This window comes from Chenopodium quinoa, unplaced genomic scaffold (assembly GCF_001683475.1).
Source record: "Chenopodium quinoa cultivar QQ74 unplaced genomic scaffold, ASM168347v1, whole genome shotgun sequence".
NCBI classification, from domain to species: Eukaryota; Viridiplantae; Streptophyta; class Magnoliopsida; order Caryophyllales; family Amaranthaceae; genus Chenopodium; species Chenopodium quinoa.
The window spans coordinates 2,740,318-2,812,406 of NW_018745540.1; the positions used below are offsets into that span (position 1 = coordinate 2,740,318).

The window sequence follows — 72,089 nt, forward strand, 5'->3', positions numbered from 1 at the left end:
ACTTATGTCTATATGCCAATTTTTAAAACATGCATATCATTAATTGGTTTAGTTGATTAATTGAAATTTTGTGCGTCGTGGGTCGTTTTTTTTATGTGTTGCCCAATGTGACACTTGGCGAAAAACCGAAATGCCAAATTTCGATATCTTGTTTTAGTTTATTAAAATACTAGTTTGTGTCCGGGCGATGCCCAGATGGTTGATAAAACTTTAAGATAATATTTTTACTTGAATTTTAAATACGGTCAAATAATTTGTTCTGATAATGTAGGATATTTAGATTTACGATGTCATATGGAGTGTACTTTGTGTAGTTTTGTTTGTAAATAGATATCTACGTTATTATTGACTTGAAATTATTTTTATTGAACTTAAAATATTTTAAGTGAACTTAAAGTATTTTACCAAATTAATATTATTTTTGATTAAAACTTATTTTACTGACTATCTAAATTTTTTAAATAAATTAAATAATAATGCATTTTGTATGCGGCTAACCACACTATCAGGCCGAACAAAGTAACCCCTATAAAACCGATCGAGTAACCCCTGTAACATTAACTGAGTAACCTCTAACACTGATTGAGTAACCCCTATCTATAATACTAATTGAGTAACCACTATAACACTAACCAAGTAACCCCTATAGCACTAATTAACGAAGTAACTCTGATCTTGTAATAGTTGGTGATACGGTTTGGCCAGCTATGTATAAAAGTTTGTGATTAAATATAATGGATCTTATTTTAAAGAACTTTTTAAAACAAATTTGATGATGGACATAGAATTGAGTTATAGGATATTTATTAAAAGTTATGATTAATTTTTTATACATAAAATATTAGAATTTTATCGATAATAAAAATCTATACAACAATTTTATCTTAAAAAATCTATTCAAAAATTGCTTACTTAGCATCATATGTGTCACAATAATACTTGTTTATCTCCTACATGGCGCGACACTTGGCAAAAAACTGGATTGCCAAGTGTCGCTGTGTCAGGGCCTGATTGCGAGACCGGCTTTATTTATTAGTGATATGATATCATAAATGAATTTTTTTGTACAACTTTTTAAAATAAATTTTATGATATAAAAATAACATATTTATAATACTTCCTCCATTTTTTTTATTACACCATGAGTGATTTCACGCTTGCTAATGCATTACTTTGGCTATTATTATATTTAATTATACTTTTGTAAAGATCATGAAAAATTGATATTTTGAAAAGTAGATTTCGAGACGAATTTAACTACATCCCACATGACTATGTTTTTTCTTACGAATTAATCACAAAAAAATGGTCAAAGAAGATTGTGTGAATAATGTAAAAAGTCCTTATCAGTAAATATATACTAAAGGCGAAACCAAATGTCATCCTCTATTCCTTTGGTTGAAAAGTTACGCCATTTTTGCTTTTTTTTTTTTTTTTTTTTTGTTTTCTCTCAAAATCTTCATATCTTTTTTATTTTAAAATTATTTTTATTTTGGCAATTATATACTTGGTATGAAGTATATTAATATGCATTTAACAAAAAAACAAAAACATTTTAAAAAACATACGTATAAGGTAATGTATTAGAATATAATATAATTCAACTTTGTATTTTTTCTTTGAAAGTTTTTTTTTTACTCCAACCAGGTTTAAGTTATTTTGTTTCGATTGAAAACATAGTTGATTTTCTTTTCTTTTTATATATATATATATTTTTACAAATTATTGTTAAATTAACATTGTAATTCATAATTAGGTTTCTTTATATATATATTTTTACAAATTATTGTTAAATTAACATTGTAATTCATAATTAGGTTAAGTAAAACCGTGCATTGCATGAGACTTAATAAGCTAGTGATGCAATAAAGAAAAACGGAGGAAGTAAAGTTACAATTTATTTTATTCATATGGAAAATTAGAATTCCTATTAAAAATAAAAATATAAATAACTTTTTTTAATCCTAAAAAATATATCTAATTCACTTATCTAGCGACAGAGGTGTCGTATTAAATCTTATATTTCGCCTACATGGCACGACACTTGGCAAAAATTTAAAACGCCAAGTGTCGTTGTCTCGTGGCCTGGCTAAAAGTTTAGCTTTATATATTAGTTACTAGTTTTGTACCCCGTGCGATGCCCGAGTTGTTTATTGAATTTTAAGATAAAATATTTTATCTAAAATATATATGTTATTTGAATTTTTTACTCATGAATCAATAATCACTTGACAATTAGACTTGTAAAATAAAAAAAAATAAAAATATATAGTACTACCGCTCATAAAGATATGGGTGGTTTTAGGAAAGAGTTTGGGTTATATGATAGTTCTTGAAAGTGACGCAATTAGCATGGTTGGAGCAATTAGAAGAAATCGGTTTGGAGTTGCACCTATTTTCAGACTGTTGGATGAAATTTCTAGGATAAGTTGGGATTTTAATATCTTTAATTTTAGCTAAGATGGGAAAAGTGTTTTGAATATGAGTGTTTAAAAAGAAATTTGAAAAAAAAATAAGAAAAGAAAGCAAATACTTAGAATGCTTGGTTTGGCAGAAGTGTAATGTAGGGTAGTAGGAGTAATAATGTACAACTAAAAAGAATGGTTGTCTAAAGTTATGATCTCTTTTCATTTTGTTTGAACATCTAGAGAAAGGCTGGTTGGATGTTAAGACTTAACAGACTGATTATATCGATTTTTACTCTTTGACTCTCTCTACTCTAAAAGCCTAGGAGTCCGCAATTTTAAAAACTACCACCTGAAGAAGTTTCTCATATCACATGGGTCCTCTTTATTTTTTCTCTCTATCTCTCTCTACTCTAAGAATTGTCTAGAAGTCCGTAATTTTAAAAATGATACATCTAATTAAAAATGGAGGAAGTATGTAATAACATGTCTATTTGAATTTTTTTTCCCTTTTTTGGGGAGGAGAATGGGGTACAATTGTACCTCTACATATCCCTTTGGATTCGGCACTTGTAATATAAAATATTGGTATTTGATTGAAAATAGAATTCTAAATTCTAAATCAAAAGTTTTATCTTAAAAATCTATCCAAATTTTATTGAAATAAAAATGATAAAATGATTTTTTTATCCTACAAAATCTATTAAAATGTATCCAACTTTTTTATCTTACAAACTCTATCTAAATTTATCCAACTTTTCATCATATTCCAAAAAAAAATTTATATTTAAATAAATCCTACACGTCATCCAGTCATACTAATAATTAATTGTCACCTACGTGGCGCGACAGTTGGCGAACAGTTGAAACGCTTAATGTCGTTGTCTTGTGACCTGACTAAAAGTATAGCTTTACATATTAGTTATTAGTACGTGCCCCGGACGTTGCCCTGGATACCCATTCTAGATGGTGTACTTATTTGCAGGCGTTTTTTGTATTATTATTATTTTTATTATAGTAGTAGTAGTAGTAGTAGTGGTAGTGGTAGTGGTAGTGGTAGTGGTAGTGGTAGTGGTAGTAGTAGTAGTAGTAGTAGTAGTAGTATTATTTTGGAAAAATTGTCAAGAATAAGCCAACCTTTGCGCGGTTAGCTCAAAATAAGTCAACCTTTAGATTAACTCAAAATAAGTTGATTGATGATTGTTCCTCTTTAGGTTTAATACCCCACATTCTAGTGATCCTTAATTTCAAAATCCTGTCTTGTTTGTCGTTATTGATTTCTAAATCCTTGATCAAATTATAGTTTACTTGTTCATGTGATGTTCTATGCCTGTAAATGGTTAGAACATAATTTTAATTTGTAAATATAAATTGAGAAATTTGAGTTAACATAAAAAAAGCAAACGGAAACTAATTGTAATATTAAATTTAGTAGCACCTTTAACCGTTTATTGCTTCCATTCTTCTTAAAATAAGCTGAAAAAAATAATTATATGACTAGCATACCAAAATAAATAAATAAATAAATAAATAAAATTGAAACGCTTTTAAGTGAAAAACCCGTAAAGTTCTAAGACCTTGCTAACATTGATTTAAATTCATTTCAAAATTCTCTTGTATTGTACAATTCCTGTTGTTTTCTAATTTTAATAGTTTTTGACTTCTTTAATTTCAATAACAAAATAAAAAACATACTCAAAAATATTATAACCGAATATGAAAAATACCTTATTCAAAAGCTTTTAATGGTAAATCAATGGTAGACTAAAAAAAAATTATACATTGCCATATTTACAATTATAATTACGTGGTTATTCCTATAGGACTAAAATTCTATTGTTAATTAAATATTCATATTAATTATAATATGTGGTGTGTTGCTATAAATAAAATTTTATTGTCAATAAAAAGATAATTTTTTTTTCAAAAGAATTATAAATTATTTTATGCATACTTTTTTTATCCTAAACAAATCTATCCAATTTAATATAAAGTGGCATCTAATCTAATCACAATAATATCTATTTGTCGCTTACGTGGCTCGACACTTGACGAAAAACTGGAATGGCAAGAGCCGTTGTCTCGTGGCCTGGCTGCGAGACTGGCTTTATTAGTAATGTGATGTGATGTGATGTGATATGATATGATATGATATGGGCATATAATCCTTTTTAATAATACAAGATATTTAGACATACAATATCATATAATAGTGTACTTTTTGTAGTTTGTTTGTAAATAGATACCTATGTTATTAATTTATTATTGACTTGAAATTACTGTTATTGATTTTAAATTATTTTTACTAAACCGAAAGTATTTTTACCAAATCGAAATTGTTTTTATTGATTAAAACTTATTTTTACTGATTCTCTATTTTTTTTTTTACTAAATTAAATATATTACAAATGGATCTTGTTTTAAGGAACCTTTTAAAAGGAATTTTATGGTGGAAATAAAACTGAGTTATACGATATTTATTAAAAGTTATAATTAATTTTGTATATGTGAAATATTAGAGTATAGTGATAATAAAACTCTATACAATTTTTTTTATCTTAAAAAAATATATCCAAGAATCGCCTACTTAGCAACATATGTGTCACAATAATACATATTTGTCGCCTATATGGCGCGACACTTGGCTAAAAAATGGAATGTTAGTGTCGCTGTCTCATGGCCTGGCTGCGAGACCAACTTCATTTATTAGTGATATGATATGATATATATGATATGATATTAGATTAAAAATGATAGGATGGTGAGTTGAGTAAGGTAAAATATTTTGTAAGTGAATTTTGTTGAGGGAATAAAATCTATGGGCTATGAATACTTGAATAGGGATTGCGGTGGTTTGGATCTAGATATACATTGGTTTTTATGCTTGTTTATCTTATTTTCACTTATTTTAGAAATATTAAGTTTTAAATTTTAAGGAAAATTTGATAAGGGTATCCAGTTCAAATTACAACTAAAATAATGTTTAATAATTTATGATAGAATCGTAACAAGTTCAAATTAATAAAAATCAGGTGAATAAATATATAAAACAAATTTTAAGGAGATAGATTAGAGATTGAACACATACAAAAACAAGCTCATACATCATTCATGGATATTAATTTAAGTTAGCGTAAAAATAAATGAAAGATTTGAAGAGTTATTGTATTGATAGTTTGATACTTGATTTTGAGATCTTAGAATTCAAAATATGCAAAGCTCGCTCATTCTCATCTTTGAGCTCAACTCATCTAATAGACAAGTTGTTCACGAACTTTATAATCTTCTAAACAAAACAGTTTTTTTTATTTTTTTATTTTTTTTTGAATGGACAAAACAATCTCAGCTGAAATCTCATACTTGTATATCACTCGCTTGAGTTAAATGAACATAAACATAAATTGGGTAGGGTTTAGCTTGACTCAGCTTTATTTGCATTTGTACCTCAAAAGATTTTATGGGGAACATTATTACTACTTCGTATTACGAAGAGCTGGTCAAGCTAAGGTTAACCTGCCTCGTTGGCCGGAAAAATGGCAAGGTTTGGGAGGATTTTTAACCGAGAAGTCTGGCCTGGGTTTTCGGTCCAATTTCATAATTTTTTGGGGTTTTAAATAGCCTATAATTTTGACTAGATTAAAAAATGGTTCAAAACACCCGCTATTATTAGCCCAAAATAAAGGATTTAGTAACAAGGTTTCATTTGGGCTTGACTCTGGCTCAAAATAAGACAAGTTTTCTTGCCATTGCCCGACCTGACTTGTGGTCAGCTATTACTAGATCTGGCAATCCTGACCCGACCCGTGACTCGATAACAATGACCCGAAACTCAAAATCTTTCCGACCCTAAAGTGGAGTTGACTTGACCTTGACCCGATATCGAAAATGACCCAACTCAATTGTACCCCACTCGAAGTTGTCTCGATACCCGAAATGACCCAACCTGAAGTTGACCCGATCTGATTTTAAACCGAATTGTTTGACACGAACAAACGCGATACTCGCTTGTCTCGAACCAAAATTATATAATACCTGAACTAAAAATGCCTCGTGCCATAAATGACTCAAACTGTTTCATCCCCAATTGTAATCGAACTCACAAACCAAATAAAATTGATTTGAGCTTGATCCACAATATTGACACAAAATAATGACCCGAACATGAGCCGACCTAATTTTAATCCAACATGAACATACTCGATCTGAAATTAACCCGACCTGAAAATGGCGGAACTCGATGCCTGAATTGATCAGTCCCGAACCGTACTTGACCAAATGTTAGCTAATCCAAAATGACACAATTTGTACTTGACTCGAATGAACTGTTTTCGGGTCTAGCTATTGCTATTATTGTATTGACAAAATATGAAACAATATGGTTAACACATGCCACTTTTTTTTTTAATTAGTTTTATATATATATATATATATATATATATATATATATATATATATATATATATATATATATATATATATTTATTTTTTGAGAAAATTTACATACTTGTCCCCTTGGCCATAAGCCCTAAGCGGTGGTATAGCCGTGCGCTAGGAGCTGGTAGTTTAGTGGGCTAAGTCCAACAAAAAAAATACATGAAACGCATCTTTTGACGCAATAAATGGGAACATACCTGGTCTCACATGCTCACCCTTCAAGGCTCCGGACCCACTGGAACCCGTTTCTTCCGGGTCGGAACTACAGTACTATACTCAAATTGTTGATTAACTCTTTCCAAATATTTGGGCGCTTTAATTACCCTAACCCATATTTAACGGAAATTAGTTGTAAAGTATCTTTTAATGAAGCTACTAAAACTTAGTTGTAAAGCATCTTTAAATGAAACTTTACTAACTCCCAAAAAAATAAAAATGAAGTTGGCAGCTCCTATTAGAAAATAGAAAACGAAAAAACTATTGTAAACAATTCATGTGAAAATATTGTTCCAAAAATACTACTCCGTATTTGTACATTGTTGTTAATCTACCTAATACGACTTGATATGTCTAAATTTGTCTGATTCAATCTAAATTTAATACTGCGTACTAGAGTTGTAATAACGAAAGAGTCCATAAATCATTATTTTTTTTGAACGGGAAGTAATAATATCATTAAATAATAGGCATTTACAATAATAAAGATCTGTGAACAAGTGGATTTAGAGAAAGTACTATAACTTTTACAATCAAATTCATAACTAATTTGCATATTTGGCATAGCTCATATCCTACCGCTTCAAGCTTGACGCGAGCAATGATTTTCGATGCCTTTGCATCTTTCCAAGTAAAGTCCTTCGCAATCCGCGCTGATGTTTTGATTGAAAAGTTGATGACAAACCCTACACCCATAGGAATCCAAATTATCTTCTCAATTATTATAAGAACCCTAAAAATAAAATTCCCATCCATGGATGAGAATCAAAATCCTGGGACAGACTCTCATAAATGAAGAGAACAAAACAAATCAAAACAAACAAAAACGTAAATCAAAGCAAAAAAACTAAATTAAATTAAATAAAAAGGTCGGAAATAGTCTTTTCCGAAGAAATTAGACTATTTTCGGTCTAAACACGCAAGAAAATTGAAACCATAGAAGAGAGAGGAGAGAAGGCCCATAAAACATTATTGTATTTTAGAAATGTATTTTAAATTCCAAATTAAGGTTGGACCTATGTAATTGTACTTTAGTGAGGAACTTGACTTATATCAAACTAAAACCGACAAAGTTAAGTGAGGCTAAAAACACCGACATATATAGACCTTTTTTTTTATTTTATTTTTTACAAGCACCGACATATATAGATAATTGTCCACTAATTAAAAAATAAATAAATGGGATGAAAACATAACCAATTTTTAAAAGCAAGAGAAATATAAACATACATGATATATTTTTTCATTAACATACTTGGTAAGAGCATCCTTATTCATGAACCAAAAAAAAATTGTTCATGTTACTTTAGAAAAAGGAAAAAAAAAAAAAAATTTCTCTCTCATATACATCAAACCAAATAAATAATTTCCAACTTCCTCTTCTTAACGGTGAACAAAAAAAAAAAAAATTGTTCATGTTACTATTCACCTACCTTACCTCAATTTATTTTTTACTAAAAATTAAAATACATACATAATTTACAATGTAATAATCATCTAATGTTTTTGTCAGCAAAGTCTTTCATGTCAGACGAATAAAATTCACAAACGATTTGAGAAACCAAACCGTTCACAATTGTTCATGGAACTGTTCATCAATCCCTCATTTTTTAAATATTATTTTATTAAAATAATTTTAATTATTCATGGTTAAGAATGCTCTAAGATTAAGCTCAAACACTCAACTTATACGTAGACCAACAAAGAAATATAGAATCACGGTACGAAAAGGTTCATAGGGAGAGAAAGAATACTTTAATTTTATTACATTTGCTAACGTACACCTTTAAAGTACATGGCTATTACAATTTGATGGACACCCTTTTTCTATCAAAGAATTATCCTCACCACGTACAAATTATAAAAGTTAATGTGATAAACAAAGAGTCTCGCATCTGCTTAGGGTTTTTTCTCCCTAATAGTCGAGTAGTGTCTTGCGGGTCAAGTTTGGTCCCTTGTTCAGAGGGATTCGTTTCTGGCAGTGTGTTGGTGATCGGAGGACGGTGGAATGGCTGAGGATATCACGGACAGATGGGCACGACTGAAAATCATGGAGGAGGAAGGGGTAGTTGCTGATCTTGGAGGGCAAGAGGACGTTGCACCGCCTGAAAATATCGGGCTTTCTTTGGTAGGTAAAATTTTAACAATTCGTTCATATAATTTCGAAGCTATGCAACGAACATTGAAACAAGTATGGTCCTTATCGCGTGATGTTGTGTTTCGTAAGATTGAGAACAACTTCTTTATGATACAATTCTTCCATTGGCGAGATAAGGAGAAGGTGATTGATGGTGCTCCTTGGACTTTTGACAATAACATATTGCTTTTGAAGGAGGTACAGGGAAATGAACAACCTGACTTGATTGATATAAAACATTGCCCTTACTGGATTAGGTTGTATAACTTACCCTTGGATAGCAGGACTGATAATGACGTGCGTAGAATTGGGGGAATGATTGGGGAGGTGTTGGAGGTTGAAGAAGACATTCTGGGATGGGAGAAGTCAAGACGATTAAAGGTATTGCTGGATACTACTTTGCCCTTGCGCAGGATTCAGCGAATTCGCAATAAGAAGGGAGCTATTACTACTGTTCAAATAAAATACGAACGGTTGGCGACTTTCTGCTTCACTTGTGGTTTACTGGGGCATACGGAGAGGGATTGCCATAAGGATGAGAAGGAGGATGGGGGTGGGGAGAAACAATGGGGACTATGGTTGAAGGCGTCTCCAAGTAAGGGAAATACCCAGAAAAAGGAAGAAATGGAGAGGTTACGTGCTGCCCGTGCTATCAAGTTTACCCACAAACCAGTAAACTTGTATGGGAAAAATCTTTCAAGCAGTACGCATGGGAAGGAGGTATATTTTGCTGCTAAGCACAGTGTCGTTCAACCTAAATCTGATGGTTGTCCAAAATGGTAGAAATGGTGGGAGTGATAGTGAGGGGTGTAGTTTGGAGAAAGGGGACATAGTGGAAAAGGAGAGGATGGCGGATAAGGGGAGTGGGAGAGTAGAAAGGGGTGAAGAAAGTATATGGGCTGGAAATCCTAGTCCCGAGGCTTGCATTTAGGTGGGCAGGGGGGATGAAATAGATGTGAGTAGACTGGGGGAATCTGAAGGAGGGGGGAGTAAGGTGGGAGTAGAGGTGAGGGCGAGTGGGGGGTCAAAGAATAACAATAGGAGACTGTGGAGAAGAGTTGAGAGGATGGAGAAGGGGTATGGGGTAGGCAAGCTGCTGCCTATACATACGGACGTGGGGGAGGGCAAGAGGAAGAGAGATTTTCTGTTATCTAGTGGGGAGGGGGATAGTATACTGGAGGAGGATTGCGAAAGGAAGCGAAGGGTGACTGTGAATGAATGTGCTGGGGACAGCTTAATCCAAGTAGAGGGCGTTGGGCATATCCAACCCCTCGAAGAGCCATGAAAACTCTAAGCTGGAATGTCTTCGGGATGGGCAACCCGAGGACAGAGCGAGCCCTCCGGGATTTATGTTGGAGGGAACGCCCAAATTTGGTTTTTCTTATGGAGACTAAAGTAGAGGCTAGTATGATGGAGAAAATTAAAAAAAATGTGGTTTTAATAATGGGTTTTGTAGGAGTAGTAATGGTAGAGCGGGGGGATTATGCCTGTGGTGGAAGGACTTGGAGGTATCGGTGATTTCGTTTTCAGACCATCATTGTGCGACTGATATTTATGATGAGAGGGGGGGGGTGCCGAAATGGAGGGTTATTGGTGTGTATGGATGGCCGGAAGCCGAGAACAAACATAGAACATGGGATCTCATGAGAAGTTTAGTGCGCCAATGTACTCTGCTGTGTTTGGTGTTTGGGGACTTTAACGAAATAATGCATGAATCGGAGAAGGAAGGAGGAATGGTGAGGCGTGAAAGGTGCATGGAAGAGTTTCAGGCAGCCTTGGATGATTGTGGATTACGTGACTTAGGTTACAATGGGTGCAAATTCACATGGCAACGTGGAAAGTCTATTGATACGACAATCCGGGAAAGACTTGACCGTTTTGTGGGGTCGGATCATTGGTGCAACATGTTCCCTCATTTTGGTGTTTCTCACCTAGCTAGATTATCATCGGATCATTCTCCCATTACGCTTAGTTCGAACTTCTATCAGGAAAATAGGAGGAGGAGGCGTCTTTATAGGTTTGTGGCTCTATGGTTGTCTAGGGAGGATTGTGGAGAGGTTGTGGGTAGCGCTTGGAATGAGGGTGCAAGGAGACCTATACACGAGAGAATTTCCCTATGTGCAGATCGTTTAGGGAAGTGGGCATCGTCTACTTTTGGGAATACTCGTAAGAAATTACGGAGCCTTGAAAATCAGTTGGTTGAGGCGCAGAGTGGGCAGTTGGATGCGAGTATGCTTCAGAAATGTGAATCGCTGTCATCTGAGATTAATGAATTACATAGATTGGAAGAGTCTTACTGGCATGCTAGGGCCCGGTCGAATGAGATGAGAGATGGGGACAAAAATACTGCATATTTTCACAGAAAAGCAAGCACCCGTAACTGGAGGAATCACATTGGTGGCATTTATGACTCGAATGGGAATTGGCATACGGAGGAAGGTCACATTCAAAACATAATTGCTGACTACTTTAATGAGCTGTTTGCTACTTGTAGCCCCACTTCTTTCGATGCTGCTTTGGCGGGTATCTCTTCCAGAGTCACGCAAGGCATGAATGAGGCTCTTGAAAAAATTCCTACCACAGACGAAGTAAAAACGACTCTCTTTCAAATGCACCCCAATAAAGCCCCAGGTATGGATGGTATGCACGCTATGTTTTTCCAAAAATTTTGGCATATTATCGGGTCTGACATTGTGAACATGGTGAAAAATTGGTGGTTGGATATGATTGATTTATCTGAGATTAATAAGACATGTGTTGTTCTCATACCGAAATGTAGCGACCCGAAGAACATGAAGGACTTTAGGCCTATTAGTTGTTGCAATGTGCTGTATAAAATAATCTCTAAAGTGATGGCTAATAGGCTTAAATTTTTTCTTGATGACATTGTCTCTGTTAATCAAAGTGCGTTCATTCCGGGTAGACTTATCACTGATAATGCAATGGTGGCTTTTGAAATTTTCCATTTTATGAAGCGGGGATGAGGGGTTGGTGATGGGTCAATTGCTTTGAAGCTGGATATGAGTAAGGCCTATGATAGAGTCGAGTGGGGTTTTTTAGAAGCTGTAATGCGTAAATTTGGCTTCTCTGATTTATGGGTAAGGAAGGTGGTGGACTGTATATCGACGGTAACCTTTTCTTTTAAAGCAAATAATGAGATATTTGGCTCCGTCACTCCCACTAGAGGTCTCAGGCAAGGCGACCCTATTTCTCCTTATTTGTTCTTATTGTGTGCCGATGCATTTTCCTCTTTACTTTCTGCGGCTGCAGGAAACAGGGATATCAATGGTATTAAAATCTGTCGGGCGGCGCCTAGGGTCTCTCACCTGTTTTTTGCTGACGACTGTATCTTGTTTGCTAAAGCTACTTCTCAGGAATGCTCTAAAATTGCTGAAATAATCAGTACATACGAATGTGCATCGGGTCAGAAGGTAAATCAAGATAAAACAGAAGTAGTATTTAGTAAAAATATGTCTGCGGATACTAGAGACTCAATTGTGAATTTATTGGGTGTGCGGGAAGTTGTTAAACATGAAAAATATCTTGGCCTCCCGACGGTCGTTGGCAAATCGAAAAGAATTATTTTTTCTGGTATGAAGGAGAGACTTTGGAAAAACTCAATGGGTGGAAGGAGAAACTTTTGTCCAAGCCTGGTAAAGAAGTACAAGGCTGTCGCCCAAGCAATCTCGACTTACATGATGAGCCTTTTTAAAATCCCGGACAATGTGGTTGATGATGTTCATAAATTATTGGGGCGATTTTGGTGGGGTTCTCATACGGGCCATCGTAAAATCCATTGGCAAAATTGGGACAAACTCTGCGCTCCGAAGGCAATGGGTGGTCTTAGTTTCCGTGACCTACATTGTTTCAATCAGGCACTATTGATGAAGCAGTTATGGCGCTTCCTTACGAACCCTCACACTTTGTGTTTTAAATTGATGAAAGCTCGCTACTTTAGGCGGACTAGCCTCATTGAGGCTAAGCATGGGTATGACCCGAGTTACCTTTGGAGTAGCCTGTGGAGTGTGTTGGGTCTGTTAAAGGAGGGGCTGGGCCGTAGTATTGGTGATGGCAAGGATACGAAGGTGTGGATGGATAGGTGGGTGTTCGATAATGACAGGCATGTAATTCTTCAGAGACCTACTGGTGTTGATGCTGAGATGACCGTATCCGATCTTATGTGCGAAGGGGAGCAGCGATGGAATGTGGGAAAAATTTCTGAATTGCTGGGTAATGTGGCACCTTCGGTCTTGGCTGTTCCTTTATCCCAATATTCTTCTAAGGACGGCTTCTTTTGGACTGGAACAAGATCAGGGATATATTCTGTGAAGGCTGGGTATTGGTTGGCAAGAGCAGCTAAGGGCGGTGCTAGCATGGTGTTGTCCTCAGATGACTGGAGATCAGTGTGGCGGATGGCAGCCCCTCCTAAGCTACAGCTCTTCTTATGGAACGCTATCAGGGGTAATATGGCTGTGGATGATCGTCTTGTTCAAAGGCATATTATTTATGATTCAGCATGTCAAATATGTGGAGGTGATGTTGAAACTATAATGCATGCTTTCTTTGACTGTAAGTATGCAAAGGAGATTTGGAGATACAGTGATCTTGTTGACCTGCTTGCTGAAGTTCCAACTGACTCTTTCCTTGCTCGTTGGAGGTGGTTGCGTGATAAGGTTAGCAAGAGTGAACTGCTGAAAATCGCTGCTCTTATATGGGCATGTTGGAGATGCAAAAATCTGCACATATTTGAAAATGCCCAGCCCAATGCGGTAATGTTGGCTGCTAATTATTGTAATTGGGTTGCTGAACACATGATATACTCGGCCAAGGTCTGCTGCCCACCTCACAGAATTGCAGCAGGAAGTGCCAGTAGTTGGTCTTGCCCTCCTTATGGGACGATTAAGGCCAATGTGGATGCCCATATTTCGACTGGTGGTAAGGCAGGTTTGGGTGCTGTCTTTCAGAATGCAGAAGGGAACATTGTCATGACTGCAACAAAATGTGTCTTTCCTTCCAATCCGGAGTGCCTGGAGGCGCAAGCAGTACAGTTTGCTTTGAGGTTGGCGAGGAGATTTGGTTTCTCTAGTCTGTGGGTCGAAACTGATGCCTTGAATGTTGTCAAGGTATTATCGTCTCACGGTATAGCCGGTTTGGCTCCTATGTTTAGAGTTTATGATGATATTCTATTAGATAGAGCTTGGTTTGACTGTTGCATTTTTTCCCACGCTAAGAGATGTTGTAATGCTTTAGCTCATTTAGTGGCGAGGAGAGATACAGAGGGAAACTCGGAGTTTATTTGCTTTGGGTCTTTCCCTCAAAGCTATGTAACTTTGGCCATGTTGGATTTGTCAGCTTAATGATATTGCTCTATCTTTCTTTCAAAAAAAAAAAAAAAAAAAAAGTTAATGTGATAAAATTTACATTGAAATGATTCAAATAAAATTATATTTTATCATTACTATAAATCATAAAGGCTAGTCAAAGTGAAATAACAATTAATATCAAAATTCACATCGTATCAACTTAAAAAATCGAAAGAAGTATGAAGTACGAAGTATATGCTTATGTTGGGAGGACAATTGTCTTCCCCATTTAGCCCAATTTTGGGGTGACCAAATCCAATTTGTCTAATCCAATTTATTGAAATTCAATATCTACCCTTATGGGCCTCACATGAATTAGTGCACATTAGATGGTAAAGGTTGAAATGGAGACAAGATTCAAACGCACATTACAAGTTCAAGAATAATTAATTAGTGATTAGATTAGGCATTTCTCAGGGTTCCAGAATATACAGTTCAGCGTACTACTTTGGGGTCTGTTCTTGTGTTTAATAACTTCCCCAACAGTAGAAGATTAAGTTACAAAGCCGCAGAACATTACTGAAAATTGGTAAAAAAAAAATTCCGGGTTTTTGTTTAATTGTTTTGATTAATAACTATAGACATAATAATGCTAAGGACATCAAGTTATCGTGGTTAGTAATCGTGCAAATTATTAGAACGACAACAATAGCCAAAAAAATGGAAGCCTTAGACAAGGATGGTGGTCCGCCACTCCCAAACATCATGCCAAAGTAGTCTGTATCACCATCAGATCCAGAGCCAGAGCTGGATCCAGAACCCGATTTAGCCTGGCTGCTGCTACTCGTGCTTGTTCCACCGCCTTGTGGCATGTTTGTGTCGTCCCTGTATGCATAAAAAGTTAAAATTAATTAGTTCATGAGGTACATGGTCTATATAATATCTTAAACTGATGCTTTAACTTAAGCAAAAAATCCCAAGATTTGGAGAGCATATCAAAGCAGCAATTCAACATGGTTCAGTCATCCATTGGCCTATAACTATGCTGCAAACTACTAGATCCTTCGGTAAACTCCCATAACCATGGAGACATGATTTGGAATGCAGGCTCATACCAGCTGTCTCACATATATCATTTCTCTTCAACTATACTTTATTACAAACCCATTTATGATAAATAAAATGCTGGGAAACTTTTCCACCGACCACCATATAATCTCACACATATGCATAGTTTACAGCTTAATCATTTCTGTATTTATAACTACACAAACTGTTCCTAGTTCAATTAAATCTTGTAACCTTCCACAACTTGACAAATAGATTCATTCTACTATTTCTTCCGTTCCATAGATATTGCAACATTTCCTTCTTCGTAGTATCAAATTTCATAGATATTGCAATATCTCCTTATTTTTACAGTAGTATTAATAGTGCAGGAAAATAACATTTAAGGACACAGTGGTAATAATCATGGCATCCACCTTAAAGAAAGAATAAGGAAATTCTAATGATGCATTTTGTTGAGTCAAATCAAAAGAATTTCAATCTTATATGTCTATCATTCAAAGATAGCCATAATACTCAAGATGAAAGGAAATATAAGGTGAAATGATTGTGGTGAGCTTAGAGCAGATCATGGGCCAGGCCAAAAACAGATCTGGAGTAAGGCCAAAAGCCAGGACCCAGCCAGATCATAGGTGATGCCTACACATAGAGAATGCTTCATTTGGTCATCAACCTACCCGAGTGCCAAAACTATCAATGGCAGACTAAAAGTGGGCAACCGCCCAAAATCTGGACTGGCTGCTCCAAAATATATATCTTGAAGCCAGGATAACAGATTTTGGCACAATTTAATTATGGAGACATTAAATCTATGAGGACAGCAGGAAATAAGATGGCTTTCTTAAAATCACCAAACTTATTGGTAGAGATGAATTAGGTGAGTGGCTTGGGCTTGGATTGGGTCTAGGGTCAAGTGACATGGTAGTAAACACTGCTTCAAGATGGCAGCAAACTTCATGCAGCAGGCATAAAGATACATGTCAGGCCTCATGGGGGTTACAGCCCTTACACGGTAAAATGGCCCTAATGGGAATAACTTAAAGATATCTCATTATAAAGCTTGAAAGTCAAGCCATGCTGAAGCTAGAGTACTAAATTAATGTGAGAAATCTACAGCTCTATAAGATGTGATTCCCTACTGCTAATTATACCAATTTTCTCAAACTTGGATCAATTTCGGCCAAGAGGATGGCTTTGAATTCAGGCTTCAGCTAGAGGGACTGAATGTTATAAGCCAGATACCGATTCGGCAGAACAAGGATACAAATGAACAATAAACATTCCTAGCTGCCATTGTTGACGAATTTGTGGAGCAGAATGTAAGGATTTGGAGCATTAAGACGCAGACTGAAGGAAATTCTGTAATAGTCAGACTTCTTTCAGACTGCAAAGTTTGATCTTAAAATCTAGCAGTCTGCAGTCCCTAATTCCTTATGTAATATAGATCAAAAGCTCAATGCATCAATACAATAAAGTAGCTTTCACCTTATCAATCTAGTAATACTCAAGACAAACAGACTTCAACAAGGTTAAAATAGGTTTCACATTTTCACCTAATATCTAGGTGAAATTAAAATTGTTCAAGCTTCAAGGTGTCCTTTAATGTTTAAATGCCAAGTATCAAATGTCTAATGGTGGATGTGAAAGTACTTACCTTCCTAATTTTGGAAATTTTGAAACAAAAAAAGGTAAAACAATTAGTTTTTGTTTCTATATTATATCCCTACCCCGAGTCCTTGACAAAAACCACCAATAAGAGTTATAACTAACTACTCTGTTGCAGCTAATCACTAACAGGTCGAAAAATGGCTGATTGCTAGTAGAATATCTTATCAGACTACCATCGCTAGTTTTAACATTGAAGCCCTTGGAAACATTGTCAATATCTTTAAAAAAACCCCTTCTTGTATGGAAAGATTAGAAATAATAGGCCAATAATTACCATATGGACTTTCATATAAACAATAGGAATGTGGCCAATATATGACCAGATAATTTGTATTGTGAATCTTTTTCCTCTTTCTGCATGTGACTTGTTATTATTGTTACAAAAATATCACATGGAGGACTAATAACCTGTTACTCGTGAAATTCCTGTTTAGTTAGGCTAGATAAGCATAGGAGCTCTAAATTGCAAGGAAAAGGAATTTGTTTTGTTTGGTTGGATACTTTTATGGAGCTTATTATATGGCGGCTAGCAGGGTTGTCCCAACTATTACGGAGGCCCTGTGCAATTATGATTTAATTAGGCCCTCTTCTTAATTTATCGTTTCAACATAAAAATGTAGAACATAGATAAAATGCGCTACTTTTTTAAATAAACTAATGAACATATTAAAAAAATTATTTTGAGTAATAACAACGAAAATATAAATGCAAGTAAATGAATATTTAGAGAATTAGAATTCTACAAAAAAAAAAAAAAAAATATTTAGAGCAACTAAGTGAAAAAAGTGCTGCAAAATACGATGTAAAACTTCAAATGAATGAAAAGTAAAGTGAGAAAAAGTGCTGTAAAATACGATGTAAAACTTCAAATGAAAATTGAATGCCAAAAAAAAAAAAGAGAAACATATAGACATTTAGGATCGAACTTGAAACCCCAACAGCACTTGATAATAACCAAACCATGAAGCCAGACAACCTTCAACTAAAATATTTTAATTCTTCAAAAAAAAAAAAAAAAACAATATTTTACACAGAAAAAGATTTATATGTAATTTGGGGCCTAATCAGATTTTGGGCCCTGTGCAGCCGCTAAAGGCCAGCCATGGCGGCTAGGTAAGTTGCTCTTTAGTTTAAGAAAAAGGGAAAGTTTCTCATTTATACTCGTAGTTTACTAGTATCACAGAATATAAATCTACAACTTAGAAATTAAAATATTTCTATTGACTCAGCAAATTAACCGTGTTTTCACATACTTTTCTATGAATGTGTTTGATGAACCACAAATGAAAGACTCATGTTTCCATAGAAATAATGCTTCCATAAATGTGCTTAATACTTCGTATTAGAAAAATTAGAAGCATTGATCAGAAACAATCTAAGATGTAGATATGAGCTAAGATGTGTGGACCAAGGATGAGCTAAAAGTCAGCAACAGTCATTATCAGGAAGAAAGGCCTTATCAGCACATGGATGATGGGCCAATTCTGAAAACACAACCAGTGGCAAAGGAGAGAAAAATCTTTACCTTTTAACTTTGAGCATTAGCTTTTTGAGCTTTACAAAAAGTGAAATTGATAATAAAATTAAAATGAACCAAGTATTTTTCAAGGGTTTGTGTGATTACATTAGTGTTGTGCTGTGCTGTAGGATGTTGTAAACATCAAGCTAAGCCCAAATCCTAAAATGTAGAGTTGTTTTTTTTACCCCTTTACTTGTTTACAAACCTATTATGATTATTTACATTTTATGAGTATCATGTTATTGATGATGTCAATGAAGCAAAGCTAGTAGTTTATACATCTATGCATCTCCAAAAATAATCTGCAAATTTTTATTGGATAGAAAGTACAAGTTTTGATATTTGGAGGAAAGACGCTTATAGTCAAGTATGCTTTGAACAGGAAAAAAACAAAGGAGTACACATTAAATGGAAAGTAACTGAGACAGCCAATCTATTTGACATACTAGACACACAATTAATATAACTAGAAACAAGGGACAAAAGACCCTAAAACAAGTATAAAGCAATGATGCACAGAGGAATCAGTAGTCTCTTAAAACAAGGGACATAAAAAATATCCCTGGTACATGTCAGGGACGCTAGAGAGTAATTTGGCAATGTCTCTTAAAACAAGGGACATCAATTATCATAGGGGACGACATGGGTATAGGTAGGTACGATGGGGATAAAACCACAAAAGTAGGCTATGGATATGATTCTTAAAGAGAGAGAAAAAAAAAAAAAAAAAAAGGGTTCTTTTCCACAGTTTTCTCTCCGAGCAGAATAATATACTGTAAAATTGAAAAAGTTTATAGTTTCTTATACTTTTTCTCATTCACTTTACACATTCCTCATCTTTGTTAGAAGCAGTAACAACTAACAAGGAATTAAATATTTACAGAAATTTTTTTTCAAAAAATTATTATCTTGTATAACTTATACTTCTAATATTTACAGAAAATTAGTTTTCATGTTAGCCGACCCCTAATCATTTTGGGAATAAGGCTTTGTTGTTGTTGTTATAATCTTGTATAACTTATAAGAGTAAAAGTAAAAATCAGATGAAACAAATCAAGAGCTTGGATCAGTAATAATCAGATGAAACATATCAAGAGCTTGGATCAGTAATAATCAGATGAAACAAATCAAGAGCTTGGATCAGTTTAACAGTTACCTGGGGTCTCCAAAAGCACCAGCATACATTGTAATCTGGTCAATAGCTGCTGCAGATTTGGGTGCAATACTAGAGGCTTTGGTATATTGTGAAGTTAAACCGTTTCCAGAAGGCACAAAGAAGGCTCCATTTAACATTATGTCCCCTTCACTCCTCCAGTTCCAACTTGCCCAATTCTTATCCCCTGATTCCACACGCCTTGTCACCTGATGACATTCCAACATTACAATAAAAGACTTATTTTTTTCTCTGTCCATTAATTAGCAAATTCACAGGATTCTTCTTGTTCCGAAGAGAAAGGAAGAGGAAACCAAATCTCACAAAATACTTATTTAGTATAAAAGTTGGAACTCTAAATTTATTGACACTTTTCAACCCTGAAGTCAGAAATAGTAAGAACAAACTCCAAGGCTCAAAATAAGGAGATGTCATGCCTACAAATTAAACATTTTAACTCATAATTTAATGTCATTTTTAAATTGCTATCTTACATTCTTACAGTCAAATATATCATCCAGGGTGACTAAAAACTTGTAAATGAAATAGGGTACATTCTTGTGTGTTCAGCTCAAGTAAATCAGAATTAAGTCCCATTTAATATACAAATCATGTTATTCTCAAGCAAATTTTATTCCTCATAAAGAAACCGTGTGCCATTCAGAGATGAAATTTTCATTGTACAGCAAGCTCCATGACTAGTGCATAACAAGATACACAGTCATAGCTGTGGATCACGCCAAAGATAAGCATCAATGAGTAATTTGACGGGCTGATTACAAACAGTAAAGGCAATGCCATCCAAGTGGATACACTAGATTTGAGGCAGTAGGGCTATTAGGTCTGCATAGGAGGATAGGTAAGATTGTGGCTTAATATTGTTGGATTGTGTTTTAAAGGTTTCCAATGTAGTTCATTGGAGACCATGAAAAGGCAGACGGCACAACTAATTTGAGCAGATAATATATTATTTATCAAGATTGATAAATTTGGATAATTCAAGTTAGACTTATCCCTTCTTACGACCCACTAATTTGAACTAATAGATTAGAGAAAAAATTGACATATTTTTAGAATACAAATTGTAACTCTTTAATTCTGATAGTGTTCTTGATCTGTTGGAACAACTTGACAACACTCATTAATTAATTAATTCAAACATGCATTTTTCCAATACAAATTTAAAAAATAATTAACTCATAAAAATTCTGTTCAACAATTAGAAGTCTGAATATTAAGAAATACTATGATTAAGTATAATGATAATAAATCCTTGGGGAAAAGGTGGCAAAGATTCTCTATATATGCTGTCAAGCACCTTCAGACAGGCCCACATCCACTGCGTAGACTAAGACAGTATGACTACATATCTGAGAAGTGAGAACTGACATGAGATTCCAATTTTTAAAGGTCTTTATTTAAAGCCTCAATTGGTTAAACCAGTTGTCCTTGGTCTCAAAAGTCCAAATTTTTGTCTATCATATATTTTTGTGGGTCCCTTCCTCGCCGGTCCATAAACAATAATACTACAAACAAATTCAAGAAACAATCTCAAAAACTGAACAAAATAAATAAGCTCTTTGTTTCCTTCAAAAAGCTACTCGTATAACACTCCATACTCTGTATTTATCAAGCATTTAAGGGAAAAGATATACGGAGTAAATTACTTCAAGTGAAATAGTTCTAAAAAACTGCTTGTGCCATCTTGAAATATCTTCACTATCTAGCTACTCCTTTCCATAAAGTAATATCTTACCACCTAACTAACTTTTTAATTTCTAAACGCGCATTATTTAAATGACAATGGATTTAGATGAAGTATTAAACTTAGATCAGCCAACACAAAAGGCGGAAAAACAAATTAACAATTTTTTGAAATCATAACAAAAGGCATTAAAAAAATTAATACCAGAGAAGCCAAAGCATATGTGGTAAGACAAAAAGTACGAATTGTCTAACCTCCTTTATATACGGGTTGGCTGGGGCTGTATACCGGTTACCTTGGCTATTGATTGTGGGGTTATCACTCCCTCCAATTACATAAATCTCCCAATACCTGAAATCATTGTTAACTACATGCACATACCCTCTTCTACACCTAGGCATCCTTTGCACTACTCCCTCTCCAAACACATTAAAAGCCAATGTCACCTGTTTTATACACAATCAACAAAATGTAACGACCACGTTAAAATCGGGTCACTAAAGTGAAAATGTTTTTACCTCCTCAACTCATTGAAACAAATATACGTAGTATAAACCACACAGAAAACACAGGACAGCAAAGTGAAATAATAAACCGCAAATGTGAACACACTTTGAATTAGAAATTTATACCTGCATTCCCTCATCCAACACATGACCATCACTATTACCAAGCAACATAACATCGTTATGGTGAGTAAAATGACTGTTAGAAATGGTGAGAGCTGTGGTCCCCACAGTAGCATCAATCAGCCCATCAGTACAGGAAGATAAAGAGCAATGATCAATCCAAATATTACTTGACCCAAAAATTGTCATCCCATCACCGTCCGATTTTGACCGGTACCCTACATGAGTAGGACTCGACCGTATGAACGCATTTCCGGCAGGAACACAGTTATGCACATGGATGTTGTGTATGATAATATTCGAAACATACTGTAAAGTGATGCACCCACCACCAGTAATGTGTACATTCGCTCCTCGACCATCAATAGTTTTGTAACTACTAACGATTAGCTCATATTTGAGCTTGATTGTCATGTCACTGGAAAAGATAATCCACAGGGGATCATCCTGGAGCACACCATACCGAAGCGTACCCGGCTTCGGGTTCACTGGGTCGGAGTCGGATGAGTCAGTGACTACATAGATCTGACCCCCTTTTCCGCCTAGTGCGGATTGGCCAAAGCCAATGCCGCAATCGGCTAACTTCTGGCGGTTCGACGCCCAATGTGGGTCGCACCGCCAGCAGTCGTCTATTGGGTTGCCAGTTAAGCAAGAGGATGAAGGTGTGTGCTTGGAATCTTCAAGCATTTGTCTCCTTACAAGTGAGGCATTCACCATTCTGCAATTGAACATAAAAATGTCAGTCACAATTTTACTAGAATCCGACTAATCGGTAATTCAGAACCTACTAGACTTCGACTAATCTGGATATAACAATGCCAGTCACACTTTTACTAGACTCCACCAATCGGTTATTCAAAGCCTACTAGACTTCGACTAATCTGAATTCGAGCCAGGGTTGTTCCCAATTTTGAACATTTTACTTAAATTGCAAGATATACTCAGTTTTTCATGGAATATACAAGTTGCCCAATTAAGTAAAAAAGCTAAAACAGAAAGTAAAAATGCTAGTAATTGCGCACACTAGATATTCGATGAAATGCTCAAGTGAAAAATGTGTTTACAAATGCATGCATTGATGCAAATAAATCACTACCCAGATCAATGTTTGAGCTTCTAAACAAAACCCAGATGAAATTTTTGAGTAAAATGAAGAAGAAATTACCTGTGAACATCTTGAGCAACAGCTTCAGGGTCAGGGTGTTGATGGGGGAGTACGAGGTTGGTGGTGGCGGAAGACAGAGGAGGAGAGAGAAAGAGAAAGAGAGAAAGAAGGAAGAAAATGTGGTAAGAGAGAAGCATTGTGGGAGCTGAGAAGGTTGCAGAAATGGCGGATTGGGTCAGTAGAATGAATTATTCATTCTACTATAGTGAGGTCATGGAAGCAGGAAATGGTGAAGCTGCTGCAAAATTTGGGGGATGTGATCTGTATTTTCTTTGTGTTTTCCCAGTTGAGTTTACAGCTGCATACGAGTATAATATACCGGAAAATTTTACTGCGACACAAAAAGTTTTGCCGTGTAGTCGGTATTAGCTGTTGTCTATTACTCCATCCGTTTCACCTTTATTATAGTACCATTTAGTCATTTACCTTCCGTCTTTACTTATTGGAAATTTGACTTTTGATACCACTAAAATACACCATTTTGACTTTTGCTACCCATTAAAATTTTTATTTTATTTTACTACTACCTAAAAGCAAAAAACATAGGTTTTGCTACCACTTAACAGAATTGGTTACTATTTCTGTTAGTGGGGCCCAACCACCTTCTAGCCACCCCTCCTCCATCTCCGTGTCGGCTGTTGGCGCCCAAACGATCCCCCAGCACCGGCACAAGGATGACCTCGCACGAGCTCTCCAAATGAGGATGAGAGGAGAGAGAAATGTTGCGAAGCTCCAAAAACAAGAGACGGCGGAGAACGAGATGGAAGTGCAGAGAGTGAACGTAGGTGAAGGCGTCGGTAGATATGTCCAGAGAGAATAGGCCGAAATTCAAAGGTGCGAGGAAGGTGAAACCACGACGGCTGACATCGGAGAGGGAGGTGGGCAGCCGAGAGTGGGAGAGGAGAGAGAGGTATAACACCCCCCAAATCTCCCTCTACGGAAATATTAGTGTAATACGTATAATTACACCGTAAAGATAGACTTAGGCGTATTACCGCCGCGTGATTACACAAGGCTACTCAAACTTCTAATTAAAAACCACAACTTCGCAGCGGAAACTCAAACTCTTTCTTTATTAATGAAAATAGTATCCAATGTTATGAGTACTCAAAATAGAAACAAAGACCAACATTCCTAGATCTAGGTGAAGCATAACCCGGGACTCCTATATGCTCAATTATTGACTCCACCTGAAAATAGTCAACACTGCTTACCATTAAGGTAAACAGGGCGAACCAAAACAAATAGGAAATACGGATTAGCAAAATATGCTAAGTACGATAAGTGCAAGATAAGTAAACTTAATTTATTTGCAAACATGCTTTTAAAATCAATTCCAATAATTAATCCAATAATCCAAACTCATTATTCAAAACCAATTCCAATATTTCAATAATTCGATAAAATGATTAATAAAACCAATTCCTCTTTTAAATCTAATTCCTCACCCAAGTGTGCACACTCCCCAAACTAGTCTCCTTATATTGCAAGGCTATTCTTGAGGAAAGACTCGGTCATGCAAAGTCTAAAATCTTATCAATCAAATCCGCATAGTAGGATTATTATCAACATACCTGTAAAACTTTAATAATAATAATTCCATAAATCCTTTTTAATATAATAATTCCAATCTTTATAATAACAATTCAAAACTCCTTTTTATTTAATTCAACATGCTTTCAAAATCAAACCTTTTTTTTTAAACATAATAAATAATTTAATTATTCGAAACATGATATAAAATCAATCCTTCAATTTATTTATTGAAACCAATTCTTTAAACATACTTTTATTTCATAAAACATAATTCAATTCAATTTAATTCAATCATCATAAAAATTAAATAATACATGCTTATTCAATCCAATCAATTTCAAAGGTATTTAGCCACCTAAACGTACATTTGATCCTTGCTAGAAACACAAAAAATAACTTCAATCACTCTTGTCAAACACACCCTACAAATAAATATAACCTTAATCAATATAAGGCTAACAAATAATCACAACAAATAAAATAAAACCCCAACTATATGTACATGAACCTTATAAATTACTTTTCATAAACTTGAATAAAAATATGATTTTATTTGATTAAAAATACTTATTATAATTTTCATAATACCCCCATAATAATAATAATAATAATACAACTAATTAAGAGAAGAGAAGAAGAAGAGGTTGAAAACCAAGGAAAAGAGGAAGAAAGGTGGCGACAAGGAAGGGCGGCAGCCTACGGCAGGTGGCTGCCGAGGTGGTGGCTGGCTTCGAGGAGAGTGGCAGCCGGCGTGGAGGTGGTGATTGGTGGTGGTGGTCATGCAAGAGCAAGAAAAAGAGAGGAGAGAATTAGAGAGATTAAGAGAGAAGATTAGAGCATTTGGTGTGAGTGTTTAGCTATGATTCAAGGGGTATTTAAAGGCTAGCTCATGCAAGAATTATTGTAGGAGAATGTAGGAAGAATTATGGTAAAAGATTAAGGAAATTACTTGGAGAAGAGAGCTAAAGAATTATGGAAAGTTTAATATTAAGGTGACTAAGGAATAATTAATTTATGGAAAGTATGTTGTCATGAAAAATAATATGGTAAATGGCTTTGCTTGGGAAATAATCAAGGATGATATAAGGTGCGGAAATAAGATGATCAAATATTTAAGAGATGAGAAATAAGAATTAAGGAAAAATAATAGATTTAAGGAAGATAATTAAAAATACAAATTACCAAAATAAATTACCCAAAAATCAACCATTATGGCTGAAAATTTTGAGCTTCCATAGCTCAAACTTTTGGGCCTCTTTAGTAGAATTTAGGAAGTTATTTTGCTAGATTTTAAGGATTAAAAATGATTGTGTAAATAATATATATAGAATAAAATAATTAATTAAGAGAATACCAATTATTCACTAAATAAATTAACTTAGAAAATCAGATTTCCCACACTAGGAAAATCCAAAATTAATAGCCAATAATTAGGAATTTTTGGACCTCCTAATAATAAAATATAATTTTTTTTTCTTTTTTGCTTAATAAAAATATCCGAATTATATATAAATAATCCGGTTTTTAAAATAAAATAAATGGATAATAAATCTTATCCAAAATCCAAAAACAATGATTAAGTTTTAAAATTCTTTTGGCGCCAAAATTCAAATATCATTTTGGCTCCAAAATTCAAATAGTAAATTAAATTACTAAAATACCCTTTTTAGAAAATAATAATTAATTAATTAATTAGAAAATACATTTCATAAATACGGGGTATTACAGGAGGTGGGCAGCGTGGGTGGGGGAAAGGGAGAGGGTGGGGTCGTCGGTAGGGGTGGCAATTCGGGTTAGCAGGTTGGATTCGGCTCAGATTTCGGGTCAATTTCGGGTTGTGCTTAGAAACTATCAAAAATAGTGTAAAACTTAATATTATTATGAAATATGAACTTTGGGTCAAATCAGGTCAAATTCGGGTTGTTCGGGTTCAGTTCGGGCCGAATTTGGGTTTCTCTCAGTAACTTCGGATCGGATCAGGGATTGCCAACCCTAGTCGTCGACGCCAGGGGATCGTTTGGGCGCCGGCAGCTGATACGGGGAGGGGGGAGGGGTGGCTGACAATGAGGCAATGGCTGGGATTTTTTTTTTTTTAAGTTTTTTCTTTTTTTTTTAAATAAATTAAATCATTATTTTATGAAATAATGGGCCCCACTTAACGGAACCCTAACGGATTATGTTAAGTGGTAGTAAAAGCTATATTTTGTAAATTTTGGAGGTAGCAAAATAAAATAAAATTTTAGATAGGTAGCAAAAGTCAAAACAAGATGTTTTGGTGGTAGCAAAACTCAAATTTTTTTAATTTATTTGCTTGTTACTGTAGGCTTTTACAGGTCAAATTTTAAAAACTCTAATTAGAAATTATCACTAATTCGTACGAAATAAGAATTAATGTAATCGGATGAGATGTTATTGGACTTGATTCAAAATGTACATTTAATTAGAGTATCACATTTTTGTAATTTTTGCATACACGAAGTTATAGAAATTTTCAATTTTCTTATAATTATGAAGAATCAAATAGACAAATAAAAAGGGCAGAATTATGAGATACTACTTCCTCCGTTTTTCAATTACAACACTTAGACCGACATGAAATTTTATGCAAAATATTGACCTATAATATCTTTAATCAATAAATAAAAATTATAATGATGAATATTAGGCCCTGTTCAGTTCACTTTATTTTTGCTGAACTAAAATTGTTTTTACTTAACTAAACTTATTTTTCCTTCACTGAAATTAATTTTATAGAACTGAAATTATTTTTGCTGATTCTCTATTATATATCTTCTTTAAAGTTATTGATGATTATTACTTATCAATTGAAATAATTTTTATTTACATGAAATTATTTTTATTGAAATGGACTTATTTTTACTGACTGAATTATGTTTACTTAATATTACGAGCATTTTTTAAGGTGAATTGAACAGGGCTTTAATAAATTATTAAAAAGATGATTCCAATAAGTACCCACAAGACTATATTTTTGTTGTAATGACTAACATTAGTCAAAGTGGATTAGATGAATAGTGCAAAAAGTCAAAACGTTTCACTTTAAAAAAAAAATACGGAGGGAGTAATATAATACTTGTATGTGAGTGGTAGAGTTTGTTGTGGAATTAAAATGATTTTTCTTAAAAAATAAACTCAAAAACTTTTTACATGTGCTCGGCTCGTGCTCGCTACTCACTTAGCTCCATAAGACTTTCCTTGACTCGTGCTCGTTAGACTTTCGAATCGAGTAGCCCACGATCTACTCATTAAGATTTTAGTCCTTCTAAAAGTATAGGCCTTTGATATTTTTTTTGTTTACTTTATAAGTTTTCTCTATTAATTTATATATTATTAGAAATTTACTCTTTCTTTTTGATAATATAAATATTAAGTGTCAATAATATTTTAACATGATAACTTTTTTTTTAAAACAGATCATTTCATTAATCAAAAGCCATACGGCATCTACAAATGAAATCTAAATCAACAAATACATAAAATTAAATCAAATAAGGATTTCCTTCATCAAAGCTACGATCGTTGAATAGATATTGCAATGTGGTACATCTCTCGCACACATCGCTGGAATATACAGCCTTTTCAGAGAGACGGTCTAACGATTTGTTGTAGCCGTAAGAATGATTTTCACGTGATTCACTTGAACGCCTTTGAAGATTTGACAACCGTTGCGATTCTGGACAACTCTTTACCAACGAACTGATAATAGGGCACAAGATGATTACCTTTTTAATAAACCCTAACACACAAAAAAAGCCCTAAACAAAAACAAACAACAAAATTAACAAAAACTAACGACTCCACCATAGGGAGATGGACGTATATCTACACTACTCGTGTAGATTTAATGAAAACTAAATTGCAAAACTAAAGAAAAATAAGGAAAAAGGGTCAAAAAATAGTCTAATTTTCGAATAAATTAGACCATTTCCAGCTAAACGACCAAGAATTTGGAGAAACCCTAGAAGAGAGGGTGAGAGAAGAGGAGAGGAGAGGTAGAAAGGTATGTTGTGTTGTATAACTTTTTTTAATTATATATAAATAAAATATATTATTAAGTTGTTCACGAGCTTATCGAATCGAGTCAGAGCTTGCTCAACTCGTGCTCGTTAACGCCTCGAGTCGAGTTTTAACCGATCTTTGACCGAGTCGAGTTCGAGTTACTCACGAGCTGCTCAGGTCGATTAACACCCTTAGTGCAATTAAAAAAAGAAAAATTATTTAATTATTAATAAACCATCAGACCTACCCAAACTATATATTTCTCCTTAAAACTTCGCCCAAAATCTAGTGATCCACTTAAAAAAAACGAAGGGATTATGTTTTAAAACGATTAGGCTATTATAATGTTACTGATTTTATATTAAAACGATTAGGCTATTATAATGTTACTGATAAATAATTAATGCAGAAAAATGCTTCCTTCGTTCCTTTTATAATCGCACGTTGAGAGTTTCACGCTTGTCAATGTACATTTTATAACTTATAAAAATCTTAATTTGTATTTTAATAAAAATTATAAAAAATTGATATTAAAAAATTATATATCAAGTAAATCTAATAAGATTTCATATAATTATTTTTGTTTTTGTACAAATAACAAATTATAAAAGAGTGTGTGAATAGTGTACAATTTTTAACATTGCGATTGATAAACAACGAATAAGTATATGAATTGTACATTTGTACGTGGACAAAGACAAACCTGCCATGTTAAAAATTTTACCACCGTAATGTTTGCTCGATAAAAAGGAGTGAAAGTGGAGTCTCTTTCCTACAAATTATTTACAGGTTTGAGTACTTCTAGATTTAGACTAGTCAATACACATTACACAAAACTCCAAGTCTCATAGGCTGGTGATGCGCAATGTGAACATGGGTCGGTCCAGCCCTTGGCCACTTAAGGTCAGGTTCCGCCTCATTTGAGGCGTTGTTTATTTCAACTTAATTTTACTTATTTAAGAAAATATAAGTTCAAATCAAATCAAATAAAAAAAAAAAGTTCTGGTCAGAAAAAATAAGTTCAGATCAGATCATCGTTTTATGTGTAATTTTTTATTGCTAAATATCTTTAATTTCGTAATGAAAAAAATTATGAAAATTACATATTAATAAAATACACATTATTACGAATATAATAAAACCCCACTTGATATATTTTTTCCTTACAGATTATTGTTCATTTAAGGTCAAAGTTTAATCAAATCAAACAATCATATCAGACCAGACCAGACCAGATCAGGCAGATAAGATCAGATCAAACCAGATCAGATAAGTTTAGATAAGCAAAAAATAAGGTGAACTAAACAAGGCCTAAGCAAGTCACGAGAGGTTTGCCGATGCACAAATTTGACACAAGCATGTTAGTGAGCGTAAGATAAATTTAGATACGTACAAATAAATATATACTCCCTTCATTTCAGATTGTTACTTTCTAAACAACTATACCTAATGAAAATACAAAAAAGGATTAGTCCAAAAAACATTTAAATTGACAACATTTGTTTTTAATATAAAGTAGCCAAGTATATGAAATAGCGTAAAAGTCAATTGTCACAATTAATTAGAAACGGAGGTAATAGAAGGTACTCCCTCCATTTTTAAATACTTGCTCCATTTCTCTTGGAAGCTAGTATGGAAAAAATTAATGACAAGAAAAAAATTTCGTGTTATTTCCTCCAAATAAGAGAAATAAGTAAGGAGGAAAGAAAAGAATGGAGGGCTCAAGATAGATAGCTACGAGGGCATCACAAACTCAATTCCAAGGATCATCCCAACCTTTGGGTATTTCTCTTTTAATGAAGTCTATAATGGCCTGGACAGCTTCTTCCACTCTGTTGGACAAGGAGTGGTTACCACGGTCAATTTCAGCTTTCTCTGCTCCACCAAGCGCTCTACATAATCTGGAAACAGAAATATTAAGCATTTGAGCTTTGATTATCAGAGAAACCTTTCTAGACATGCAATTTTTGAACAAGTTTATACACATACAATTACTGAACAAGTTTATAGTAGGATTAGGCTGAAAACTAATGGTTACCCTTCATCATACCTTTCTACAAGTGCTTTCTTGTCCACGTAATCGGGCACATATTCATCACCCATAGAGTAGATGGCCTGCAAGTAATCAGAACAATTAAAAGCACTAAGACCTTCTAAATGCAACTACTAATAACCGTATAACCCATGCAATATATTGTTTTCAATGCTCAACAAGCGCTTCAATGCTCTACATATTTTCTCAAACCTTAAAACATTCTTAGGACTGTATAATGAAACAGAATTTCTGTACGTAAAGATGTATGCTAAAGTTGCACCATGCAAGGCCTGATTGCAAAATCCTTTAGAAAGCATTGACCTGATGGCACGATTTTGAAAAGATGAAGTCGGAAATTACCCTCAATAGAAGAAAGCCCATTGCAGACAACATAAAATAATACGCTAAATGAGATAGCTACCTGACAAGGTATATTGCACATGTGACCCAGTCTCATTTTTAATTGATCTTCACTGAGATCAGAACTGAACATATCATAATCACCCATAGATGCACAAAGGGAATGATACCTGCCAAAGATCAAATCCAGTTAAAGAGCAATTACGCAAGTAGTGAACAGAGTCATATAACCTGCATATGAATCTCATTGCATTTTATCTAGCAAACATGATTGAAACTAGCATATGAAAAACGAGTCTCATGTGAAGCCCAAGTTGCCAGCCATTTGAAGTCTTTGGACTATAATTTAAGGAAGGATTTTTTGACAATTACCACCAACAATTGTTGGTGTTTTAGTAATTACCACCTACAGTTTTCTTTTTTTTTTTCTTTTTTTTTTTTTTTGTATTTTACCACCTACTATTTTTAAAAAATGAAAATTTCCCACCTAATTGCCTATATGACATCATTGTGGGCCCCACCGACGGAATTTTTTTTCAATTTTAATCCTTTTTCTAACCTTGTTCTTCGATTTTTGAATTGCAAATCCAAATTATGCAAACAAACCACTAAATTAGGTACCTAATTTAAAAAATGGGGGCTAACTATAAGATGGTGTTCATCATTTAGGGTTTTGAAATGAAATTAGATGTTTGTTATTTAGTGATTATTTATGAAATTGGGACTAGTTTGCATCAATTTAACATATTATGTCTTCAATTAGTACCGAAATTGTTATTATTGTTGAGAAATTATTACTCATTATTGATATGAAAAATAGGGTTCATATGTATTTTAGGGATATTTTAAAATCAAACGTTTTTCTAAATTATGATTTACAATCCTAAATTGAGCATATATATTAGTTCTATATAGAGTTAATTAATGTAAATAATGCTTAATTTAAAAAATTATCTAAGTTGAAAAATTCCCCAAATTTGGGATAAATCCTAAATGAAGAACAACAAATTATAATTGACACACATTAGTGACTTAATTATGTTCGTGTGGGCTTGAATTATGTTAAATCGATTACTGAATGCTTTAACCTAATCTAATTTTAATTTATATTGAAAAAAATCAATGAACATGAGAATCGAGGAAGAAGGCATGATGACGTTATGTATGAGGGCTTGGGAAATCTGGTGGGAAATTTTCATGTTTTTAAAAATAGTAGGTGGTAAATTACAAAAAAAAAAAAAAAAAAAAAAAAAAATAAATAAAAAAAACTGTAGGTGATAATTACTAAAACGACAATAACAATAGGTGGTTATTTCCAAAAAAATCCTTTAAGGAATATATAGGACTCCACAAATGTAGTAGATTGAATTTTTGAGATCATTAATTTAACTAGTAATGACTACCCAAGAAATTGGATAAATAAGTGGGCAAAGTACACAATTGCAACTAACAACAAATCAAAGTCTTTGTTCCTAAAAGCATGAGGTTGGTTGCATGAGACAGATATGTCATGTGGTAATATAAAGATTATTTCCTTCATTTGTTTCTATCCAGTGCTAGTCTACATGCTCCATCAAACCCATTTTCTTCATGTCATTCAACTCCATTAAAATCATGTATGGCCTCCCTTGTATCACGTGATGACTAGACTTGGTTATTGGGTAGGGTGGCTAAATGATAATAAAGTCAGGGCCAAGCTTAAAGGGCTTTTAATAGACAGGGCCACTTATTGGGTAGGGTCAATATAGGACCAAAATATTTTTTCCAATTTAGAAAATGAATAATGTAAAAATTACATAGATAAATTTGTATTAGTTAATAATGGCTTTGTCCAACATTTATTTTAATTGATATTTTGTTGGCCTGTCCATTATCGACCCGTGACCCGCATTGGCCCGACCCGCTATTGACCCTATAAAATGTGACCCTCTTTGACTCGACCCACAATCGGCCTGCACCACCCGACCCGCCCAATAACCAAGTCTAGTGATGAATACTTTACCCCTAGTCACGCATTATGCCACTCGACAAGCGCCCTTTGCTATGCCGAGTCATGCTTTTCCCGCCATGACACTTAGCTTTGTGCCTTTGCAATGCACTAGCTAGCTCGCCTCCAAGTGCCAAGCAATGCCCTTTAAATGAATTAAGCACGTTCCCTCGGTGCCTATCCCAAAGGTTATGAACTTATGACTATATGTAGGCAAGTGAACACACAAGCTTAATCATGGATTCTTACTGTGCTCAATCAGACGATCACTCACTTCGCCTCATGCCTTTCCTCACACGCTCTTAAGTGTAGGAAGGAAGGTAGAGTTGGAAAAGAACACGTTTTTTGGAAAAGCTTTATTACCATTGAACTCTCAACTTCAATGTATAAATGATAATTAGTGCTTAATTATAGGCCACCATCTCACATAGTTAAGACTTAATTATTTTATAATATTCCCTAATTCCCTCATCTGGAGTTACGAAAAATGTAGTACGCACCCCCGTTTCGAGAATCGTAATTGTACGTTCTTCATTGTGATTAGTCACGACTAATCTGGCAAAACAAGTCTTTGACCCAAACCACTGAAGATTTTTTACGTGTTGGAGAGATGTTTGATTCATTGCAACTTAGAAGAGAGGGAAAAAGAGAGAGAGAAAGCAATGAAGCGAGTTTCCTCGGTTTTTCTTTTCTTCTCGATTCTTCCAAGGCGTACCCGATTCAATATTGTTAGTGTTTCCCAAATTGTAACATGAATTGTATCATGTACCATGTAACCTTGTTCTAGATTCCTCCTAAAAAAAATCTACTTGCTTTATAATGCATATGTACATCTTTAGAACACCCTAAATACATTTTAACAGGTACAAGAAGACCCTAGAGCATTTTATAATCACCCATGTCATAGAACTCCTCCAAGACGCTTTCGAAGCACTCTAGAACCTTCTGTAGAGCATCAAACTACTAGTTGCACCAAGTATACTTCAAGACCTTATCTCAAATTATCTAGAACATCTTCATTAGGCCTAGATACTTTGGACCCCCAAGTGTCCATTCAATCCGAACCCATTTAGGCCCCAAATGGCTCATTATTATGTTACTAAGGAAAAATCAGCATGAGTTGTTGATTTCAGAAGCCCAAAATCATTTTCCTCGAAGGGTTAGCAATTACCACACATAGAATATTTCAGTAGGCAATGATTATTCTGTTTGTTTATTCAATTTCCAGAGGCCATACGTCTTTATCACTGTACAACTAAACACTTCAAAATTTCTTGAAAACACATTTTTTGAAATTAATTTATATTAAAAAAAAATGATGCAGAGAACCTAAGAAAGAAACTTCTAGTCAAATCAATAACTATGAAACCAACAAAGTAATTAATTCAAGATCTAGATATGCCTACACTCTATGTACTTCCAGAAATATAGTGTGTTCTCAACCTTCTAATCAAACAAGAAATAAGAAAAGACCTTCTGAAAAGTTCAGATATTCTTACTATATTAAGTTGCATTACAATGATATGATTTGGACAAGAAATAGGAATACTGTCAATCTCTTATTATCTAAACGGATGCAAGAATAACGTTATAAACACACATACACACACAAAAAATGGCTATTAGAGCATGAGATGCACAGAGGCATAGATCACTCACCTATAGGCAGTTATAGGAGCATCTGAATTTGCTTCCCTAGGCATAAGATCAGATCCTTTTCCTTCACTAATCATTTTTGAAGCTAAGTCAATCATGGTTGCTGTTTCAGGAAGCGTTGCTCGGTATTCACGGTCACTAACTGGAGCCTGATTTAATAACATGTATCAGGACCAAGAAACGTATTACAATTAAGCCATGTATTTATGCATCAAATATAGCCTGGCCGTTGGCAGATCCATGGTAATAGTCAGACGTTAAAACCAAGACATTTATAAGATCAAGACTAACGAAGTGTTATTTTGTTTTGTCTTGAAATTACAGGTCAACATAAATGAAATACTAACAGAATACAAAAAGCCATTGACCAATTCAAATGTGTATAGTGTTCATATTGTTCACTATGTGTACCAGACACATCAGCATCACTCATGGAAACGTGGCAATGTTTTTTCCCCCCCTATAAAGAGATAAGGAGAAAGAGCACAGAAATCATACAAAGTAGCCAATAACACTAAGAAAAAGGGCCCTCCATCAGTGAAACCTAAATAAACGACCACATAGCAGGAACTAATGAAAATACAGATGTAACTATGTAATTCTCAAAATAAGCAAAATAAACAAATAGTAAATCAGTTACAAGAACTAACACAAAGTCGGAAAATAAAACATAAGTAGGTCACAATATTTTAAGATTTCAAGCTTGACACTATCTTCAAAGCCCAATGCTGAAGTACTCATAAAATGACTAATTAAGCAATGAAGCCTTGCATCTAGCATGATTTTGAGCACACAAATCTTTTCTACCCTTATTGACTCAACAATTAACATTTGTAAGAAATTAGGAAAAGATGCTAGACTACTCCATCTGTTTTCTTGCTGCACACTTTCCCTTGGGATGTATTATTTTGTTCGTCCCACTTTTACTTTCTCTCTCAAGAAAGCTATCCATGACTCTAGGGCCCAACTTCAATCTTGTTTCTTGGTTTTCCCCAAAAGCAAGAAGTAAAAACAGGGAAAACAATAATAAAATTAAAATAGGTGTACAACATACTCATTCATGAGAATCCCATCAGTTAGTCCATCAAATTAAACCAGATTTTAATGATTAAAAATTATGTGGATGACACAACAGTGACTGAATTTTTTCAGCCTATGAGTCACAATGCTCTTCGTGTAGCATCTTACACTAATCGTTTATTGCCACTTCATATGAAATACGCATCCCAGCATCATATGAATCACACGTGTGATATTGTTCAAATCTAATGCTTTTTTTTTTTCTGAAAAAAGGAGAAGGATGGAAATTATTTGGTCAAATGCAAAATCATGTGCATAGAATATAAATGCTTCAACCATCTGTCTAACGACTGCGAGGACAATAGATCGGTTAAAAATGGAAAAAAAAAAAAAAAAAAAAAGCAACCAAGTCATTAAGTGTTAACTTGAACAGCTTATTAATGCGGATTTTAATGGATATAACCTTCAATCGCAATTGAAAGGTTTGGGATCTTGAATCTCGGTCAAGAAACACTAAGCTACAAGAGCTTTAAACCTAAACAAGGCCAAGAATACAAAAGCACGAGCTTATGTTAAACTTTATAAATTTCAAATCAATCAATCATACTTTTCATTAAACACCATCACGTATTTATAAGCTAAATAATTAGCCTAAAAATCGTGTACAACAAAACCTAATACAACTAGGAAAACTAATCCTAAATTTTGGCAAATATGATCTTTAATGCTAATCTATCTTCTAATAACTGAATTATACTAACAATTATATCCTAATTAAAAGATAAAAATTCAGATTTTCCTTAAACTAATCTAATTCCCGCATACTAATAAACAACTAAATCTTTTAACCATGCATAACTTTTGGATTGACGCCACTCAATCTCACGGTTAGACGACTCAATCAAAAATAAAGTAATTAAAATCTTAATCATGATGCCTTTGATCCGCATCACTTAGCCTCTTCACTTCTAAATTTCCTATATTTGAATGATCAAAACTTCTTTAGTTACAATCCATCATCACAAAAGTTATGCCTCAAAAGATGAAAGCCATAGTACAGTCCATGTGAACTATTCCAAGAGTTCTTAGAAAGTGATATATCTCGCTTTATGAGATATGTATTTAGTTGATTCTAATTTCAATCTTAGATGTTCTATGCACATCAATTGATGAGATTTATCTCTCCAACATAAATTTATTATTTTATAGCCATATACACCCTTTGTCACATATTCATTTTTACATTTTCCTTATTCATTAGCCCCAAAGTAGGTTTTACACTTTTATTTTAAGAAAGAATACACAATTATTTTAATACATCTCTCTACCACAAAGTTAGGACCCTACTCACGCATATTCAATTAAAAAAAATACCACACTATCCTCTATCACATCTACTTAGCCATAAAACAGTACCCCACTATCACCCTTTGTCATATATTCGTTTTTACATTTTCCTTATTCATTAGCCCCAAAGTAGGTTTTACACTTTTATTACACAATTATTTTAATACATCCCTCTACCACAAAGTTAGGACCCTACTCACGCATATTCAATTAAAAAAAATACCACACTATCCTCTATCACATCTACTTAGCCATAAAACAGTACCCCACTATCACAGTTCACAATAACTTTTCCAATCCTATTACCTACAAGGCTGCAACTAAGTGTCATGATAAGTGTAAAAACTAATGTATGACAAAGGGAGTAATATTTGGAATGATTAAATTTCAAATGTGCAGATACATTCTTCAATTATTTGAGTTCAAAGAAAAGGAGGAAGTTGGATAAGAATCTAATCCTTATCATTTCAATTGGGATGCTCCAAGCCATTGGAACATCTCAAGATTCCTAAACATTTTCACACATCAATAACTTATATATATGATTTCAGTCTCAAATTCTCAACTTGAAACTAATTCAATGGTCCAATCCCATCTCGTTTTTTTTCTTATATAATATACAAATATTTTACTTCTTCCAGCATTGACAGCCAGTCAGCCACTGTTAGATTAGTAGATAACTATGAATGTAAATTTATTGAAATATGTTATAAATCCCACAGCTACCATATGATATAATACGGTAAAACTAGATTTAGTGACAAAAAGCTAGACACGTATTCACTAGTAGGAATCTAGCACTCTCATAAATGTATTGAGTGCTCTACAAAAGGTTACAAAAGAGGCCATATATTACAGTTTAGGTATATCATGTAAGAACAATCTCTGTAGTCTGTATTGCATCAAGTCATACAATAGTGAGCTCTAAAGATTGTGGATTGGTATAAAGGTAACTTTTGGGATTGTCATTGGAAAGTAATAACATGGTTTTTCGAGTAAAAATTCCTGCCAGGTCACTTTGCAAAATACAGTTGATTTCTTGGGCTCTCTTTAGTCTCATAAGTCAGGGGCCTTTATGTGCAATATTCAGTGTGTGATTGGCACATTCTTTGTATTTTTTCTTCCAAGTTTGTAGAGGATCTTTTCTCGTTATACAAGCACACACTTATCTTTTCATAGATGTTTTATCCTTGACGATAAATAAGGAAAATTAGGCTGCAGATTACTATTCACTAATTATATTAAAATAGCCTCATAAAGTTGGATATACCTGCAAAATGGCAGAACGGACAGCTCTGGAACATGCTGCATTTGTGCGCATATAATGCACAATGTCCTACACAAACATTCTGATAGAATTTTAGTTGATGTCATACTTAATGAAAATACATGACACCTACACCAAGAAAGAAAGAAAAGAATAGCCTAGCCAGAGAGTTTTAAGTCATAGGGAATGTAACAGGGTAATAAATCACAAGTTACCTGACATCCAGTACTGTGACCAAGTAGCACCACGCCATCGGAATTTTCCTTGTTTATTAAGTAACTAATTAATTGATCAAGCTCCATAGCATCCTTCAGAGAGAAAACAAGAAATAAAAGATGAGCAAACACATCATAGAATACAGCTAGACTCGTTGTCAAAAGAGCCTAAATTCATAGGACAGATTGTGAGAGAATAACTCAAGGTGGATTACTGGATTAGCTACTATAAATTTATCATAGTCCCCCAATTATTCTTCCTCTATCTAATCCTCTTTTTAAAATTGCTTCAATGGGATGTGATAAAGGAGAGAGGAAATAATAAGTTGCTCCTACATTTCTGACTACAAGTATACAATAGGCTCATGCATAACATTTATATAATTCTATATATACTTAATAATATTTTTTCACCAACCCTGTAAATTTGAATAAATAAAGAGAAATTTTAATCACTACCATCACTCAAAACCCCATTCCCAGGGCAGCATTTCAAGAGTCCTTCTCAATATCTAAAAGTGTAATTCTCTATATTAATGAAGGAGCACAACAAAGGGGGAGAGGCAACATGAAGTTATAACATCATTGTCATCATAAGATAGCAGGACAAATTATACAGATACTGTAACTAATAAGATTCATGGGTGCATGAAAGGTAGGTAGAAATGTTTCTTGTTTCACCCAATACCAATTACTCAAGAATTGTACTTCTCAAACTACTTTCTGATTATCTGATATTAAAAGGAAAAACAAGAAGCCCAAAATCCAACTTTTATAAAACAAACTACAGTTTGGGAAGCTAAAGATGAACAAAAATAATAAACACATACTTGCTCAAGACTCGAAAGTCCATATGCAGTGTAAGAAGACGAAAGGAGTATCTGAACCAAAGACCATTTTTCATGCTCCAAAGCAATTGCTAAGGGTTCCAAGTACCTGGATAATATTAAAACCATAATGGCATTGTATTATACATTAGAAATTTAGAATTAGCATCCATTTCATCATCTACTATACAAATGATATGCAGAAGAAGCAACAGAACCCCAAAGTTCAAATGAAATTAATCATTAGTCACAACATAATTCTTTTTCCCTTCCACAAACTTTACCCCAATAAAAGTAAGGAATGAGACTTATTGAATTTATATATATACAGAAAGTTGTCCTTTGGTGTAGTAAGAGTGATTCGTACATTGTTTCAATCAGGGTGAAGCACAGCCAGCTTCTTGGTCAAAATATGGGCATCAAAGAACAAAGACATTCTAGCAAAGATATTACACTTTCACATGAAAAAGTAAAGTTGGCAAGTGGCTATTCATACAACTCTCCACTCAAGAAAGATTGAAAGCAAAATAACATTGTGCAGAGCTTTTAAGTGTAAATAATATGTCTAATTCCAATTTTCAGTAATTGGAACCATCGCAGAGACATCCAATGTTTGTTTTGACCCTGGCCATTTTTCCTATCAGTTCTGTGCTTGTACAAATACTGTCGTATGAGCATTTCCTTTCAGCTTCAGGCCTCTACTGCAGCTGATTCTTAGATATATAAGCTTGTTGCAACTCATAATTGACTGACCCCTCCCATTAGCAGTTACTTGTTGAGCACTTTTTCAATGTATTCTTGTATCTCTTGATGTATTTATCTCTCTTGCAAGGTGTGACACAATTTCCATCTGAAATTTTTCAACGTTCCTTTAGGAAATTATACTAGGAAGATCTTTTGCTTAAATCTAGAACATGAGAGTATTTGAGAGGCTGAATATTATGTGACTTTTTTTTTAATTTTTTTTATTAATTTCCCTATCTAAGTAATTTTTTATTTTCTTCAATTTGCCACCTATGGTTACTGCAGACTTTTATTTTGTCCAAATTGGTACACAGACAGTCAGATATACCATCTGGAAACTTAATACCAGTTCATCATACAATAGGAAAATCAGAGAATTCAGAAAACATGGTTGTGAGCTACACAAAAGGTAGAAGAGTCAAAACTTGTTAAACCTATACCAGCAGCAATTTAGGTTTCAGACTTCACAATGCATAAATTAGGATAAACATTCAAACCTAAAGAAATACTTTCCTCTTGTATGAGATAACAAATTATTGGGTTGACAAATAAAAGAGTATTTTCAAGCAACAACCTGTACATAATTTTTTTTTTGTGTTAACATGAGCCACAATGATTGAGAGTAAGATGGGTGACCTCCTGGGAAGTCCTCATGTTGGTTCATGTAGCCGACCCCACTTATGGGATAACAAGAAGAAGAAGAAGAACTAAAGTTATCAAACAGACTTATTAATAATCTAAGTTTATGCGCAAGTTATTCACTTGTAAACATTCATCAGTCATCAGCTATAAAATGTTAAAAAAAAGGTTCCATATTGCAATTAGACCCAATTGATAAACCCACCCAGAAATTTCATAAGAGTATAAGACTAATTATAATTTCAACTTTCAAGTCAATAAACCACCTCCTTGTACCAGAGTGTTTCTCCTCCTTCCCATTTTCTTTTCAAGAGAGGAAAAATAACATCACATAGAATTAAATCTTCACATACTGAATCATAATACACATATACGTTCAAATCGACTAAGACGACAATGTTTTAGTCACATCTGAAATCCAGCATCAACTTCAACTCCTTTACCAAGTAACTGTCCAGAAGCTATCAGCATTTTAACCTGTTTCTAAGCTGTATATCTTAAGTTCAATTGTTTTCATGATATGAAGTAACATTGACCACTGATATCCAAGTCACAAGGGACTCACAACACCCATTTACCATATCAACAAGCAGCATATTTTCTTCATATTAAGATAAATCCTAGCTTAATAAGGAAGAAATTGAATGAGTCAAACATACTCAGTGGCCATGAACCCGTCAGTCAATCCACCGATGAACACGACTTGTTGCTTATAATCACCTGTTTTAAATGCAACCTGCACCACAAATTCACAAGTATCAATGATAGAATATCAGCATAAATTTAGCATGGATTGTAATATACATTTAGTACATTAAAATAGAAGGAAGAGTTTAGAGTAGGAATGACCACAAATCAAAACCGGATCATTTTGGTTCTGAATTGGGTTAGCAGTTTGATTGGTTTGGGTTAGATTGGGGCATATTCGGGCTTGGGTTTACTTCAGATTCATGCTCCTTCTGGTCAGATTGGGTATGGTTCAGGTTAATGTATCAAATCAAATTCATATTTACTTGGGTTAATATCAGGGTATCAGATTTGTTTTTGATTCAAATCTACGCTACCTACTATAAGTCAATATCAATATGGTCAAGTCAATGCTAGATCAAGCATCAATTGGAGTAAAAAATTATCACATTTTAATTGGTATGGTCTTTTCAACATCTCTTTTGAAGAATCTAATAAGGTTACAAAGTAAAATTAAATGCCCTTGTCATATTAGCACAAATATCATTTTTTTGATTAAAATTAACTATCACCTTATTTGTGATAAATCTTATTTTGGTGTTTAGCACCTCTATTAACATAATGGACGGTGGTTTTTATGTCTAAAAACGTTGGTAATTGCAATCAATCTCTTGATTTAACAAACAGCGGTTGGGGACATTGGTTATGGCCAATCTAGGATAGGAAGGCAGTGGGAACATTGATGGAAAGATAGGTGGTGTTGAAAACAAATATGGAGATAAATAAGTGGAGACAACGACGGTTGTGAAGGTAGGAAACCCTGAATTTAGAAAATAGGAAGTGAGATGAACAGGTAATTAAGGATACAGAGTTTTAGGGTAATCTCATCAAGCCAGTTATGATAGTGAAGAAAATAAAAGCAAAGGGAATGGAGTCATTTGATTCCCTTACAATTTTTTGATTACCCCAAACAAAATACGAGTTGAAAACCTTATTAATACATGACCCTTGTAAAGTTGTAATATCCTCCGTCGAGATTGAAGCTATGATTGACCCCAGAACATTTTACAACAAGGTTCTAGAAAAACATGCCATTACTACTTCCAATCCAAGCAATATTCTCACATACCAGCATAACATATCCAGGCTACTTACTAGATTTGAGGAGAACTGTAGCTATAATGGAGATTCCAGCAATATTTAGACAAAAAAAATAGTGTTCTATATCCACTTCCTGTTGAACTTAAAGATTTGAGAATATATTGATAGCTGAAATTTCCATGTAATAATAATTAATGTTTTTGTCATCTTATTCTTTCAGATGTATGATAATATACTACATTAGTTGGTGCATTGGTGGTACACCCATATTTAGTCCAAGATGGTGGAGAAGGCTCACTCATCCTATATTGGGATAAAATTTATACAAAGTATCTCACAATCTTGAAGAAAACTCAAAACTTTCTCTAGCTTCTAATATAAACATTTCCCTTCAACTCTTCCCCTCCTCTATATGTATGCTATTCCACAGCTTCACTTTAGGGGCTGTTTGGTTCATCAAGGGGAAAGGGAAAGAGTTTAAGAAAGGGAAAGGAAGAGATTGGAAAGCAACTCCCTTTGATATAAAAAGTTTGTTTGGTGATTTATCTTTCATATTCTTTCACCATTAAACACTACATTTACACCCACTCTTATGGTTTCACCACCACCACCTGTCCACCACCCCTCCTTGCCGTAGCACCACCACTCCCTCTCTTCCCGTGTGTCGTTGTCACTGCCACCACCCTGTCGCCGCCCTTTCTTACTTCTCTATTATTTTATCACCATGGTTATATGTGAAGTTTTAATGGTTAGAATTGATCTTGAAAACTCTAGATCTAGAGTTTTTATGCTCAAATTTAACCATTAAAATTCATAAATAAGGATATGAAAAAGGTAATGTTTCAGTTTTCTCTTTATTATTTTTTTCAATTTTTCAGGTTATGTGTTTTTTGGTTGGATGTTGGTGGGTGTGTATGGGTTGGGTTTTTTTTGTTTAGGTAGATTGGTGTGGGTTTTCCAGGAATTTTATAATGGTTTTGGGGTGGGTTTTTTATTGCTAAGTGGTGGTGATGACGTCGGTGAGAGTGGCGGCGGTGAGGCAGTGACAGCTTGGATGGTGGTCTATGTCGCGAAGTGTCCGTGTCGACACGACACGACACTACACGGACACGGACACGGGACACGTGTCCGATCCACTATGCTCTTGGACACATCCATTAAGAGAGGAGATGAAAAAAGAGAAGAAACATGAAAAAAAAACATATCTTGTTCGAAATTACCATTAATATAGAGAAAATGGAGAGAAGAAGATTGCCATTTATTAGGAGAATTTACCGAGGAAAGAATTATAATAAAAAAATAAAATAAAAAAATAGGGGTAGACATAATGAAAAATTTAAACCTTTTGTTATATATAATTTATTTATATAAATTTAAGTGATGTATTTACGTGTTCCCGTACCCGTGTCCAAATATCGGACAAAGTCCCCGTGTCCTAAAATTTTGGAACTTGCCGGATCGGACACCTGGACATGGTGTCCGTGTCCGACACCCGTTCCCGAGTCCATGTAAAATAGATGGTGGTGGTGGGGCTGTGGTACCTGCATTAGTGTTGGTGGGTGTGGAGTTACATGGGTGGCACAAAGGGAATGGAAATACCGAAATACCATAAGTAGTGTGGGGAATCAAAGTAGAGGAGTTTAGAGGAAAGGAGGGGTAAAGGGAATGATTAATATGTCATCACAAACGACAACAATGGGAATCAAGCTCGTTCATTCCCTTTCCCTCTTCTAATTATCCCATACCATACACCCCCTTATATTTTACTTCTAAGAATGTGATATCAATTGATATGAGGAGGAGGGGCATATTAAGCAGTGTAATATATTTCAGTCAATAGTCATTTGAGGAGGAGAATAGGGGAGTTAGTTAGAGAATAAATAAAATATCATAAATAAGAGAAGATTAGCAAGGAATTGGTGTGTAGATTATTAATAAGAGTATTTTGGTTAGCTTAGTAAGCTAAATTGAGAGAGAATCAACCTCTTGAAAGTGAATGTATCATATTTTTGCTATGATTCCGGTTCATTAATCAAAATTATCTTTTTCTTCTCTAAGTTCTTCTATTGTTGATGCCTAAGCTATGTTAATTCATAGCAGTGTTGGAAATTTTGACTAATTACTCGGACTACTTGTTCCTTTTCAACTTTCTCTTCTATGAAATTGTTTTCAACATAAGTTCCTCCATAAACCTCTCTATCCAATACAATCAATTCAAGACAAATAAGCTTATACAACAAGAAGAAACACACCTTTTGGGTCCATTGTCCATAAATTTTGATCACCTACGTACTATGACTTAAATGCTAATGTCATTCTTGATTGTATTCTGGAAACTTTGCTTGTTTTTTATTCCACAAATATATGAAATGTTCATATGCATGTTAGACCGTCAAGTATTCCCTAAAGCCGAAACACTAAGGTGATATGAAGAATTGGAATAACTGGTAAAAAAACGCTTTTAAATCGTTGCTGATTATCCAAATCCTTCAAACCTCAAAATGATTTCATCTTAGAAATACCAATATCCTCCGAATAGCAGAAACCACCGGTAAGACTGTATCCATCCAACTCAGTTGGTTAAAATACCAGAACCATACTCGGTGATTGTACTTATTACTGATATCAAATCACCATAATAACTTCTCAATCTTCGAAAACCATAGCGAACTACTCAAATTCAACATGATCACATAGAATTTCCCACCCAACATTCCTACACACTAAATCTGAAATCAAGTCGTACATAACAATTACAACTCTAGTTACATTTAAAATGCTATGAAAACAAAGACGAAATCCAAATCTTTGACTTCTTACTCCCCAACTTCGTAACATCCAAACATAATCCCCCGTTTTCCTAATAACACTTCACATTCAAATTTCACACCCAATCATCCACAATTCATAAAATTACACACTCCCAATTCATTCAATTGAATCAACGCAACACACATTTTGTCAAACAATCAAGAAACCCAAATCAAAATCAAAATAGCAACACAAAATCGATCCAATTCAAAACAATACGGAGTAGGAAGTTAATAAATGACCTGCATAGACTTGGGACCATATCGAAAGAGAACACCGCGAAACATGTTCTTTTTAATGACAGGACCTAAAGAAGAGGGATTGTCGGCGGCGCCGGAGACGACGGAGACGGAAGGAGGGGCGGTTCTGGAGTTCAAAGCTTTGTCGGAGCGGCCGCGAACTATGCCGGAAAACCATGAGGTGCCGAGGAGGAGGAGGAGGTGGCTGTTGCGGAGGAAGAGGTGGATGGCGAAGAGTTATTCATGCCAACCCAAGTTTAATTGGGATTTTTTCCCAAATTAAGCTTTATACGGAAATTATTTACGAAATTGGTCTCGTGGCAAAAGTATTTCCCAAACTAAGCTTCTGAGGACAGCGTTTCACACTCAGTTTTTTAAAAAAAATAATTCAAGACATAAAACGCTGCCTGAGGCAGCGTTTATATCTTTAAATGAAACGCTGCCTCAGGCAGCGTTTAATGTACAAGCATAAAACGCAGCCTGAGGCAGCGTTTTTATCTGTACATTAAACGCTGCCTCAGGCAGCGTTTCTTGCGGAAATTATAACGAATTCCAGGCCTTTTTTTCTCAATCTCTTTCACGCAATTTACACTCTCTCTCTCACTAACTCTCTTTGTCAGCAACAAAGAACCACAGCCGTTGCCAACGCCTCCCCTGCCGTGCCGCCGCCCCTGCCGCCGCCAAAGTGAACGGAAGTTGTTGCCGGCATTGTCTCACTCACTCTTTAAATTCGGGTAAACCCTAAATTCGTAGTACATTGTTGAATTTTACATTGAATAGTTGGTAGTAGATAGTTGTTGTATGTTGTAGCAAATTGTGATGTAAATTGTATTAATTTGTTGCTAATTAGTAATGAAATGTGATAAATTGTTGATAATTATTGATGATAATGTGGTACATTGTTGAGGAAAAATATAGACGAAATTGTTGATTAAATTGTCGACGAAATTGTTGATGAAATTGTCAATGATAATGTGGTTTGTTTTTGATGAAATTGTTGATGGTAATGTGGTCTATTATTGTGAAAAAAATGATAAAATTGTTGATGGTAATGCGGTATTAGTATGTTGATAGTTGTATGCGGTACTAAGAGTTTATGAAATTGGTGATGAAAATGTTGATAATGAGAATGGACTTGTTTCATTGTTGTCATATTAGCTACACATGTAGGTTCTCGAAATTTGATATAACTTTCCATTATCGAAGCTATGTATGTTATGTATTGTTAAATTAGGGTTTTTTGACGTTGTTTTAGAATTCGATTATCCTTAAATGTGTTTTGGTTGGTATGTAGAATATGGCTTCACAAAATGTAGTGTTGTTATGCCGGTGGGGAGGGGAAATTATGTGCGATGGATCAAATGTTGAGTACAGTGGAGGGAATATGGAACTTATAACACTTGAACCGAGCATGACTGTGAATGATCTGATGAATGAGGTTCACAGTAGTATCGGCTCAAACCCAATGAATGCTGAACTGAACCTTAAAATGAGGTGTGAGACTGGGCATGGGGTTCAAGTTTTACCTGTCTCCACAAACAAACATTTAAAAGCTTTGAGAAGCATTGTTACAATGAAGGGTGTTCCCAATGAGATGTATGTAGAAACAGTGTCTATATGTACCCAACAAAGTACTTGGGCAGAACAACATCCTACATATGTCTCCGATTACAACACCGCGTCCTTCCAAGGCCCTTCAAACCACATTCCATCGAATGAATATGGGATGGGAACTTTCAGTCGCTTGCTGCATGATGATCAATTTCAGATGCCGTTTAGTCCTCATATAGCATCACCTGCACATGCAGGGGGCTGTGTGACAATGTTCGGCCAATTCGGTCCTTCAACATCAAACACCGTGGCTCCGTCACCGATGCGAGATGAGGTTCAAGAATCACCGTCTCAAGAAGACCCAAGTCATTTTGATAATATTGTGAATAACGAATTGTCGGTGTACGATGTGTATGCGGATACAGATGATGAGGATGATAATGGGGAGGAGTATGATAGGCTTGATGACATGGATCTTGAAGATGGGTAGATGGAAATTGATGAGCCCTTGGTTAGAACTGCAGTACCCTGGTTTAGTCAGATAAATGAGAATTATGAAGTTGATGAGTATTGGGCCAATTCAGGGAGTCATACATCATTTGTTCCAGGGGGAGAATTCGAGAAGGGGATGTACTTTGACAGTAAGAAAACGCTTCAAGAAATGGTGAAGATGTATTCTATACAGAGAAATCAATTCTACACCACAGTGACCTCTAATGAGAGTGTCCTTCATCTGCGTTGCAAGAAGAAATGTGGATGGTCTCTAAGGGGTACCAGGACAAGTGAGCACTCGCGTGGCTTCACCATAGTCACATACAAAGGCCCGCATCGAGAGAACTGTGTTACCGAATTACTATCTAATGATCACCCACACTTGGATTCGTCCATAATATCTGAGTTTGTGAAGTCCTTTGTGCAGAAAGATCCGACTCTAAAAGTTGAATTCATTCAGGAACTCATCTCCAAGCAATTCCATTTTGAAGTTCCGTATAAAAGAGCATGGTATGCCAAGGACAAAGCCATCACTCAAATTTTTGGGGATTGGGAGAGTTATTACAGCAGACTTCCTCAGTTAATGCAAGCACTGCAACAGTCAAACCAGGGAACCGTAGTCATATGGAAACACAAAGCTCTAGTGGAGGGTAGGTATACCAGCAACATGGAAGTATTTGAACGAGTGTTTTGGGCATTTGGTCCTTGTATCGATGGTTTCAAACATTGTATGCCTGTTATCTGTATCGATGGGACGCACTTGTACGGGAAGTATAAAGGAACACTTTTGGTTGCTACAGGTGTGGATGGAAACTTTCAAGTATTTCCACTAGCATTTGCGTTGGTTGAGGGGGAAAACATTTCCAGCTGGTCTTGGTTTATGAGCTGTCTTCGGGATAGAGTTACGCAACGAGATGGCTTATGTGTTATATCTGATCGACATGCAGGGATTATTGCAGCAATGAATGATCCTAACATTGGATTCACTCAACCCCGAGCCTACCACAGGTTTTGTGTTCGTCACTTGGCTTCAAACTTGAAATCTCATGTGTGAAGCACCATCACGAGAGATACGTTCAAGGCTGCTGCGTACCAAAGACAAGAAAGAAAACTGCAAGCTGACTTGTTTTCGATTGGTCAGGCATGTACGAAATCGTTACAGTATATTACCCAAGTGTCGTTTCCTACGTGGTCTTTGTTTCACGACGGTGGTCGCAGACATGGGATATGTACAACAAACTTCTCTGAGACATTTAACAATGTTTTGAAAGGTGCTCGGTTCATGCCAGTTTATGTCCCTTGTTGAGTTAACTTTCCACAGAGTTAACAAGTACTTCACCTTAAGAAAAGAATCTGCTGAGACTAGGGCCGAACAGGGGCTTGCATATCCCCCAAAAGTCACTGCTATTTTGGAGAAGAACACAGCAAAAGTAAGATACCACAAAGTGGATGCCTATAACCGTCGGCTGCACATTTACCAAGTGACGACACATAGGGGGGAGCGAGTTGGTAGAAAGGGAGGCCATATACACACTGTTAACTTCCAGTTGAGAACCTGTACATGCAACAAACCCCTGATATTCCACCTTCCATGCTCTCATGTTCTAGCAGTGTGTGCGACTTATTCACTGTCCGAGAGGCCGTGGGTGGACCCTTTCCTGCAATCGGATGCGTATATGAACACGTATGCACCACAGTTCTGGCCTATTCCATGTGAGACCACTTGGACGCAGTACATAGGACCTAGACTCATCCCGGACGCCAGCATGGTAAGAGGAAAAGGTCGGCCAAAGTCAAAGCGCATACGCAATGAAATGGATGACACTAACCGACCTAGGACTAAATGCAGCCGCTGTCACCAACAAGGTCACAATCGCAAAACGTGCCCAGCTAGATCAACCGAAACATAAGCTTGTAATTGTTTAGCTATAGTAGTAGAACAGTAGATTCATGTAGTAGTTGATTAATGACGTTATGTAACATTTGTAACGCTTGGATTATATTTGAGATTTGGTGACTTATATTTCGTACTTTTCTTTTACCTGTGACAGTCATGTCAATTTCATTGACTAGTAATTCTGTTTTTTAATTGGTTTGGCCATATTGTTTTGAATGAACAGATATCATGGTCGGACACGATCGGATACCAGGACCACTTGACCCTTCTGTCCTTACACTGCAGGATAGACATCGGAGTGTTGACATATGGGAGTAGACGGTAATTTCTCACGTGCCATTTCATATACAGATTTGTCTTGTTTTTTTGTATACTTGACCCTTATTTACAGTTTTTAAATGAATTACCAGGTGGACATAGCGGAAATGTTGGGGTGCAGGCACTTGAGGTCCGGCTGGGCAGTCGATCCACGCGTTCTTCAGTACGTCGACTGGGTTGGCTTTGGTGGTATTCATCGCGTGGGCTACAGAGAAATAGATCGAGGGCTTATCACAGCATTAGTTAAGAGACGGAGGCAGGAGACACACTCCGTCCATCTTCCTGTGGGGGAGGCGACAGTCACGTTGCGGGACGTCGCGATACTCACACGCCTTCCCATCCATGGGAATGCGGTGACAGGGGGTGTGGTACTTGACCCCGCAGGTTTAGTAGGTCGGGTTTTAGGGGTTCAGCTAGAGCCAAACGAGATCAGGGGCAGCGCGCTGAGGACCGGTTGGCTACGCGACACTTTTGGACATTTACCTCAGGACGCTGACGACGCCACAGTGCAGAGATACGCCCGAGCTTACTTGTTCCTGCTCATCTCGGGCGTGCTCTTTGGAAACAAAAGCGGAAGCCATTTTCAGATTATTTACCTGCAGCTGTTAGACCACGACTGGGATGAGATCCGTGGATACAGTTGGGGTAGTGCTTGTTTGGCGGTCTTGTATCGCCATCTGTGTAGAGCATCACAGCGTGGAGCACAACTGATTGGAGGTCCTTTGGTTGTGCTACAGGTAAACCTCATCATTATCCTTAAGCCTAGTCTGATAATGACTTGACGTTATTTATGCTTTACCTTTTATTTGATTTTTAAAACAGCTATGGGCTTGGGAGCACATCCATGTAGGGAGACCAGGTAGACCTGTTGTACACCGTCCAGGGAAGCTGGACCAGGACGATCAGTACGCAGCATACGATGCTCCCCCGCTCCCTGAACCCGATTAGGCATACAGTTGTAGGTTCGTAACATTATACTTGTGTACTCAAATTTTGTTATAATTAGCTAGTACAACTTCTTAAATAATTTGTTGCCACAGGTGGGTGGTTCCCAGACTAACACATGTGCATACAGCGAGAGGTCTTCTCTACTACCGTGACGCCCTCGATCGACTCTCGGATGAACAGGTGGAATCTTGCACTAAATTTGTAATCGTTTGTTTACTCTTTATACTGTTTATTGGCATTGCCCTAACCTTTTCACGATATATCCTTGTTGCAGATGACATGGGATCCCTATTCTACTGTGTTGGTAGAGGCCATGCCGGAACACTTGCTCGAGCATCGTGTTGAGTGGCTTGCCAGGACCCCCATGATCTGTTTTGAGGTCGTGGAGAGCCACCTACCGGACCGAGTGTTGCGACAGTTCGGACTTCACCAGCCTATCCCCATGCCCTGTGACACTAGTATTCGCCTCCACGGCATTGACCGTCGTGGAAAGTTGGAGACAAACTGGGCACTGGAGCATCATCAATTCATTGAGTTTTGGGACCAGCGGTTGGAGTCCATCGTTGACGGTCACCTGTTTCAGGGTGTTATGGATCCGCGTGATCCTTACATGGTATGGTACAGGCAGATTACACGCCTTTTCATCAACCCTACCTACACCGTCCACGCACTACCATCCAGCTTCTGATGTTATCAGCGGACTTGTGAGTTTTTTCAGTTTCTTGTTTTCCAAAATTATTTGGAATTCTATATCATATTACTAATTCATGGATGATTACTGCAGGCGGGGGATATGGGTGCGATGATTGATGCACTTTCAGATGCTTTAGCAGCCGTACCCACCAGAGCCCAGGTTGAGCGGGTGCGAGATATGGGCATACATAGCTTGCAGAGATATGGCCATGGCCATCTCGTCCACCCCAAGGACGATCATGAACCCAACTCCTTCCATTCACAGTTCGACTTCGGACAGAGTAGTGGTGGAGGTCATACTTCGGGCTCTACACAGGCAGAGGATTACTTCATCCATAACACCGCTCCCGGCCACAACCAGGGTGACTCATCGTCTTGCCAGCTGACTCCTCCATCGTCCCGAGACCCATTCACCACCATTCAGCATTACACGAGGCGTCCGAGGCGTGTTCGTAGACGGACGGAGGACACACAGGATGGAGATTAGTTAACTCCAATACATGAGTCCGGATAGTATTAGTTAGTTGATCCTTTTGTAGTACTCAGATATTTAACAATTTTTTATATAACGCTTATATTATTAATACAAGAAATGTTTTCTAAATGACTCTCTGTACAATTTGAAGTTTATTTCCCTTATTTGTCCGAATTTGACTTTTGTTAGTGAAAGTATATCTTTTATATCCGTTATATGTATCAAGCAGCATATATTTGGTCTCCTGCACTTAAAGTGCTGTTTCACGATGGTTATCATGCTGTTGGGGTTGTTTCCAGTGTTTGATGGTTGTCGGTGGTGGTCGATGGTGGTGGAAAGGTTGGGGCTGGTGGTGGGAATGCTCTTGCGTTGTTTAGGGTGTTTTATGGTAGTTTATGGGTGGTTGAGAGTGGCGGGCGGTGGTGGTGGGGGAGGTGGTTGATGGTGGTGGGGGTGGTGGGAATGTACTTGCGTTGTTTAGGGTGTTTTGCATTGCATAGGGGTGGTCGAGAGTGGCGGCCGGTGGTGGTGGGGGAGGTGGTTGATGGTGGTGGGAGTGGTGGTTCATGGTGGGGCTGAGCTGATGCTGCTGGGTGAGGGTTATGTGTAGGGACAGCAGCAGATTGCAGAAACTGCTGGTGATGTAGTGTAGCAGATGCTGCTGGTAATGCAGTCTAGCAGAAAAACGCTGCCTGAGGCAGCGTTTTATGCTTTAACATAAAACGCAGCCTCAGGCAGCGTTTTATGCTTTAACATAAAACGCTGCCTCAGGCTGCGTTTTATGCTTCAAATAAAACGCTGCCTCAGGCTGCGTTTTATGCTTCAACATAAAACGCTGCCTCAGGCAGCGTTTTAAAGCCCATATACATATTCCAGTATAATTTGGCAAAATATACTAGTATATTTTGCCAAAATACATACCAACAGGTCAACAAGGTAAAACGCTGTCTGAGACAGCGTTTTACTTCTTGAATTTTTTTTTTTTAAAAACTGGGTGTAAAACACTGTCCGAGACAGCGTTTCACCCCAGAAGCTTAGTTTGGGAAATACTTTTCCCACGAGACCAATTTGGTACACGAGACCAATTTGGTAAATAATTTACCAATAAAGCTCAATTTGGGAAAAAATCCGTTTAATTGGTGGGGTTTTTTGGAAATGGGAAACGCAAAGATTTGATTGGGAAAAACTCAAAATTCATGTTACTGCTAAGTTGTCATGTTGTTGTAACGTGCAGTGCTGATTCATGGTCTCATGGATATATTTGTATAATAACTACAACTACTACTTCTCCAAGTACGAAGTACGAGTTGATAATACGAATTACAGAGTAGTTAACCCAGCTCCGCAGGTCACCGTTTGAGAGTAGAGGGGGAAGGTAAGGGAATTTCCCTACTTCGCATGTCATGGACTACAGAGTAGTAATGATTCAAGGTATGTTGAAGAGTGGGAATATGAAGTATGAGTAGCAGAGTAGATAATATGGACTAAGGAGTAGTAATGATTCAAGGCTTCAAGGTGTGTTGCAGAGAGGGATATTCGTATACTCGCACTATTGATATTTGTAATTATATATTATTAAGAAGTATAAAAGGTTAATATGATGAAGGAAAATTTGTCAATTGTAGCCATTTAAATTTTGTATTTTGTAAATTGCAACCATCTAAAAAAAATTGCAAATTGCAGTCCAAACGTACTAATAAATTGTAAATTGCAACCTAATTGAATTTTTCATTGATTTGCGTGCCGAAAAATGTTCCGTTAAGGTTTTAGGGGTCATTTTAGGTCTTAAGGACCCAAATTGAGCTCGAAATTTGCAAAAAAATAACGCAAGTGCCTCGTTTTGCGTATAAAGTATATCGATTTGTGCGCGATTATTTTTTGCCGTGAAAATGAGGCCCTTACATTAATTTTTTGTCAATTCCGAGCTCATTTTGGATCCTAAAGAACTAAAATGTCCCCTAAAACATTCACGAAACATTTTTCGACACGTAAATCGATGAAATAATTGAATTAGGTTGCAATTTACTATTTATTAGTACTTCTGGACCGCAATTTGCAAATTTTTTTTTAAAAAAGATGGCTACAATTTGCAAAATACAAACTTTAAACAGCTGCAATTGGCAAATTTTCCTATAATGAAATATATCTAAATACTAATCTAAAAACATTTTACATGACAACATATATATTTATATATTGATAAAAAATTTAATCCGAGTAAACACATAAATAATAATGAAAAAGTTAAACCGCTGAGATTAACGAAACACAAGTTGTAACTTTAAAGTTTAAACAAATGCTTTGTGGAGGTAAATAAAACCTAAATTGACTTGTTCTATCTTTGTAGAATCAAGTCGACCATATATATTTCCGATCAGACTTGGGTGTGTCGAGCTCAAGTGGTTAATTTAATAATTTCCTATCTCTAGTCTTCTCGTCAACTTGGATGTTAAATATAGTTTGTCTTAAGCTTACTTCAGAGTTCAAAATATGTGTAACTAGCATAGTATTCGTGCGATACACGGTTTATAAATCAAATTATTAATTTCGTAGGAAAAAAAAAACCAAATATAATTCAATTAGTAATGAAGGGCTCATTTGCTAATGATTGATACAAAAATAAAGGATTGTAATTTAAATAGTAATTTAAGTAATTTGATTTTGATAACGTCATTTTATTAATTGAAAAATAAATGAATAATGCTCCACATAATTTATATAAGAGAAGTAGACCAATTCATTTTCTATCTCCGTAGGAAAAAAACAAAAATTTTCTTGTCATATCATGCGCTTTAGTAACTAAAACATGATACATGTTTTACCCGTTGCATTCACCAAATCTATAAATACAATAATAACCTTATATCTGACCCACCAGTATTGTATATGATGTATTGTATGTAATATATGGAGTACTATTTATAGTTAAGAATTAATAGATATGGAAAATGGTTTAAGATAGATTAGGGAAATATGTGAATAAAAAATATCATAATAATATGATTTGTTGAATATTTTGTACATAATTTATAATAGGTAGTTGATGGCATTGACAAAAATAAAACATAAAATAAAAAATAATAAAAATAAAAAATAAAAAAAAAGGGTTGGGGAGTTTTGGAGGGAAAAAACAACATCAGGAAGTGACATATGTCATTTCTGGTGTCTATTTTAGTATTATGTTATTGATAGCTACAATAAGAACTTTGTCCTAGTGGTTTATTTCCTTATTTTGTGTCATCAGCATGCAACTATAAGTACCTCATTTTCCCCCTATGTACCAAGCTTAGCTTGGTCTAGTGGAAAAGATTGCACCTTTTCCATTAGAGGCAATTTGAGAGTAGGGATCCCTTATCCTTCTCCCCTCACTCTCAAAGCATCTGACCTGCAAATATCAGACCAAAAAAATCGTGAGAGTTGAAACACGGTCAGGGTCTTTCTGCTTACCTTAAATATAAATAAAAATAAAATTCCCCCTACGTAGATACTAGTAGATTGCTAACTGCTTCTGATGTAAAGGATCTTAAAGCTCATTTAGGTCACTAATATATTGTCCCTTCACTGTGTGTTTAAAAAAAAAAAGGGAAAAAAAGTCAACTATATATTACCTTTGTTTTTGAAAGTTTGACTCAGTTACTATTGATATATATGATCAAAATAAACTAACTTTGACTACATTTATGATTTATACAATAGAAATAAATTAGCATTTGGGATCTTATTAGATCCACCTTATTATAAATTTTATCAACTTTTTATAATGGAAAATTTGTCGGGAATATTATGACCTTTGCCAGGTGTTCCAAAAATAAAACGACGTTTTGATTATTCTGGAATAAAACGACCTTTGATATGCATCTTCCATAAATGGGGCAAAACCGGTTGGTAACCTATTAATGGGTAAAGCGTGACACGAGTCACTTTGTTATTGGTCAGTTTTTTATTTATTTATTTATTTTTTTTTACAATTTTCTTATTAAAAAAATAATTTTACGGCTATTTCATTAAATGCCACTAAGCAATTGCAAAATTCACCAAATATCATGAACCTTTTCAAAATTTACCAAATGCCACCGAGTTTTAAAAAAAATTCACCGAAAGCCATTAATGACTGACAGCCATTAGTTGACCGTTGACCCCATCATTTGCCACGTGTCATCTCCTGATTGGTCTGTTTTTTCTGGTCGGGTTTTGAGATGCAGTGGTTGGTGTTGGCAGGTGCTGGTGGGAGTTGGTGTGGTAAGTTCGCTTCGATGGTTGTGAACTAACGGAGAGGGAGAGGAGGGGGGTGGGGTTTCGAGGTGGTGGAGGAAGGGGGATGGGGTTTCGCGGGTTAGGGGGTCGCGACGGGATGGGGGAGGGGAAGGGGAGGGGTCGCCGGCGGCCGACGCACCTTCCGGTGCTAGCCCCGGCGGCTGGGGGTGGTGGTGGCTATGGTTTTGGGGTGGGTAGGGGGCTCGACGGCAGGGAGGAGGTGGTGGCTGGCCACCCTGAGTTCCTTTTTTTTTATAATTTTTTTGCTGTTTTTTTTTATAATTTTTGTTATTTTTTTAATTTTAAAAAACGAACCAATCAGAAGGTGACACGTGGCAAGTAATGGGGTCAACTAACGGCTGTCAGTCATTAATAGCAATCGATGAATTTTTTTAAAACTCCGTGGTATTTGGTGAATTTTGAAAAGGTTCATGGCATTTGGTGAATTTTGCAATTGCTCAGTGGCATTTCATGAAAAAACCGTTAATTTTAATTAAAAAAATAAAAATAACCCCACCCACAGCCCCCACCCACCCCGTGAACCGCCACCACCTTATCCCCCACCTTATCCACCTTCACTAACCTGCCTAGCCCTCGCCGACCACCACAGACCACTCTGACCCCCTTACGAACCATCCCTATCCCTGCATTAGACGCTTCCCGTAGCTCCCTAGCCCCTCCCACTTCCCCGCAACATCTTTTTGGTTTAATTGATGATATTCGGGATTCAAACAAATTTCGAAGCTGTCTAACCTTAGCTTCCCTTTGATTGGCGCATCAGCTGAATCAAAGGTATTGTTATACCGTTTTTTCATATTCGCCGCATTTCGATCGATGACCGTCGAAGCGGTAGACGAAATGCATCCTTTCTTGGAGAAGGTATTTGTTGTAGAAGAATGCGTCGTCATTACTCGCGAACCTGTTTATGGTGGTGGTTTAAGGTCAGGCTTTTGTGGCAAGTTGAGGGTGGGGGTGACGGTTGGGATTAGTCGGGGTTGTGGTGGGGGTGGAGGTGAGGGCTGACAGTGGTTGGGCGACGATGGGTTATGATGGGGGTGGTGGCCGCCGGTGAAGGGGTTTCGGGAAGAGGGTGCTAAACGAGGCAGAGGGGGGATGAAGAGTTTTTTTTTGAAAAATAAGTTTTTTTCAAATTAATATCGTTTTTTTAAAAAAGAAATATATAAAATTATAACCAATCTTAATATGACACGTGTCCTCCCTTAACCATACCTATAAGAAGGTAACTAAACTTGTCAATTGGGTCGGTCGGTCGGGTCGGGTAGCTTCGGGTCACAGGTCCTTTCGGGTCGGGTCACGGGTCGATATATGCTCAACCATAACCCAAAGTTTCGAGTTTGGGTCAACCCAACGAGTTTAGTATGGGTCGATAATTGGTGTAGGAGGTGATTGGCCTGGTGTGAATTTGAGCAAGAGTTATATGAGATAGATAAATGAAAAAGAGATGAAATGAATGTCCAATGGTAGACAAACAATCAAACTTAATCAATAAACTAATATTAATTTTCAAATAAATGTATTTATTAAAAAAAACCCATAAAATTGGGTCAACGGGTCGGGTTTGACCTACAAACTTACGGGTTAAACGGGTTCTGGTTATATCGGGTTACGGGTCAAAAAACTTTATCCAAGACTCGGAAAAACGGGTCGGGTTGAAAATTGACAGCTGTACAGGTAACTGGTCATTTAACCTATTTATGGAAGATGCATATCAAAGATCGTTTTATGCCGGAATAATCAAAAGTTCGTTTTATTTTTAGAAGATCGGATAAAGGTCATAATATTCCTGATAGTTTTTCCTTTTATAATTTCCACTCATATATAGGCGAAATATTCACGATCAAAGATGTTCATTGGAGACCGCGCAAATGTAAAGTGAGTCGAACTTTCAAGAACGGAAGGATATATTAATTTATAACAAGAACAATGGAGGATGCATATTTTTTGAAACCGAGGAAAATATGAGCATTTATATATCTTGCTCATAATTCCCGTGGTACATTTAATCATGGAGTAGTTGAATACTTGATTATCTTGAAATTGTAGAGATATAGACATTAATTTTGAGCCTTTCAAATAAATGTTGTACTTATTTAATAAGTTATTAAAATTCTTTTGTCATGAACGCAAAAGCTACACATAAACTAGTTTATGTGGGCCAATAAATAAACCGATGACATGGCATTATGTGATAGGTGTTTACGTTGGGGCCTAAAAATATTTTAACACTAGATTAGTGTTGGTAGTAATAATCTTTTTTCCCATGATTATTTTGTGATATAATATAAAATTGAGGCTACTCATGTGAATTAGAGAAATGCATGGTATATAGAAATGTGAAATAATTAGGCAAAAATTATTAAAACCACAATTGAGAAAAAAATATATTAATTTTTATTAGTTGTGTTGAAAATATTTATAAATAGTACTTCATCCACTCATAATACTTGAGATGTTGGGACGGACACATATTTTAAGAAAACTACAAGTGAGTGCATTTAAAACATTTGTTTATTATATAAAGGATTCTCTTTTGTATTGAAAGAAAACAAAAAGTGAGGGAGGTGGGGGTAGTGAGGAGAGAAAAAATGTAGAATGTAATTGGGTTTTGGGGTTTGTGGTTCCAAGGAAAGTATAGGAAAATATTTTTTATTAGTGGTCCTATTCCATATTTAGTAATGTGTCAAGTATTTTGAACGGACGAAAATGAAAACTGTGTCAAGTATAGTGGGATGGAGAGAGTATACATTATATTACATTGATGATGCATGTTATTCCCAATAAAACTATACAATGTAGATGATATATGACTTTTTATTAATGAATTAATTTAGTTTTTTTTAAAAAAAACTATACAATGTACTTCCAAAAAATAAGCTAAGTAGGATAATTAAAAAAAAAAAAACAAAAAACTTAAAGCGGACATCATATATTGTATTGGCGGAAATTTTTTTAATGATAACTTGACATATGACTAAAATGATCGAGGTAAGCATGACCTATTTTAGTAATAATTAATAGATTTTTTATAGGAATAAAAAAAGTTAAAGGTTGGTAAAATTATTAAAGAAATAAAACAGAAAACTAACTCAATTATTGTTATTTCATAAGATTTCAAATCAACACCATAAATAGAAATGTTTTTTTTTCCCATTGAACCCCAATATTTTATTTTTGTCTTCGTTATTTTATACTCTCCACCATAATTCAACCTTCTAAATTATAGCTTTCTCCCTTAATTAAAAGGTCTCAAAATCTCGTGTAACTATTTTAAATAAATAATTTAGAAAATAAAAAGGAATACAATTAGTATAAAGATAAGATATAAAATTAGGAATAATATATTATTATAGTTGTATTATACAAATATTCTAAATATAAAAGATTTTTGCTAAAAAGGTAAGGGGAGATTTGGAGGGAAAAAACAGCGCCAGAAACGACACGTGTCATTTTTGGTGCCTGTTTTAGTACACTACTAGTGGAAAAAAAATGCTTTTAGCAGCACCCTATTAGCAACTATCACTTAACACGCTAGCTACTAAAACACTAATTGCAATTGGCTAAAATAATGCCAATTACAAATACTATGTCATTAGCAACTGGCGTATTTATGAGCGTTGCTAATAATTGGTGTGTAAAAGTTAAAATTTATATTAGCAATTAACCTATTTAATGCCGTTGCAAATATTATGGTATTTGCAGCTGGCATAGAAATGCACGTTGCTACTAATAATTAACTTAAACTTAAAATTTCCATTAGCAGCCCGCCTAATTTACACCCGCTACAAATACTTAGTCAAATTAATATTGACCAAAATAATTGCAACTGGCATGATAAGGCCCGCTACTAAAATTATAAATTTATGTCTTTATTTCTACAGCTTCTCTCCCCTTCAGTATCACTCTCTCTCCTCTTTCGTTCTTCTTCATCTTCTCTTAGGGTCTGATAAGTCTGTATTTATGGCCTTGAATCCCATCATTTTTTCCAATCTCTTTCTCGATAATATGCTGCTTTCGATTCTCTATTCATTCAAGGTGTGCTGATATGTTGATTTGTTTTGGCGAACTCATTTTTCGTTGAGTTGCGCAGAGCTGAATCTTGATTCAGAATTAATTCAGATTTTGGGGGTTTTAATTCTTGTGAATCAATCGTTGATTTGTTGTGTTGATATTCTAAATTGTGAAGAGATTTTTGGCTCCTTACTGTTGTTGTTGTTGTTGTTGTTGTTCATCGTCTAGGGTTTGGCGATTTCATCGTTTTGCAGCTGCCTACGGTTCCACATTCGCTGTACAGCCTCTCCCTTGCTCTAATCCTGATGTTTGGGGTGTTCTTACCGCTATTTCGAACGATTCTCTTAAGCGGTCTTAGGTGATTGATTTGTGAAATTGATATATGATTTTTTGTACGCGAATTAGTGAAATGTTAAGGTTCTTCAATTTTTGGGGGTTTTAATTATAATAATTTTTTTGCGTCATTATGCTTCTGGGTTGTAATCTGGAATGAGGTTAATCCCAACGTGCAGCGTCAAAACCACCAGTATAAATATCATCTCCATTTTCGTTCTCTTTGCACTTATCTGTTTTAATTGACAGTAGCCTGTGAGTAGTGATTAGTCTATTCTCTCTCAGCTCCTCACATTAACAAGTCTTTATTAGTATAATTCGTGGATTCGTATTGTTGTAGTAATGTTGAAAGTTTTGGAATTTATTTTATGGGATTGAGTTATTTTATACATATTGGGGATTTCTTGTTGTAAATTGGAAAGAATATTGATGTATTTTGTGTTTATTTGTCCAGTCGTTTTGAGGGGAGCTTGTATGTGAGGTAACTGACAATCAAGCCATCTGTATTGCACGAAGTGTTAGGGAATTGATCGGGAATTGATCTCTAGCTGCTAGTGACATTAGGAGCAAGTACAGAGGTAGGTTCCTACGTTCTCTAGACCCATATAAAATGATAATGACTCCATAATGATAATCTATTTAATGCTGGTTGGTAATATACCTAAGATGAGTTGATGTCTTATGAAGTTGTTGAATCATTAGTCACTGCATAACATGTTTAATTAAGGAGATTTAAGAAAAGCACTAATAGAAAGATACATAAATTAGCACAAAGTTCATCTAAATAGATTATCAGTTAATTATTTTACTTAACAAGAATGATATATATATATATATATATATATATGCATATTCCTAATGCATCCTTTTCCATCTAACAATTTAAAAATTTACAACTAGGCTTCTACTAATTGACTGACCATCTTTTGTATCTTAGAACCATTATATCTTGCCATATGCCATAGTGTATATGCTTTATACATACTAATCTGTTTAACTCTCTTAATTCTCTAGCTTAATTAACTTAAGTTATTTGATCTAATATGATATTAGAAAGTAATCATCATCTTAGTGTTCTCTTTCCCTTTTGTAATTTTAATATTTTACTTGCATAAGGTTTCTTACATTTAAAGTCGGTTTTAATCTAGGGAGGAAGAGACTCTACACATCATGTTGGGAATGCCAAGCATGGTCTTTTTGGTAATTTTTATACTTCATTCGTCCTAAAATAATCTTTATCGTTGATAACTTATAATCTCTAGAGTCAAATTTTAATTTGATGAACATATATTTCTCTAATTATGAACTTATCAATTAAAGTGTCTTCGCTTGATTGACATATTATTGTGTTTATAATCATATTTAGGGGGTGTTTGGTATGGGTTTTTTATAGGGGTAGAAATGGAACAGGTTACTGTTTCCGTTAGAATGTGTTTGGTTAATGAGTAAAGTAACAAAAGCCGTTTCTTGGTGGTAACCCATTCCACCACTTTGTTTCCGGTGAAAAAATTGGGGAAACAAATCACGTTACTTTCCTCTAACCCAAAAAACACAACTTTACCCCTTTTCTCTCTCCTCTCATTCCATAATTCTCCAGAAAATATCAACTTTGATCGATCGAATCTTCAGATTTCGCTCAAGATGATCAATTTTCCTACCTCGAATTTCTAGAAATCAACAATCTTAACCATCATAGGTTTGTTATCTATCAAATTTTTGTTAAAGAAACCCTAGATTTTTGAATTTGTGTTGAATTTTGGGTTGGATTTGTATATTTTTCAGTTTGATTGTTTGTATTTTGACGATTTCTATTTGATCTAAGTTTTCGATCTATTTGTTGATTGCTATTTTCGATCCATGGTGTTGGTGAATTTTGGTTTGAGTTTACTATTATTTTCGATCTACACTGCTTCTTTTTAGAAATTAGGGTTTTTTAGGGCCAAATTTAGTTAATTAGTTAGGGTATTTTGTAGCGTAGTCTATGGTTGAGCAGCAAACCTAAACCACCATACTGGACACCATACCAACTACCATCATCATCATTAGAATGTTAATTTTTTGGTTTCTGATGATTACGAGCTTGAATTAGGACTTGGATTAAGTCTTGGCTCGAAGAATTCCTTCTGTTAAGTATTCTGCTCCTGTTAATAGTCACAATGCTTCTTCTGGTAATAAGCAGACTGCTGTGTTATTTGATGGTTATTTTGTGTTTTTCCTCCAATTTTTTTCCCATGATTTTGGTGGGGTGATTGTATAGTTGGGGATTGTTTTTGGATTTGAAGTGCATTAGGAAGTTGCTAATTTAGAATTTTGATTTGGATTGGTTTATTTGCTGGTTATATTGCTTGTTATTTGGGTGACTGTATAGTCGGGGATTTTATTTATTTATTATTATTATTTTTTTTATTATGAACTTCTTTTTGTTTGCTGCCTCTATAGTCTGTACCACCTTCGTTGCTCTGGTTGATTGTTGTGACTTGTGAAATCTTTGAGAAGAGGTTTGTGCTGAATGTAGTGTGGGTGATGGTGATGATATGTGGCAAGCATGCTGTAATAGAATCTCAAACCTGCTAGTGTTAGGCTCACTAGTAATGAAGCTGCTATAAGCACCTTTTGCCTAAACCGTGTGCCTTAGGTAACTTCTGCCCACCCATATACTACTCTGAAAAAAGGATTAATTTTATAAAAGATTGAACTATTTGCAAGCATTTAGACCCCTGATCTTAATCTATATTTCCTTCGTCTGATCTTCTGTCTTTATGTATGAGCAAGTCATAGGATAAACCTGCTTTCTTAGAACAGAAAATTTATCTAGACCCTTTCCACCAAACACAATCTTGGAATTTACTTGGAGATTACTATAGTTCTGTTCCAGCATGCCAAAAGTCAAGTAAAATGATTTAACATTATTCTGCTTCATTGTTTGCTTGTGTAAATTAAGTAAGCATCCATATTATAAAGTAAGTAGGCAAATAGAATATATACCCTGTAATAACTAACAATTATTGGCCTTTCAGAAACTTGATCAAACATAGTGAATTGAATCTTAATTAATATCAATCTACTTAGTTATGAAATTTACAAGTATATAGTAATAATTTAGGTGAATTCGCAACATATTCCACTTGGTCTTAAATGTATTGTTCCAGCTTGGTTTACTCATTCTTATTTGATTGAAAGGATACTTTTGGGTGAATTATGTACAAGTGCTGTGACTGTATAGTAATATAGAGATAATGCTCAAGATCTGTTACTCTTTTCTAATTGTGATTAGGTAATACAATCTGCTGCAAAATTACAAAAATCCTAAGGTATTATTGTAATAATAAACTTGTTTTAGGGAAAGTAAATTTAGGGACATTTAGATCTTGTGTTAAAATTAATTAAAGTATTTATAAATGAAAGATGGATATGTTACTGTGTGTAGCAGCTGCTAGACTTCTGACCAACCTTTTAGTGGTAGCTTAGTGCTTGCTTATAATATTAAACTTAGACTGTCTCATTAAATTGTGAATTCTCTCTTACATGGCAGACTTATAAGAAAGCTAAGGGGTTGTTTGGAGTTCCATTCATTCACTATGATACTCTTGCGGAAATATACGCAAAAGACAAAGCTACCGAAGATGCAAGTTAATTGTTCGTTGATGCTATAGAAGATATGGAATTAAGAGATTGATAAGCAACCATTGAAAGTGATGAAGAAGATTATGTGAATTCTACTCATTCTTCCGCAAGTGATTCTACCACTCAATCCGGAAAACGCTCTATAAAGGCGAAGGAGGCTAAGGTGAAAGGAAAGTATAAGAGGGCTGAAGAGCTTGTGTAGGAATGATGATGATGATTTGGTTGCCTCCCTGGATGATGTTTCCAACTGTTTTGGGAAAATATTTGTAAATGTCAATGTTAACTTTGAATGCCCTTTTTTTTTTTTTTTTTTTTTTTTTTTTTTTTTTTTTTGGTTTGGAAACAAGAATTTCAATTATTTTAATAATCAATAATTTATGTGACTTTGTCTATATCTAGTCTATAATTTAATGGTAATTAGTGTTACTCGAAATTGAATAATGTGTAGCAAAAATTAGCAAAGACAACAAAAAAAAAAAAGGAAAACTATTTCTTTCCAAGTTATCTATGCCAAACAAGAGGAAACGGATTGGTAGTAATCGTTTACGTTTCCTTAGTGATACCAAACAACTAGTAAGGGTAACACTAAATAATACTCTTTCCCCTCCTAATTTGTTTCCATTCCGTTAGCTTTATAAATGTCAAACGCTCCCTTAGTGGTTTATGTTATTTGAACATCTTTTTCTTGTAGATAATTTCTTGTAGATAATAGATAACGCCGTCATGCTAACATGCTAACTTAATTACTACCATACAATTACAACCAATCTACAAGTATCCTAACATGATTCTAAGGTTTTCCAAATCCTTAAACATGCTTCTAAAGTCAAGGTTTTCGTATCCTTGTACGTACCTTGAATAAACGAGTTGGTTGGCCACTTTAGAAACTAGAAATCGCCTTCTACAAAGTCCTCTCCTAAACCAAACAATAATAATTCAATCAATACCCAAGCAATATAATTTACAGCAATACCAAACTATTTAAAAACCTCTTAAACCATTGAAATAATGCTTTTAAATTACTCAAAATAGTCAAAGTTAATAATTCAATAGTTCAACTATAAGTTTATATGTTAAAATCATGAAAATATAGCTTATAACATGGAATTCCAGCAACTTTAAAGTAAGGATTATAATCTAAAAATTTAGTTTAAAATTATAAAACAACCTTATAGATATCTCTACTTGAAATAATCATTATATAGTAGGTTAGTATGTAAAAAAACCTAAAAATCCATCATAAAACCATGATTTAAAACCTTTAAAACCAAGATTAAAAATCTGAAAATTTAATTTAATAGTAGAATGTATGAATACAACAATTTAAACTTGGAATATATAATTAGCATTCAGTTAGTTTCATAAAAACTCAATCAAACCTTTAAAATTCAATTAAACAACACTTTAAAACCTTCATTTTTGCTAGAGTTAAAAGCTTATATATTGTTCTTTAAGTTTCCTACACAAAAACCTCAAAATACATACTCATGAAATTGCAGCAAGTTTAGAGCTTTATAAAAATCTGAAAATTTATTTTAAACATTAAACCTTCGTTAAAAATAAAAAACTGAGGCTGAATTTGGCCACAAGAGGGTGGTGTTCACTACTAAAGGTAGTGAGTTTTGATTAAAACGTCGTTTGCACACGAAAAATACTATTTTTTTTGTAAAAATCGGACGAGTTAGAATCTAAACGTGATTAAAAAAAAATTAAGAACGGAGATCAAAGTTGATTACGGAAAACTGAAAATTTGTTTTTATGCTTAATTAATCATTAGAAATTCAATAGGAACAAAAGCCTCATATTAATTGATCATTAGAACCCTAAAATCCCAATTTAACTAAATTAAAACCCTAGGTTTAAAATTACAAAATTTGAAAATTAAAACAACAATTATAATATGAAATTATTAGTTTAAAACATCAAAAACATGTTTTGATACTAAATAAACTAATTTCAAGCAATAAAAACCAAAACCCAAAAATCAATTGCATAAGCTTTATGAAAATAATAAGAAATAAAGGAGGAAGAAAATAGGACTAACCTTTTTGTGTAGGGGAAAATTTGGGGATTCATGGGGTATTTACATGAGAGAATTGTAGGGTAGAATTGAGCCTCGTGAAAATAATGGGCCAATTAAATAAACAAATGGGTTAGGCTTTGTTTTTATGATAATGAATTGTAGGATATAGGTTTATTAAATAATTTAGCCTAAAATAATTTTTGACCCAAATTAATAATTTGAAAATTAAATTTTGGAAAAATACAAATAAATAATATAAATAAAATAAAATTTCATTTATAAAATATTTAAAAAGACGGGGGATTACAGGTTGGCACTAGGCCTATACAAAACTATCCGAGTATCCAAAATCCGATAATTCGATTCGCAACCGATCTGAATTTTTTGGATACCCGATCCAAGTTTTCATTTCGGATCGGATATCCGATACGAAAAGGCGGATAACGGATGCGGATTTCGATATTGATTTTCAAAATTTTGGATATCCGAAATATAAAGCCTAAAATAGTGAATTATATATAAATTTTCTAAATTGTTCATGTAAAACTGGCCCTGGATTATTAACTTATTATAACATTATTAATATATTTGATGATAATATTTATTGCAAAAGGACTACTATTTTGTTAAAATATGTTGTACAACTTAAAGATGAAAAAACGGTAAAATTAGTGAAATTTAGAAAGTAATCATAAACAATTTTACTTAATATTGGATAATAGATATACGAAGCATCCGATCCGAAAATTTTGGATATGTGAATATCGGATATCCGAAATTTTCAAATCGAATTTGGATAGCAAATTCTAATATCCGAGTATTCGGATATCCGATCCGAAATCACATTTTGGATCGGATATCTGATCCATGAACAAGCCTAGTTGCATGATGGACGGGACCCCGCGAGTTAAACTCAACTCCATGGTTTTGTGAATTCAACAAACTCGGATGCACCCTTTATTTCACGGAGCGTTTATTAGGGTGGACGGAGCGTGAATTCCCAAGGGCTAAAACCATATGTAAAACAATGGGTTCAGAAAAGTCGAAAAAACTTAATCAGGAATTAGAATCGTCAAGGCAGTACTAAAATTGGGCAAAACAGGAAGACAGAAAGCTGGCGCAGAATCCCCAGATCCATCACTAGAAGGCAGGAAATATCGCACAGCGATAGCTCCATGGCGGCACGATAGAGTTATCGTTTGGAGATAGTTGCTGACACTCTGCGATAGTTTCAATTTTCGATGTATTTTTCGATTTTTCGTAGCGTCTTTTCGATTCTAGTTGTGAAAAATATTTCCAGCCTTTCCTACGTGTATGTCCTATGTTTTTGACGCATTACGGATGGTCTTTCCAATGCGAACTTTTTCATGCTTATGCCACAATGTTAATCAAAATTACGCACATGAATATCTAGAATCTTTCAAGTCTCATCCACTCATTCTAAGTCAATTGCTAAACAAATTAGGAATCAGTTTAGAAATCCTCCCCAGCATAGTTGCCAAAAAATGTAGGGAATTTTTCAAACTCGTCTTTATACCCTACTAAGGTTCATGCTTTTTAGGCATGCCGACGTTCCAAGGAAAAGAAGCTAGAGATAAAAGAGTCGCCAACAAGTTTTAGGAACATGTAAACCGTTCACGGGTGTGAAGGTTACACCCCATTCACGATCACGGAGATTGCTAAATCCATGGTGGTCCGTAACCATGACTGGATGTTTGGGATGATGGTACGAATCCAAATTATAAGAGATTGAACCCACCCTAAATAGGCCTTTACTCAATTCTTATGATATTCATGTGCGCTTTTTGATCAACATACATACATCAAATTGATCCTAAACCCATCTAATCTACGTTGGTTAATTATTAAGGCACAATCAAATCTAATATTGGTGATCACTTGAATTAAAATCATGTTAGCCTAAATCAAATTATTAATTATCTTACTACGCGTGATTTCAAGTACAAATTCCCTTTAAACCCGCAAAAAGAGGCGTGATCAAGAAATAACAATAAATCATGAATAATCAAGCAACATATGATTAATACAACAATTCATCAAAGCATCGTTAGTAAGATACTAGGTGTAGACATCTAAAAATGTCTTCTCAAAACCAAACCTGATGATGAACAACCTTTCACTGCCATTATTGGCCGGGTCGAGTATTTCATCTCGAGAGTGCTTAAAATCCATATTTAATCCAACACAGCATAAAAATCAATCCACATTTTCAATCCAAGTATTTAGTCTTAGCATAGTCCAACCCTCATTTCAGCCCAAACCTTTTTAAACCATTTCATTTGAATAATTAAGTCTGATTAATAAATATTGAAAACCCTAAACCTAAATAAGTTCGGAACTCTGAAACGGTGCCTAAATTATCACGTGTTCCAAAAATACTTGTAACAATGTAAGCCAGTACAATCTCAATGAAGTGTTAGCTCTTGATGCTCCATTGCCCAATAAAAGGAGAACTTACACTCCTTTGGGAATGACGTATGACGTTGCCTTTGATCACCTATACAGAAAAGGCTTGATTACACCTATTGGGCCATTTCCAGAGCCAAAACCTGAAGAAAGGAGTGCCAAGTGATATCCTAATGCCCAATGCAAGTTCCACCAAGGAAGGGGTCACTCTACTGAACAGTGCTCGAATTTGAAAGATGTCATTCAAGATTTGGTTGATGCAAACAAACTTCTTGTTCCTCCAGGCGGCAAAAAGTAACAAGCAACAATGAAGACGAGAAGCAAGATGAGCCCTTAGTACAAGATTTCACGACGTTTTTTCTATTTTTATCATTCATTTCTCTTTCCCCCATTCAAGTCTAGTATAGATTTCCCATTCTAAATTTGTATGTTTCGTTCACCTTTCCATCAATAAAATGAGCATCTTTTACTTTTACATCTTGAACATGCCGCTCTTTAGTAAAAAAAAGAAATAAAAAAAAAATCAATTGCCGAACCAAGCACAAAGTATACCAGTGATTCGAGGCACCCTTTGCAACCCTTTATCTCCCATTAAACCATTCAAAACACATAGTCCATTCTTTCATTAACCATCTTGAGCCTCGTCTAACGATCGACTTTCATTTATTCAACCAACATTCATCTAACCTTGGGATGGGAAGGTATGTAATTTTCAAAATCAAGTTCAAAAAAGAAGAAGAAAAAGAAAAAAAAAAGAGAAAAATAAAACAATGTCTAAGGGCAAGTGTTCCAATGTCTTTAAGATGAACACGTCTCGAATAACATCTCTTATCGAGTACTTGGTACCGTGCTTGAGAAACATGAATGCTAAGTGAGTGATGGACCGCATGATCCAGGATTTCCCACATTGATTAATAAAAGACAAAAGCAAAAATAAAGCTAAAAAAAATGTGAAAAAATAAAACTTGCAAAGTCCAAATTTCAAATACACAATTACACATCTTGGAGGGATTATCTCGGGTCTTGAGCATTTTATCCCTTCTTCTTCAACATCCAGCTTAACCTCATTACAACTTTTAAAGACCTCTTTGAGGTGTACATACACTTGTGCAAAGTTCGACTAGAGCTACGTTTGTGCCTAATTCCTAACGGATACGTATAGGCAACCTCACATCGAGGTGCGACCACATTCATAATCACATTCATGCACGATCAAGTCAAAACATTTCTAATGCTTATCCCTACCCATATAGAGCTAGAATTGGGGGCTTGAACCCACATCACTTAGCTTACCTAGCCTAAAGAGTCATCAGCTTTAACTCTTCTCACATTTATTCCTATCGCCATAGCCTTCGTAGCCAGCCTCTAGTATCTCTTTCACACACTTTATTCACACATACATGGCCATATTCTCCTGATATGTCTATTTTATATAGTGATTTACCCCCGTCCCTTGGTCATATTTAGAAATATTTTTGGCTCTACGGAGCTATTTTTGTTACTAATATGTGTTTTCATAGCTTTGGTATTATTTTATAGGAAATTATAGATTTAGAGCATTTTCCCGGACTTATTTGAGCCATTACGAGCATTGGAGTAGGATCACGTTCATATGACCACATTCCGTAGCCGAAGACCGCGTTGGAGCAATCAAACCGATGATTAAAGGCTCAACAGTTGAGAAGAGACCGAGGCAACGGACTGAGTGTTAAGGACCCAAAGAGGAAATTCGGATTGGGCCAAGAAAATAGCCCAATCGAAGAAGTCTAAGTTTCCCGGATGCTCGCCCGACCGGGGATGCCCTCGCCCTGAGGCGCGCTCGGCCGGGCGGGGCAGATAGGAAGGAAGCACTCCTCGCCCTAAGGCGCGCCCGACCGGGCGCGTGTTTCTGAGGAGATTAGCGCGACTTTTAATCTTTATTTTAGCTTAGGATTTTTAGCTTTAGTATAAATACACTTTGTTAAGCGAGATTTGCGGACGTCTTTTATTAATAAAAAATTCCAGATTTTTAATTTTAAGCTTTAGATTAATACTCTTGTTCTCTCAACTCTTTTTGGTTTATGCAATTCATTATTTCTGTTTATTTTGGAAACGATTTCTTTCCCTTTTATTTTCAGTAATTTAATTGCTTTGATTAATCATGTCTTGTTTTATTGCTTTGTTTGGTTTAGATTTTAATATGTGTGAGTAGTTTTATTTCTAGGGTTTGTGGGGATCCATAAATAATATGAAGGGGTAATTTATTATTGTTGATTGTTAATGCTCGATTGATTTCCTATTGATTGATTTAATTCTATGCAATTAGATTTGGCCAGGTTTAATTGTATGAGTTATGCAATGTTGATTCAAGATTCGAGAGATGAGATCTGATGTTTAAGCTTAGTTTCAATAGGCAGGTTTATTTATAAATGGTTAAGTCAAGATTCAAGTGATGCGATTTAATATCGCTAGATTAATTCTGTGATTGTAATACGTAGCAAAAACCCTTTATGATCTGATTAATTGATGCATTGATGATTGATTATTGTGTTTTACCCAGGAATATTATTTATTTGTGAACCTATACCCTAAGATTTAATTTATTGATTTCTCCTTAGTTTAATTTGATTTAGTTTATTTATTCTCCTTAGATTAATTCTCACAAAACAATTTGGTTACTTGATAATTAAGATTATATATAATTATTTAGTAATAGAAAGACTTTGTTTCCCTGTGAATTTAACCCCACTTCCCTATCTGCTTTAGTTAGAGGACTTAGGTAATTCTTTTGATTAGGTGATACGACTTTATGTTGTCAAAATTTGGCGCCGTTGCCGGGGAAACGGTTTTATTTTCTTATTCCCGATTATTATTTGTAGTCTAGATTATTTTTTGCAGGGTAAATCTCAGGACAAGAGCGGAGATGTGCTGGTCCCAGCTATCAAACTTCCATTCCCTAATAGACAATTAAAGAGTAAGTTGGATAAGCAATTTGGTAAGTTCCTGGAGGTTGTTAAGAATTTGCAGGTAACAGTTCCTTTCACAGAATTAATTACACAAGTACCTGCGTATACTAAATTTATGAAAGATATATTGACTAGGAAGAGAGCCTATAATGAGGTAGAGGCTGTAGCTTTTACAGAGGAATGTAGT

At 35.1% G+C, this 72,089-nt stretch overlaps 2 protein-coding genes, 1 long non-coding RNA gene and 1 pseudogene across 4 annotated transcripts; 2 read left to right on the top strand and 2 right to left on the bottom strand.

Moving 5' to 3' along the window:
• Positions 1 to 9,063: 9,063 nt before the first annotated feature.
• LOC110716098 lies at positions 9,064 to 9,975 on the top strand. Its single transcript, XM_021894732.1, has one exon. The coding sequence runs from the start codon at positions 9,064 to 9,066 to the stop codon at positions 9,973 to 9,975; it is 912 nt and encodes a 303-aa protein (XP_021750424.1).
• A 5,100-nt stretch (positions 9,976 to 15,075) lies between these two features.
• On the bottom strand, positions 15,076 to 23,709 carry LOC110716006 (probable pectate lyase 18). Its single transcript, XM_021894631.1, has 5 exons — positions 23,403 to 23,709; positions 22,241 to 22,955; positions 21,863 to 22,054; positions 19,907 to 20,112; positions 15,076 to 15,380 (listed from the first exon to the last, which is right to left on the bottom strand). The coding sequence occupies exons 1-5, from the start codon at positions 23,537 to 23,539 to the stop codon at positions 15,131 to 15,133; spliced, it is 1,500 nt and encodes a 499-aa protein (XP_021750323.1). The 5' UTR covers positions 23,540 to 23,709; the 3' UTR covers positions 15,076 to 15,130.
• Positions 23,710 to 30,319: 6,610 nt separating this feature from the next.
• Positions 30,320 to 48,150, bottom strand: LOC110716017 (annotated as a pseudogene).
• Positions 48,151 to 60,425: 12,275 nt separating this feature from the next.
• LOC110716050 lies at positions 60,426 to 64,913 on the top strand. Of its 2 annotated transcripts, XR_002510368.1 has the most exons (4): positions 60,426 to 60,908; positions 61,338 to 61,461; positions 62,032 to 62,083; positions 64,416 to 64,913. It is a non-coding gene; the product is annotated as an uncharacterized LOC110716050 (long non-coding RNA). The 2 variants fall into 2 exon arrangements; XR_002510369.1 differs by lacking the exons at positions 60,426 to 60,908; positions 61,338 to 61,461; positions 62,032 to 62,083 and adding an exon at positions 62,165 to 62,579.
• Positions 64,914 to 72,089: the final 7,176 nt, after the last annotated feature.

Bases quoted from the DNA above. Each gene is read 5' to 3' on its own strand.
- LOC110716098 (XM_021894732.1), top strand. From the start codon at position 9,064: ATGGCTGAGGATATCACGGACAGATGGGCACGACTGAAAATCATGGAG.
- LOC110716006 (XM_021894631.1), bottom strand. From the start codon at position 23,539: ATGCTTCTCTCTTACCACATTTTCTTCCTTCTTTCTCTCTTTCTCTTT. The intron at 22,055-22,240 runs GTATAAATTTCT...TGTATAAAACAG, and splicing joins TGTTGGATGAGGGAATGCAG to GTGACATTGGCTTTTAATGT. The intron at 20,113-21,862 runs GTTAGACAATTC...GAATGTCATCAG, and splicing joins CCAACCCGTATATAAAGGAG to GTGACAAGGCGTGTGGAATC.